Below are 51134 nucleotides of genomic sequence, written 5' to 3' on the forward strand. Positions count from 1 at the left end.
CTGTTGCCCAGGCTGGAGTGCAGTGGCTTGGCACAATCTCGGCTCACTGCAACCTCCAATTCCCAGGTTCAAGCGATTCTCCCGCCTCAGCCTCCTGAGTAGCTGGGAGTACAGGCGCCCACCACCATGCTCAGCTAATTTTTGTATTTTTGGTAGAAATGGGGTTTCACCATGTTAGCCAGGCTGGTCTCGAACCCCTGACCTGAAATGATCCACCCTCCTCGGCCTCCCAAAGTGCTGAGATTACAGACATGAGCCACTGCACCCGGCCTGAATTTTCTGAAACAGTTTAAATAAGAGAGGGATATCTGTTCCTTGAATAATTTGGCAAAAATCACCCATAAAATTACCTAGGCCTATAGTTTCCCAGTATGTTGGAAAGTTGTTGCTTTTTTTACAATAAACTTTTAGCTCTGGAATAATTTTAGAGTTACAAAAAAGTTTCAAAGACGGTAAACAGAGTTTCCCTATACCTCTCATCTAGTTTCCCCTCAAGTTAATATATGAATATATAACCATGGTATATTTGTCTAAAGAAGTTAACATTGATATATTACTATTAACTAAACTCCAGTCTTTGTTTGGATTTCACCACCACCATTAGTTTTCCCACTAATGTCCTTTTTCTGTTCCAACATCCAGTGTGGACTACCACATTGTATTTAGGGAGGGTTGATTTATATGTTTACTTAACAGTCTTGGTTGATTGTTACAGTAACAGCCTCCCTACTCCCCTTGAATCTCTATCCCTGTATCCTTACCTATGCATAATCCCTCCCACATTGATTCAGTGACTTGCTTTGGCCAAGATTTGTTATAATTTGGCCAATGAGACATTAGCAAGTGTGACGCAGAGGCTTGAAAAACTCCTGTGCACTGGGGCTTGCTCTATTTTGCTGCTTGCTGGGAATCCTTCTGCTAACACAAGAAGTCTGGAATAACCTCATGGAGACAGGTGACTCAGCTGACAGCCAGCACCAACTGCTAGACACGTGAGGGAGGGCATCCTGGATTGTCCGGACCCAGAAGAGCTGCCAGATGGCTGTCACTGCCAGAGTGACCCTAGGTAAGACCAGCAGAACAACTGTCCAGATGTGCCTGGCCTGAACTGCTAACCACAGAATCATGAGCAAATAAAATGATTGTTGTCTTATTTTTATTTATTTATTTACTTAGTTATCTATTTTTAGAGACATGGTCTTTCTCTGTCACCAGGCTGAAGTGCAGTAGCACAATTGCAGCTCACTGCAGCCTCAAAGCCCTGGGCTCAAGCGATTCCCCTTCCTCGGCCTCCCCAGTTGCTGAGACTACTGGCGCATACTACCTGTACTAATTTTTTTTTTTTTTGGTAGAGACAGGTTCTCCCTGTGTTGCCCAGGCTGGTCACAAACACCTGGGCTCAAGTGATCCTCCTGCCTCAGCTTCTCAAAGTGCTGGGATTACAGGCAAGAGCCACTGTGCCCAGTCCATGAATTTTTTATGTAGACAATCACGTCATCTTGAATATAAAATTGCAATTTTTTTCTTCCACTGTAATTTTGGGCAAGCGATTCTCCTGCCTCAACCTCCCAAAGTGCTGGGATTACAGGTGTGAGCCATCATACCCAGCTGACTGATTATTGTTTTTTTGTTTTTTGTTTGAGAGAAAGAGAGTCTTACTCTGTCACCCAGGCTAGAGTACAGTAGCGTGATCTCAGCTCACTGCAACCTCTGCCTCCTGGTGCAAGTGATTTTCACGTCTCAGCCTCCCGAGTAGCTGGGATTACAGGCATTTGCCACCGCACCTGACTAATTTTTGTATTTTAGTAGAGATGAGGTTTCACCATGTGGCCAGACTAGTCTCGAACTCCTGACCTCAGATGATCTGCCCACCTCGGCCTCCAAAGTGCTGGGATTACAGGTGTGAGCCACCAGGCCTGGCCTGATTATTGTTTTAAGATACTATGTTTTGGGGTGATTTGTTACTCAGCAATAGATAACTGATACAAGGGATATAGAACTAACATAGAACTATTCAGTTTTTCTGTAACTTCTTTTTTTTTTTTTTCTTTTTTGAGACAAGGTCTGGCTTTATCACCCAGGCTAGAGTACAATGGCGTGCTCTCGGCTCACTGTGACCTCTGCTCCCTGGGTTCAAGTGATCCTTCCACCTCAGCCTCCCAAGTAGCTGGGACCACAGGCGTGCAACACCATGCCCAGCTATTTTTTTGTATTTTTAGTAGAGACGGGGTCTTGCCATATTGCCCAGGTTGGTCTTGAACTTGTGAGCTCAAGCAATCTGCCTGCCTCAGCCTCCCAAAGTGCTGGGATTATAGGCATGAGCCACCATGCCTGGCCTTAGTTTCCTTTTTTATTTCCTTTCTTAATACTTTCTTCAGGCTATCCTGTTACTCTTTTTCTAATTCTTAAACTGGATACATCAGCTTATTAATTTTTAGTCTTTTTCTTTCTCTAATATGTTCTTTAAAGGATATAAATTTCTCTCTAATCATTGTTCTAGCTGATTCCAAAAAAATTTTATATGATGTTTTAAGGACCTTCACTTCCAAATGTTTTGTAATTTTCTTTGTGGTTTCTTCTTTTCCCTATGAATTATTTAGACACACATCCAAATATAATGGGGTTATTTTGGCTATCTCCTTGGTTTTAATTTTATTTATTTATTTATTTATTTATTTATTTATTTATTTATTTATTTATTTATTTTTTGAGACAGAGTCTCATTCCACCATCCAGGCTGGAGTTCAGTGGCACATCTCGGCTCACTGCAACCTCTCTGCCTCCTGGGTTCAAGTAATTCACATGCTTCAGCCTCCTGAGTAGCTGGGACTACAGGCGTGCTCCACCACACCCGGCCAATTTTTGTATTTTTCGTAGAGACAGGGTTTTGCCATATTGGCCAGGCTGGTCTCAAACTCCTGGCCTCAAGTTATCCACCTGTCTCAGTCTCTCAAAATGCTGGAATTACAGACATGAGCCACTATGCCCTGCCTCTTCGGTTTTAACTTCTAGTTTTATTTCATTAGGATGAAATAATATAGTCAGTATGATAGCTATTCTTTGATATTTGTTAAAATTGCTTTATGAATTAGTACAGGGGTCATCAAACTTACTTTTTCTGTAAAGGGCCAGATAGTAAATTTTTATTTTTATTTTTATTTTTATTTTTTGAGACAGAGTTTCATTCTTTCACCCAGGCTGGAGTACAGTGGTGCCATCTTGGCTCATTGCAACCTCCGCCTTCTGGTTTCAAGTGATTCTCCTGCCTCAGCCTCCCGAGTAGCTGGGATTACAGGCGCCCGCCATCACACCTGGCTAATTTAGTATTTTTAGTAGAGATGGGGTTTCACCATGTTGGGCAGGCTGGTCTCGAACTGCTGACCTCATGATCCACCTGCCTCAGCCTCCCAAAGTGCTGGGATTATAGTGGTGAGCCACCGTGCCTGACTGATAGTAAATATTTTTATCTATTTATTTTTTTGAGACAGAGTCTCGCTCTGTCGCCCAGGCTGGAGAGTGCTGGCTAATTTTTGAAGTTTTAATAGAGATGGGTTTCACCATATTGGCCAGGCTGGTCTCAAACTCCTGACCTTGTGATCCACCCACTTCAGCCTCCCAAAGTGCTGAGATTACAGGTGTGAGCCACCGCGCCCAGCCAGATCAAATGTTCTTATCTTTATATTCCCTAGCAGGTTAGAAGTTATATATTCTGTTTTTTATACCTTTAGTAGTTGTCTTTACATTTTTAACTTATAGAACTGTCTTAATAAAGGCCAAATATAAAATATTAATGGTACCTCAGAGACAGATCCAGGTTTTATGGGATCTGAAGCTTATTCAATTTGGAAGCTCTCTTTTTTTTTTTTAAAGAAGAAGGAGAGGGAGAGGGAGAGGGAGAAGAAGAGGGAGAAGGAGGAGACAGAAATTACTCTTGCAGCTTATACTTCCCTAGCTTCATGATCAATTCACTTTCTGTTACACTGTCTTTCAAAACAACGAAATGCTTCACTTCGGCTGAGCATGATACCTCAGGCCTGTAATCCCAGCACTTTGGGAGGCCGAGGAAGGTGGATCACTTGAGGTCAGGAGTTCAGGACCAGCCTGGCCAACATGGTGAAACCCTGTCTCTACTAAAAATACAAAAAAAATTTTTTTTTTTTTTTTTGAGACGGAGTCTCGCTCTGTCACCTAGGCTGGAGTGCAGTGGCCGGATCTCGGCTCACTGCAAGCTCCACCTCCTGGGTTCACGCCATTCTCCTGCCTCAGCCTCCCGAGTAACTGGGACTACAGGCGCCCACCACCTCGCCCGGCTAGTTTTTTTTGTATTTTTTAGTAGAGACGGGGTTTCACCGTGTTAGCCAGGATGGTCTCGATCTCCTGACCTCGTGATCCGCCCGTCTCGGCCTCCCAAAGTGCTGGGATTACAGGCTTGAGCCACCGCGCCCGGCCTTAAAAATACAAAAATTAGTCGGTCATGGTGGTGTAAGCCTGTAATACCAGCTACGTGGGAGGCTGAGGCAGGAGAATCACTTGGACCTGAGCAGTGGAAGTTGCAGTAAGCAGAGATCATGCCACTGCACTCTAGCCTGGGTGACAGAGGGATACTCCATCTCAAAAAACAAAAACAAAAACAGAATGCTTCACTTCAATTACTCTACTCCATCTTCTTAATTACTGTTACCTATCACTTTTTTTTTTTTTCTCATTTTAAACCCTCCCAATTAGTTGCTGTCATTATTGTTGTTGTTTTATACACAAGGATTATGAGATTTACCCAACATATTCTTTTTCTCCTTAGTATTGTATCTTCCCTTCCATTCCTATCAGAGTTTTTTTTTTTTTTTTTCCTTTTGAGGAATACTCTTCAGCAATGTTTTCAATGAGGGGACGTATGTGAAAATGTTTCTCAGTGCTTTTTTTTTTTTTTTTTTTGTCTGAAATGTCATTATTTTGCACTCATTCTTGAACAACATATATTTTAGTTTAGAATTTGGGGATAACAATTATTTTCCCCCAGTCCTTTGAAGATATTATTCTGATCTCTTTTGTTGTTAATGAGAAGGCTGTTTACTTATGATTTCTTTGTAGGTAATTTTTCTTTTTTCTGTGGTTTCTTTTAGGATTTTCTCATTGTCTTTGGTGTCAAGAAGTTTCACTACAACGTGGCTAGGTATAAAGTGATTTATATTTTCTCTGTTCGGAAACCACTGTGTGTCTTCAGCCTGAGGAGTCACAGACCCAACAGTTCTGGAAAATTATTAGCTGTCAGCTCTTTGCATATTGCTTCTTCCCCATTCTCTCCATTGTCTTCTGCCGAAATTAATAGTAGAGGTGTTTCTTCTACTTACTCTGTCCTCTGTGCATCTTGCTTTTCTTTTCACATTTCTTTTCAGTCTTTTAAAAACCTCTAGGCCAAATCGGTACACTTACCTAAAGTGAATTTAGAACAGAAAAAGACTTCTCTGGGAGGTGACTCTGTGTGTGTGTGTGTGTGTGTGTGTGTGTGTGTTCACACGCCCATTTTAGTAAAAGCAAATTTTACTTAGTAGCAGCCCTCTCTGGGAGTCCCAGCAAGACTCCCACCCACACAGCCACCCCCAATGTTTTACTGTGCTTTCAGAAGAAAAAAAATGAATGTTAAAGAAATCAGAAGCACAAAATGACTTACAGTAATAATCTGCCAAATTAGAAACAAAATCTTCAAAGGATCACCAGAGTTGACTAGAGATAAGAGAAATTTTTTTAGTGCTCTCTAAACCTTATGGTGCAGGATGGAGGGGCCCATTTCAATGGGCTGTAGCCCAAACCCTCTGAATAAATCCTGGGAGAATGTAGTTCTCAATACTTCTCCACCAGCCATCCGCTAATAATTCAGGACTGTTCTTAACCACAGGAACGTATGAAGGTGGGGCAGGGCAGGAGGAAGGAATGATGACCCCCGCAGAGGTGAGGGGTCTCTCCCATAGCCAACTGATTACCACCTATTAGGAAGGAAGCTGAATGTCTGACAAGTCCAGGAAGCTTCCTCTACCACCCAGGCCTCCTGAGTGGTATCGAAGAAAGGATGAATCATCAGACCCAGAACCTCTGGGAGACCACACTATGGCCTTTGGGGAGTGAGGGGGTCTCACTCCTGCTTCTCAGCGTTTCTCTTTATTTCTCTACCTTTGAGGGTTCAGGTTGGGTTAGGGCTGGTTTGCATGCTGATGGGTGTGTCAAAAGTGTTCGGACCAGAGCAACTCCATCTTGAGTAAAATGAGGCTGAGACCTACTGGGTTGGATTGCCAGATGGTTAAGGCATTCTAAGTCACAGGATGAGACAGGAGGTCGGGACAAGATACAGGTCATAGAGACCTTGCTGATAAAATAGTTTGCAAAAAGAAGCTGGCCAAAACCCACCAAAACCAAGCTTGGTGACAAGAGTGACCTATCTTCATCCTCACTGCTACTCTCCTACCAGCACCCTGACAGTTTACAAATGTCATGGCAACATCAGAAAGTTACCCTATATGGTCTAAAAAGGGGAGGCATGAATAATCCATCCCTTGTTTAGCATGTAATAAAAAAATAACTGTACAAATGGGCAACCAGCAGCCCTCTGCTCTGTCTATGGAGCAGTCGTTCTTTTATTCCTTTACTTTCTTTTTTTTTTTTTGGAGGTGGAGCCTCACTCTGTTGCCCAGGCTGGAGTGCAATGGCGTGATCTTGGCTCTCTGCAACCTTTGCCTCCCAGGTTCAAGCAATTCTCCTGCCTCAACCTCCTGAGTAGCTGGGATTACAGGTGCCTCCTACCATGCTCGGTTAATTTTTTTATTTTTGGTAGAGATGGGGTTTCACCACATTGGCTAGGCTGCTCCTGACCTCAAGTGGTCTGCCCGCCTCAGCCTCCCAAAGTGCTAGGATTAGAGGCTTGAGCCACCACGCCTGGCTGAACTAAGGTTTTATCTAAATAACATTTATTTTTAAATACATGATTATGGCATAGAGTATTAAACATTTCAGAAACGCCTAAGATAATTACAGTCATCCTTTAATCCCAGCACCCAGAGAGAACTACTACTAAGAATGTGTTGTCTTATTTCCCTCCAGTCTTTTTTTCATACAGGCTTATATAGTTATTGGATAACAATGTCAAGAGCATTTTTTTTGTTCATAGTAAATATTCTATGTCATCATTACTCACGATTTGAAGTCTAGGATTTTCTCCAATGCTGTCTGGCCGTGGTAAACTATTAGTTAATTAGTGAATGTAACAGTCTCTACTGCTGAATATTCCCATGGTTTCCCAGTTCTAAGCAATGCTCCAATGTGTCATAGCACACACCTTTTTGCACGTATCTGCGATTATTTTCTAGGCAGCAAGGAGGTGCTGGATCAGAGGTCGGCACAGTTTTAAAGAACTTGTACAAATTTATTGCCAAAATGGCTCTTAGGATTTTCACAGGAAATTGGTCTCCAGCCGCTTCCCAGGGGCGTAAACCCCGCCCAGCAGAGGAACCTAGCGGTGGGGGCTCTGCCGTCCCACCCTGAGTCCCGAGGGCTGACCAGTCTTTCAGAAGTGTTAGGGGTTAACCCAACACCCCTCGACCCCGCGACCCCAGGCGGATTCCCCCGAGGGACTCCTCGGCCCAGCCTTCCTGGGGGATGACTTTACAAAGAGTGCCCAGCGGGTGCCACCCGCCCCTTCCCTTGGACAGCGCTCAGCCACTGCCAAGGTGCGGACGCAGCGGGGGCGGCGCCGCGCGGGAGAGGGCAGCCAGCGCGGCCACTTCAAAGCGCCGCGTGTGGGGCGGCAGGGGACTGGCTGGACTTGGAGGCCCACAAAGGGACTCGCCCCTTCCCCCCAACCCCGGGCCCAGCCGCGCCAGCTGTGCAGGTGGCGACATCCTCCTCGCCCAGCCTCGGGGGAGCGCCCTTCTCCACGCCCCTACCCACCCTGTCATTCCCACCTAGAGACCCTCAGCCTCAGGGCTCTCAGCCTCAGGCACTTTTGTCTGAGGTAAATGCGGATGACCAGCCTCACCCAGACCAAAAGTAACACCTTAAGCTTTTCCACCACGCAGAATTCCCCTTAGCCTTGACTTTCGTTTTTTGGGTAAGGGGTGAGTGTCTTGAAAGAAATGAGAAGTTAAGTTTTGAGTCTGAAAGAATTAAAATTCTCTGCCCCCACCCCCACCCAGTTCCAGTATTAGTGCGGCGTTGGAGGGTGGCCGAGGGTTGAGAGGCCGGGTGATGGATCCTGGACACAGCATGGCCTTGCCCTTAGCCCGTGTGGGCGGACCTGGGGTCTGTGAAATGCTGACATAATGGTCACAGATCCATTCCACCCCTCCTCCTTGGGAAGGGAGAAGCCAGTCTCCCCTCTCTGTACACTCTCCTCTCTGGTGGGCCTGTCCCAGGGTAACCCCTGGATAGGAGGCTGGAGTTTCCCCCCAGGGCTCCTTTGGCATCTGAGGTTGTGTGGAAGTTGATTCTGGTAGTGGAACCCAGTCCCCTACAGCAGCAGCCATGCAAAGGGGTTCTCAAGCAGCTGAGCAGCTCACCCTAGGGTCTGGCCCACCGATTCCAGGGAATGTAAAGGCTAGTTCATCTTGCAGACACCTTCTAAGAACTTCATCTCATCATGTATTCAACAGGAGCTGTCAGGCACCTACTATATATTAGGTGTTGGTCTTACAACCATGAACAACAGCCAGTCAAGACAGACAAGACTTTATATATTACCCAACCAGAGAGAGAGGGTAACCCAAACATTACTGCCCAGGATTATAACTGGAGCCAGACTCTGTGCCACTGAAGGGGCAGGACCTGCTGCAGCTCTCAGGAGCTCCAAAGGAGCTCCCATCCATCTCACAGGATTTGTGGTCACTTTGTGGTAGGTAACAGAGCCTCCTTCCCACCTCCCTTCGCTACCTGCATCAAACAGAGGAGCCTGCAGTTGACAGGAATCCTCTTTCTCATGATCAAGATGGCTGATGTTCATGGACAGCACACTGTGGGGAAAGGACCAGGAGTTCTGTGAACTGCAGGGTGACAGCTCTGCTCTGGGCAGAAACACCGGACAAATGCCCATTGGGTCTGACCCTCAGCCTGCAACTGGACCATCCTCAGGTGCAGAAGTGTCCAAGCCACCAAGTAAGCCCAGGAAGGGCAGTAAGTCTTTCTGATGGTCTTTAGTTCCAAGGGTCCAAGCTCCAGTTTCCTCCCATCTCTGTCCCAGTGATGGTCTCCTCCAACCCCATTGTGACCTCCTCCAGTCCAGCTGAGAACAAAGAGAACATCAAGATCTTGAAACCTCAAGACCTTTAGAAGACCTTCTCTGGGGATGTGGTCTCCTATTGTTTCTGTTATGAAAACCCCAGAGCACTTCCCAATCATGTTGTGTAAACAGCTCGCCGCCAATCTCAGAACCCTTCATTTGGCTCCAAAGGGAAGAACGGGGAGAGTCGCTCACTGCACAGGGGTGAGCGGTTGTGTGCCTAGAAAAGGATGGTCCTGAGGCTATGTCAAGAGTCAAGAGGTCCTAGGCTTTTAGGCCTAGCTGGAACATCTGACCTGACAGCCCTGCTAACCAGACCTCTGGACCCATCACCAGTGCCCTGAAGGCCTTGCCTCCCAAAGGGATGCCAGCTAGGGTGCCTACCTCTTAGTAGAGGGAGGGGCACAAGATTAATTTTCCTTGAATATTGCCTTCCTAGGATGATGCGACTCTTCAAACAAGTAGAGGCTGAGCAGCTAACACCCTGAGGCAGCGATTCCCAAAGTCAGGTCCTTAAACCAGGGGCATCACATGGGAACTTGCTAGAAATGCAGATTCTCAGGCCTCATCCCAGTCCTCCTGAATTAGAAATTCCAGGGGTCTGGCCCACCAATATGTAGCTTAAAAAGCTCTCCAGGTAGTCTCCATACCCAACAAAGTTTGAGCATCACTGCTGTGGGTTGAGGAAGACATATTATTTCACCTTTTACTTGAATACCTCCTCTGATGCACACCTCATCACCAAACAAAACAGCTATCCTTGCGTTGAGCTAGGCTGAGTTACATACAAGGATGTTTGCTACAGTGTTGCTTGTGATGGTGACAATCTGGAAACAATGTGAATGTTAATCAGAGAGAGAATGGTAAATAACCCATGGAATACACTCTGGAGAATACCAAGCAGTCATTTAAAAAGAAGGAAGTAGGTTTACATACACTGATGTGCAAAGATCTCCAACATGTACCAGTAGCTGAAAAAGGAAGCTGCTGAATAATACGTATAACTCAGACTTGTGTGTGTGTATGTGTATCCCAAACAAAATTATTTTTGTATCTACATACTTGTCCGTGAAAATGCATTTTAAAAAAACTGGAAGAAGACACATCCAACAGATAACCCTAAGTGGGGGACAGAGATGGAAGAACTCTAACTTTAATCACGCTATTTTTTCCCCATTATTTGTATTTATATGTCATCGAAAGTCAACATAAAAATTAATAAAAGCTGACTAGGCACGGTGGTGCATGCCTGTAATCCCAGCACTTTGGAAGGCCGAGGTGGGTGGATTACGAGGTCAGGAGATCGAGACCAGCCTGGCTAACATGGTGAAACCCCATCTCTCCTAAAAATGCAAAAATTAGCTGGACGTGGTGGCAGGTGCCTGTAGTCCCAGCTACTCAAGAGGCTGAGGCAGGAGAATGGCATGAACCCAGGAGGCAGAGCTTGCAATGAGCCGAGATCCCGCCACTGCACTGGGTCACAGAGCCAGACTGTCTCACAAAGAAAAAAAAAAAAGAATGAATAAAAGCTTTGAAATTACATCTACTTTGAAAAAGGACATTAAACTTGGGAGCAAGCATGCTAGCATGGGGGTGTTCTGTAACCTCATGTCAGACACAGAGCCTGGGTGGAGCTGGGCCCCAGGGATCTGACCCTGACTCACCAATGCGAGATCACCCTGAGAAGAGGGAAGAGGGCTCACAGTGCAAGTCCAGAGCAGAGGTTTTGTTGCCAGATAGCAGCCTTACCAGTCAGGCCTGGTCAACCAACCTATGAGGTACCTGTGGCAGCCTCACCCTTCCCGGGCCTCTTCTCCTCCAGGTTTAGCCCACCCAGCCCCAGTCACTTGGTGGTGGGAGGACCATTGGCTTCCCTTTCCCAATGGCGCTTAGAGTTTTAAAAAGAAACCTGAAGAACAATGCTTACCCTGCCCAATAAGGAATCATGGACTGATGCAGGGAACTCCAAACAGTTGAAGGGAGATTTGGTAATGATGGTCCTCACATGTGCCATGAAGACATCCACCATCAAAGGCTCCTTTCCCAGGAAAACCTAGACAGAGCAAATGGCACAGTCAAATGCCACAGTGACTGCTCCAGACCCCAGACCTGGGTCCTAGCCCTCCTCTCTGCTCATAACTTTGCTCAGTGGTGCAGCTCCTCCAGCCATTTGGCCTCTCAGCCGGCCACAGAGCTTTTTCATACACTATGTACACAGTCTGGATACACTATTCACACTACGATTTGCACACAATTCACATGCTATTCATACTACCATTCATAATTCTCTTCACACTACCATCACTGCTACTATTCACAGTACTGGCCACACACTAGTTACACTCCTATGCACATGCTATTTATATACCATTTGCACACAGTTCACACCACCATTCACACTTCTATTTGCACTGTTTGCACACTTTTCAGGCTATTACTGTTCACACATGATTCACACTGCTATCTGCATACTACTCACACTGCAATTAACAGTGCTATCCACACTGCCTTTCCCACTACTTTCACACTGCTATTTACAATACTATCCACACACTACTCACACTCCTGTTTGCACACTACTCACACTACTATTCAGACTACTATTCACACACTATTTACACTGCTATTCACTGTGTTTTTTTTGTTTTTTTTGTTTGTTTGTTTGTTTTTGAGACGGAGTCTCACTCTGTTGCCCAGGCTGGAGTGCAGTGGCCGGATCTCAGCTCACTGCAAGCTCCGCCTCCCGGGTTCACGCCATTCTCCGGCCTCAGCCTCCCGAGTAGCTGGGACTACAGGCGCCCGCCACCTCGCCCGGCTATTTTTTGTATTTCTTAGTAGAGACGGGGTTTCACCGTGTTAGCCAGGATGGTCTCGATCTCCTGACCTCGTGATCCGCCCATCTCGGCCTCCCAAAGTGCTGGGATTACAGGCTTGAGCCACCGCACCCGGCCTTCACTGTTTTTTGTTTTTTGTTTTTTTTTTTTGAGGTGGAGTCTTGCACTGTTGCCCAGGCTGGAGTGCAGTGGTACGATCTTGGCTCACTGCAAGCTCCGCCTCCTGGGTTCACGCCATTCTCTTGTCTCAGCCTCCCAAGTAGCTGGGACTACAGATGCCTGCCACCACACCTGGCTAATTTTTTGTATTTGTAGTAGAGACGGGTTTTCACTGTGTTAGCTAGGATGGTCTCAATCTCCTGACCTTGTGATCCACCTGCCTTGGCCTCCCAAAGTGCTGGGATTACAGGCATGAGCCACTGCGCCCGGCCTTTGCATTGTTATTTACACTACATTCACAATGCTTTCATACTGTTATTCACGCTGCTATTCACACTACTATTCATACACTACTCACTACTATTCACACACTATACATGCTACTGTTTCCATACTATTCACAATACTCTTCACAACACTACTCATGCACTACTGAGCTTGCAACCCTCTCAACCCCTCTCATGGTTTTATTGGGTTTTTTGTTTTGTTTTGTTTTTTGCTTTTGAGATGGAGTCTCCCTCTGTCACCCAGGATGGAGTGCAATGGCATGATCTTGCTCACTGCAACCTTTGCCTCCTAGGTTCAAGTAATTCTCCTGCCTCAGCCTCCCAAGTAGCTGGGATTATAGGCACATGCCACCTTGTCTGGCTAATTTTGTATTTTTAGTAGAGACAAGATTTTACCATGTTGGTCAGGCTGGTCTCGAACTCCTGACCTCAGGTGATCCACCCGCCTCAGCCTCCCAAAGTGCTGGGATTACAGGCATGAGCCACCGCAACCAGCCCTCTCTTACCTTGATAACTCCTATGCACCCTTCAGATCTCTGCTGAATCCTCACATTTTGTGGAAGCCTTCCCGAGTCCCCCAGACTCACAGGTCACTTTCTGCAAGGTCAGCCTTCACTGTTACCTCAGACATTTCCTTTGTTGCCATATGTGTTTTGGTGTGTCTAAAGTTTGTGCATGTCTGTCTCCCCATCTCCCCTCCCAGACCCTGAGTCCCGTACTGGCAAGGCTGAGTCTGCTTAGCTCACTGCTCTCACCCCAGCACCCAGCATAGCCCGGTACCCAGTGGATTCAGGTCCCAGGAAGATCTATGGTGTGTGTGAGGGACTCCATACCCAGGGAGGCTCATCCTTGGCTGAGAGTTCTTATACCACACAGCCTTCAAAGGGCTCAAGACACGGCCCTCCTCCCAGTGGCTGTGTGCATCTGGTTGTAAGGCAGGAGGCTGGATCAGATAGAATATCATCCCATCCAAAGACTCCAGAGGCCTTAGGTACAGGAGGCTGAAGAGGCAGGAGAGACAGCCACCTGGCTCTCTGGGAGCGGATCAGGTTATTTTAAACATGTACAGTTTGCCTGCTCTTTACCTGACATGGGCCTCTGCGGGTACCTAACAGGAGATCCGGAGGCAGGTCTAATTTAATGACCAGATAATAATTATTACTAATTAGCACTACTCTGGTAAATAAGCACTTTAAGTATTTGTTCTTTTAAGAAGGCCAAGCACGGTAGCTCACACCTGTAATCTCAGCACTTTGGGAGGCCGAGGCTGCCAGATCACTTGAGGCCAGGAGTTCAAGACCAGTCTGGCCAACAGGACGAAACCCCGTCTCTATTAAAAATACAAAAATTAGCCAGGCGTGACGGCGTGCACCTATAATCCCAGTTACTCGAGAGGCTGAGGCACAGGAATTGCTTGAACCCAGGAGGTGGAGGCTGCAGTGAGCCAAGATTGCAGTGAGCCGAGATTGCACCGCTGCACTCCAGTCTGGGTAACAGAGCAAGACTCTGTCTCAAAAAAAAAAAAAAAAAAAAAAAAAAAAAAGCGGGGGGAGGGGAATTAAACATTCACCTTTAAACCTCTTTACTCTCCCAATTGCCTACTAAAGCCTTTCTTCCCTGGCACAGGAAAAAAAAACTTCAGCTCAGCCTGGTCTGAAAATCATTCAACAAACTCTTACTAAGGACCTACCATATGCCAGATGCAGCCTCTGCCCTCATGGAGCCTACTCCTCAGGAGAAAGGGATCTATGAATGGGTCTCATATGCCTGGGACCTGACCTTCCCAAACTGTGACTTGCACAGTTCCCATCATGCTGGGATGCCCCATAAACCATCATCATCAGAACTATCGTGTGTCCAGCTCTGTTTCAGAGCTTCGTGCATACTCGCTCATTTAATCATCATCATAACCCTATGAGACAGGTACTTTCCATTGTACAGAATGAGAAAACTGAGGCACAGAGAAGAGCTGGGCCTCCCTTTTGCCCTGCAAGCACCTACCCAGCCTGGGGTGGGGAGGGCGTTGCTCTAGGAGTAATATGTTCTTCACAGCTCCACAAAAATGGAATGTGGTTGCGTGAGTGTTCCAGCCTTGGCCACAGGTCAGCTCTCCTACTAAAGCTAGAGAAGCATATGAAAGGTATTCCATATTCAGAGAAATTCCCCGAGAAAAGACCCTTCCCTTGGCCCTGCCCACTAATTATCAATGCCACGGGACTTTTTCCTTATTACAGCAAGACACATCAGGGAGCCTAGGACGCAGGGGAGAGGTGGAGTCTGTCACATGCTCCGAGCTGCTTCCAGGCCCAGTCTGATCCCTTGAGGTTATGAAAGGCACAGAGAGGTGGCCATCCAACACACACTGCCCAACATCTGCTGTATGCCAGACCCTCCTTGACTGAGCAGGGCCGGGCTGGGCTGGCCTGCAGACACAGAGCCAAATTGGACCCCTGCCCTCAGAGAGGCTAGAGATGCCCGTGGGAGATGCATGCAAAACTGAGCGGCACACACAGACAGAGGAGGGAGACCCACTCCAGCTGTGGTCAGGAAAAGTGAACTGGGTGGGGCAGGACAGGGGAGAGGCGAGGGATTCAGTTGAAAGGTGAGAGTTGGTACACTGTGAGGTCCAGGGGCAGGCAGCAGCTGGGAGCAGGTGCCTATTCAGAGCACTGCACAAAGCCCAGGAGGACAGGAAGACTTGGGGCTTGTTTAGGGACCCCCTACCGCAAGGCACCTGGGTGTTCACAGAAAGAGCAAAGAGAGCACACTGGGGAGCAAGGATGAGTTCTGACACATGGAAGGCCACCCTGGGGCCAGCAGGGCCTTTACATTTGCCACATAGCAGGTGTGTAAGATAGTAAGAAGGTCCATTTGTGATGTCATCCCTCAAGCATCTATTTTTTTTTTTTTTTCTGAGACGGAGTTTTGCTTTTGTCACCCAGGCTGGAGTGCGATGGCACAATCTCGGCTCACTGCCTCCCGGGTTCAAGCAATTCTCCTGCCTCAGCCTCCCGAGTAGCTGGGATTACAGGTGCCCACCACCACACTCAGTTAGTTTTTGTATTTTTAGTAGAGATAGGGTTTCACCATGTTGGCCAGGCTGCTCTTAAACTCCTGACCTCAGGTGAATCGCCCACCTCGGCCTCCCAAAGTGCTGGGATTACAGGCATGAGCCACTGCACCCGGTCTATTTTTTTTTTTAACCTTTTTTTTCTCTTCTTCTTTTTTTGAGACAGGGTTTCAGTCTGTGACCCAGGCTGGAGTGCAGTGGTGCCATCTCGGCTCACTGCAGCCTCTGCCTCCCAGGCTCAATTGATTCTCCTGCCTCAGCCTCCAGAGTAGCCAGGATTACAGATACATGCCACCATGCCCCGGTAATTTTGTTAATCTTTTTGTAGAGACAAGGTCTCACTATGTGTGCCCAGGCTGATCTCCAACTCCTGTGCTCAAGGGATCCTCCCGCCTCAGCCTACCAAAGTGCTGCGATTACAGGTATGAGCCACCATGCCTGGCCCCTTCAAGCATCCAGGAGAGATGCTCTGGCCACTGTGTGGCCCATACATGGAATGGGACCAGGCGACACAGTGAGGAGAGAGTGGCATCACCATCTGAGGGGGACCAGGGGTCTGGACTGAAACCATCACAGAGAGCAGGGGGAGGAGGGAAGGATTTGGGAAACATTGAGGGAGAAGGACAGATGGACTTAGTCTCCACTCGGGGTGGAGAATGAGGGAGCAAAATAGCCCGGGAGGTGCCTTCAGGGTGTCCGGCTCAAGGGAGCAGGTGGAGGTGGTATGTGCTGAGCCAGGAATCTGGGAGAAGTGGTATTTGTTTTGGGACATGTTGCATTTCAATCTAAATCAGTTGGAGCCCTACTATGCGCCCAGCCAGATCCCCCCCTTTGTTTGCAAAGCCTTAGATTGCTAGATCATTTCCAAGACTTGGTAGCACAAAGCCCCCAGGCCTTCCCAGGTGAGTTGCTTTTGGCAGAGGCATCTGCTGGTGGGGCCTCAAGGGCCACTGATACCCTAACTTTCACCCCAAGAAACCCACTCTATGAGGGAGCTCAGCGGCCAGAACAGAATACAGGCTGTTGTTGACATAAGAGGAAAAACCGGGCTTCCTGTTTGAACTTATGCAGGTACTGGAAGCTCTGAGTAATGCTGAATCTTGGCCTGCCCCAAAGGCGGCCTGCGGTGGGGGCTTCTCACAGTTGCTGTCAAGAGTGGCTTTCAAGCATTTGCTTACAGGGGATGTGAGGCCTGGCCAGTGAGTGCTGCATAGAGGAACGCTGCATCCATGTAGAGAGGCCACAAGATGTGTAACATCAAAGCTAGCCGAGCATCAGCCTGTCTCAGGCCACTCATTGTGGTCAATTGTCCTTGATAAGAACCCATCATCAGACACCAAGGATTTCTCACACGGCCGATGGCCACTTTCACAGTCTCCAGTGGCCTTTACTCCCACAAAACAGACTATTTCTAGGCCCCTGGACACTGGGATTGTCTCCTTTTGCCCAGCCTGGGGTCAAGCCAGTGAGAGGTGCCACGGGGCCCAGGACTCATCTGGGCCAGAAAAGCTGGCATGAACTCCCTGTGGGACCTGGGGCAGAGCCCTTGGTCTCTCCCAGCGCCAGACCCCTGTCTGTAATGGGACCTTGTAGTGGAACAAAAACTGCAAGACTCCACAGAGGTACAGTACCACGGGCAGGCTGAGCCGCGGCGGTGCGGTACCACGGGCAGGCTGAGTGTTGGGGCACTAACAACATGAGTTGACATTTGTGGTGCTCTTACCACCCACCAGACTGGGCTGGTGCTGGATCTCATTTAAGTCCCACAACAATATTCCTGGATATGGTTCTATTCTAAAACAAACATTTGTTCATATTTTTCAACTTTGTTGAGGTATAATTGAAGTCTACTGAGCTATACATATTTAAAGTGTATACTGATAAGAGGTTTTTTCTCTAGATATTAATTTTAATTATTTTAAAACTACATAAATTTTTAATTTTATTTATTTATTTATTTATTTTGAGACAGAGTCTCACTGTTGCCCAGTGCAATGGCGTGATCTTGGCTCACTGCAACCTCCGCTTCCCAGGCTCAAGCGATCTTCCCACCTCAGCCTCCCAAGCAGCTTGGATTACAGTGTGCACCACTATGCCTAGCTACCTTTTTTTTTTTTTTTTTTTTTGAGACAGAGTTTTGCTCTTGTTGCCGGGCTGGAGTGCAATGGTGCGATCTCAGCTCACTGCAACCTCTGCCTCCCAGGTTCAAATGATTCCCCTGCCTCAGCCTCCTGAGTAGCCGGGATTACAGGCATGCACCACCACACCCGGCTACTTTTTTGTGTTTTTAGTAGAGACGGGGTTTCACCATGTCAGCCAGGCTGGTCTCGAACTCTCGACCAGGTGATCCCCCTGCCTCAGCCTCCCAAAGTGCTGGGATTACAGGCGTGAGCCACCACACCTGGCCCTAGATAACTTTTTGTATTTTTGGTAGAGACAGAGTTTCACCATGTTGCCCAGGCTGGTCTCAAACTCCTGATCTCAGGCAATCTACCCACCTCAGCTTCCCAAAGTAATGGGATTACAAGTGTGAACCACCCTGTCCAGCCAAAACAACACAATTTAGTACCAAATGTTTAACAAGCACCTATTTTAATTGCTAAAATCTGTGAAATAAGTATTATTTGTATTTGACCTGCTATACAAAACCCCTCAATTTTTCTTTTGACAAAAGGTAGTAGAAATCCCAAATAAATAAGAGACTACTCATTAAAGGTCATGTTTACTAATCTAGCACCGTAATTCCAGTCTTAGAACCTCCCACTCAGCTGGAAGAAGGAGATAGCAAGAGGTGAGATATCAGAAACATAATGATAGTTCTCAACTTGGGGCCTCATTTTGCTTCCTCTAAGGCAAAAAACACAGGGTCTAGCAAGGAAGAAAATCACTGAGGCTGGAGATAAAAACAAAAGACTTTGGTTGAGATGGTAAAGGAGGCCCTCAAGAGTGGTGGAATCAGTGTATCCAGAAGGCAGTGCTAGAGTCAGCCTCATCGACTAGGGGGTTTCTTTCTTCCTGGCTTCAAGTCCTTTTTTTTTTAGCCAGGTTTGGTACATCATAGTTCTGAGCCAGATACATTCCAACCACGTTGGCCAAAGTGAATCCAAGTAGGAACTGGAGCATGATTGTTAGCAGGGAGGTTAGGGAGGGCATGAAGGGTGGCTGCAGCTCTGCAGGCTGGTCTGAGCCTCCATTCGGTAAGTTTGAACATGTTTACACCCGTGCAGCTATTACTACAATCGATACGACAGACATCTCCAGCACTCCCAACAGTTTTCTTGTGTTTCTTTGTAATCCATTCCTCCTTCCTTCTACCCCAATCCTCAGCAACCACTGATCTGCTTTCTGTCAATAGAGATTCCTTTACATTTTGTAGAGTCTTATATAAATCAAATTATATAGTATGAACTCTCTTTTGTCTGGATTTTTTTCACTCAACATAATTATTGTGAGATTTATCCATGTTGTTGCACATACCAATAGTGAATTCCTTTTGATCGCTGAATACTACTCCATTGCATGGATATACCACCATATCTTTATCCATTCACTTATTGGTAGACCTTATGGCTGTTTCTAGCTTTGGGCTATTATAAATAAAGTTGCTATAAACATTTGTGTAGAAATCTTTGGGTGGACATGTTTTAATTTCCGTTGGGTAAATATTTAGGAGTAGAATGTCTGGATCATATAATAGATACATGTTTATCTTTTGAAGGAGCTGCCAAACTGTTATCCAAATTGGTTTTATATTCATATCAGCAATATAACTGCTTCACCTCCTTGCCAACCTGGTGTGGTCAGTTTGGGTTTTGTTTTGTTTCATTTCATTTTGTTTTTCAGCTATTCTAATGGATGCAGTAGTGGTACCTCATTGTGGTTTTAATCTGCATTTCCCTGATGACTTGACTAATGATGTTGAGTATCTTTTCATGTGCTTATCAGCCATTCATATATATATAATCAGGGAAATGCAAATTAATATTATATCTATATATATAAAAAATTTTTTTGGTGAATGTCTATATAAATCTTAGCTTCTCTGAAACTGAGACGCATCTTACAATCGATGGCTTTTATAGCTAAACTGGCAAGGAGTGCTTTACCTTTTGTGGTACAACATAAAATATGATATACCTTACAATGGATGCAGATTTAGATTTATGAAATCCATAAGATTCAGATTTATGAAATATATAAAGTCACTTGCCTTGGGTCACACAGTGATGGAAAACAGTGTCAAACCCTGAGCCTGTGATTTTTTGTTTTTTTTGAGATGGAGTCTCACTCTGTTGCCCAAGCTGGAGTGCAGTGGCACGATCTCATCTCACTGCAACCTCCACCTCCTGGGTTCAAGCAATTCTCATGCCTCAGCCTCCCAAGTAGCTGAGATTACAGGCACCTGCCACCATGCCCGGCTAATTTTTGTATTTTTAGCAGAGATGGGGGTTTCACCATGTTGGCCAGGCTGGTCTCAGACTCCTGACCTCAAGTGATCCGCCTTCCTCGGCCTCCCAAAGTGCTGGGGTTACAGGCATGAGCCACTGTGCCCAGCCAAGCCTGTGCTTTTAAATGTCGTATTATCCTGCATGGTTAGAAGAATCATGACCAAGTTTGTGGTCAGTGGGGAAAACTACTTCTGTGTTCTAAGTGCTATGTCAAAGAGTTCTGGAATGTCCAGGCTCCAGGCTTCCAGGTCTCAGCTGGCCTTGGTATCCCTCTGCACGGCAGATGTGTCCACTATGAGCCTTCAACTAGCAAGGACTTACCAAGAGCAACTATATGACAGGCTAGGGTGTGGAGCAGACAGGATGCAGTCTCTGGCCTGTAGGACTCAGAGTTCACAGAGGGAGACAAGAGAGACCCAGAGGACAGACACTTAGCAGAGGCTGGGAATGCTCCAGTGGCCACGGGCCCGAGCAGTCCTCCAGTGCTTTGTGACCTGGATAAAGAATTCAAAGTGGAGTGGTGCAGAGGTCCCAGGTTTTTTAAGCCCTGAGGCTCAATCCTGGCTCCATCCCTTATGAATTGTGTGACCTCAGGCACGTGGCATGAGCCTCATTTTCCTCCTTGGTAAAATAGGGGGCAAATTATGCTATCACGGGTATTTTTATTCTTACTTTAGAGATGAGAAAACAGACTTAGAGATGATTAAATAACAAAATGTACGTAGAGCACTTGGCTCAAACACAGGGTCCTTGGACTTTAAAGGATAGCTAGGAATCAGGTTGGCAGGGAGGAGGAATGAGAGGATCCCAAGAAAGGAAACCTGTGTCATCCAAGGCAGGGAGTGTGGACACAGAGGGGAGTTGCCGAGGTAGGAAGAGTCTGCTGGAGTAGTGATTCCAGGGCCTCCTCCTCTGAAAGGCCTTTGCAGGGGCCTCCGGGAGCAGCTCCTGAATCCTGCCCAGTGTTCTATGTTGGGCCGAGAGCCGAGCAACTGGAGCTGCGTGGGGTAAGGAGGCCCAGAGGGCCAGACACTGCAAACCAGACCCTGAAACTGGCCCAAACTTTGGTCTCAGCAGCTGTCATGGCCATGACAATGCTTGGCCCTCCAGGGTGGCATGGTGGGGATCCCTGTTGATGAGGTTGCCCACAAGACAGTGGTCCAGAGGTCCCCACATGCCTGCTCAGGTCCTGGCTACCCCCAGCCTGCTGTGGTTCCCATGGCTAGCCACTTCAACTCTCTGTGCCTCAGTTTCCCCATCTCTCAAATGGGAATGGGAAAACATGGCAGGCCTGCCTGCCTCCCCAACCCACAGAGCTGTGGTGGGGACTGAATGAGCTGCTAAAAGCGCGTGAATGGGCTTCAAATCCTGCCAGGTGTTAGGATGATGCAAATCCAGGGCAATCCAGGGAATAACAGAACTATCAACTGTCACGCCTGGCAGGGACCCTAAAGAGATTTTACTGTGACACTGGCATTTTCCTGATGAAGAAATTGAGGCCCAGAGATCTGAAGTAGCTCACCTAGTGTCACACAGCTAGTAGGCCAGGATTCAACCCACGGTTTGACTAATGTAAGCCAGCTCTCACCTCTCTACCTCACAGGCCTGGGATCTCTGGGGTCCTTGGGCACAAGACAAAGTGAAAAATAAAATCAAGAGCCAAGATGGTCTCTCTTAAGAAACCTGGAAGCCACTGATTTCAGTACAAAGCTTGGACGTCTTTGAACATGCCTGGTCTCTTCAGACACAATTATGGGACCTCCCTCAGAAGCCTCCTTTGGCTTCAGAGTTCTTTCTGCAGCTGCTGCTCAAACTGTTCTTGCCTCATCTGTAAAATGGGCATAGAACACCTCAGGGGTTTGCATAGGCTGCCATATTGGTCAACCTTCTCCACAGGGCCAGGCGCAGTGGCTCACGCCTGTAATCCCAGCCCTCTGGAAGGCAAAGGTAGGAGGATCACTTGAGGTTAGGAGTTTGAGACCAGCCTGTGCAACATAGCAAGACCCCATTTCTAAAAAAACCCAAACATTTAATTAGCTGAGTATGGTGGCGCATACCTCTAGTCCTAACTACTTGAGAGGCTGAGGTGGGAGGATTGCTTGAGCTCAGGAATTTGAGGTTACTATGAGCTATGATCGGCCTGGGTAACAGAATAAGATCCTATCTCTGAAAAATAGAATAAAAAATAAGGCTGGGTGCAGTGGCTCACACCTGTAATCCCACCACTTTTAGAGTCCAAGGCGGGCGGATCACTTGAGGTCAGGAGTTCAAGACCAGCCTGGACAATATGGTGAAACCCTGTCTCTACTAAAAATACAAAAAAATGTAGCCGGGTGTGATGGCGTGTACCTGTAATTGCAGCCACTTGGGAGGCTGAGGCAGGAGAATCACTTGAACATGGGAGGCAGAGGTTGCAGTGAGCCAAGATTGCTCCACTGCACTCCAGCCTGGGCAACAAAGCAAGACTCCATCTCAAATAATAATAATAATAAATAAAAACTTTCTCCATAGGAAGGGAGATAATAGACATGAAAGTGCTTTAGAATGAAAAAACTATCATTGCTTACACAAAGCAACACAGGGTCTATTCCTATTGTGATGTAATGGCTCCAAGGGTAGTCAGCCCTTGGGAGACTGCAAATATTGATGAGCAAAGGGAAGAGCTTAAACACGACTACAGGAGATGCAACAGCTGAGGAACCTGGAACCTGGGCGGCCTCCCCAAGAGTACTCGGATATTCACAAGCTCTTAGAGGCTCTGGGCCACTTAGCATCAATTTTGCAGAGTCTTTTTAATTAAGGAAAACAGATGGGCACGGACATGTAGATTCTTGACAGCTTTTGCCAAAGGAAAAACAGCTGCTTCTAGGACGTTTCACACCATTTTCCTCCCGTCCCAGGACCTCCTTCTGGTCAGTGCCTGGTGCTTTATTTCTTCTCTTTCTTTTTCTTCCTTCTTCTTTCTTCTTTCTTTCTTCCCCTTCCCCTTCTCCTCCTTCTTCTCCTTTTCTTGGGGGTTGGGGGATGGCAAAATCTCCAATACGGGCAGCACAGAGGAGAATTTCACAGATTCAGCACATTCCCATCCCACTACTCAAAAATTCAGGTGCCTGATTTTCCCTTGTGACGTGCATCTTAATGGTGCGCACGAGGCACAGTGAGTGGTTTTGAAGGCAGGTTCCTTATCATGGAGCGTTATCTTCACCATCAAAGTACACTTGAAGAAAAAAGCAGTTTCAACATCAAACCTGAAGGTTTGACTGTTAAAAGGAAGAGCCGGGACAAAGCGACCACAGCTTTTATCACAAATTCATGAGGGCGGCGTGCGGTGGGAATACTACATTTTGGGCCTGCTGCTGAGAATGCCTCCATGGCCTTTGAACAAAAAACAAACCATGCTGTGGAAATTGCCGGTAATTGTCTTTACCTACGGTTTCAGAGGGCGCACACCGGGCCTTGTGGTTGTGGGCGCCGTTTCATGCTGGGGTTCGCGTCCCTCCTCTGTTTGGCATACAGAGAGTGGAACAGATCAGGGCCTCAGATCTGTGTGCACCTGCGGTCGCTGCAAGGAAGAGAGGCGGATTGCTGAGATAAGGCAACAATGGAAAGTTTCTCACCTGAAAGGTCCGGGGAAGAGCCAGGAGGCCTGGGCGCTGGGGAGATTCATCTACCCCAGAAAAATAGGGAGTGGGGAGGAAGCCAGCCCACAGCCCAGCCCCCTCCACCGAGGAACCCCAACCCCACAAGCCTCACTTTCTCAAATGGTTTCTTCAACATCAACACCCAGGGATTCCTTGCACCCACTGAAAGGCAGTACAGTACTCGCCTTCAAATATCCATAGTTCTTCTCAAAAACAAAAAGAGTGGCCGGGCATGGTGGCTCACACTTGTAATCCCAGCACTTCGGGAGGCTGAGGCGGGCGGATCACCTGAGGTCAGGAGTTTAAGACCAGCCTGGCCAACATAGTGAAACCCCGTCTCTACTAAAAATACAAAAATTAGCCGGGCATGGTGGTGGGTGCCTGTAGTCCCAGCTACTCAGGAGGCTGAGGCAGGAGAATGACTTGAACTCGGGAGGCGGAGGTTGCAGTGAGCCGAGATTGCTCCACTGTACTCCAGTCTGGGAGACAGAGTGAGAGAGACTGTGTCTCAAAAACAAAACAAAACAAAACAAAAAAACAAGGAGCTCTGACAACGACTTGATGAGGGAAAAAGCAGAAAATCTCTGAGCAAGGGAACCCATCCCCAGAGCCCCCAACGAAACCCATCATAGATCCCAGTGCTGGGCTAGGCACAGGGCGGGCCAAGTGCTACTAAAAAGGGGACCCCCAAGGCCTGCTGAGCTTCCAAGCTCTCTGGGGGTCAGGAAGCCCCACTAGCCTGTGGCTCCATCAGTCAGGGCAGGCCTAGGCCTGAGCCAGGCTGGGAGAGACAGCTGGAGGGGGGCTGACCACAGGCATGGAGGAGTCAAGGGAGAGCATTCCAGGGGTACCAGCAGGCAAAAAAGAGAGAAGGAGGCAAACTGGGGAAGGTGCCAGGCTCAATCATTCAATGCCTCCGTTTTTGTTTTCTTAACCCTTTTTATTGTGAAAAGTAAAACACTCAGGAAAAGTACATAAAGCATAAATGTATAACTTAATGAATTATGACAAAGTGAACACTCATGTGGCCACCTCCAGGATCAAGAAATAGAGCATGGCCTATCCCCTGGAAATGTCCCACCTACATCTTTCCCCTCGCTCCTCACTGAAGGTTACCACTATTACCACTATTCCAACTTAGGGTGATCGCTTGCAACGTTCAAAGTTTTCCCCAAGCTTGCCTCTCCCCAAACACCATGGAATAGCTTGTCCAGTTGTGAACTTCATACAACTAGGCTCAATCACACACATCCTTTCAGCTTTTGCTCCACACGTCGTGCTCAAAGTTCATCCACACTGTTGCATGCAGCCATGGTTCCTTCATCGTCATGGCAGCTGGCCCCTTTGCCTACTTTGGTGCCCTAATTCTCAGTTTGCAAGAAGCCAAGACTGCGGGAGCCCAGAGTTCTTGCTTGCCTGCACCAGCCAGGGGTGCCCAGCCTGCCACAGGCTCTGGGGCTTTGCCTGGACTCGCTTTTCTCCAGATGGCCACCTGCAGGGACAGGCGAGGACAAAGAGCAGAGTGCTCCCAACTGTCTCCGCAAAGCTTTGCATGGGGGCACACCCCAGGCTCTGAGCTGCTCACCCCAGCCTCAATGCAGATGACTGATGAGGACAGTAATCTATGACTGCTCTGCCAGCTCCGAAACCAGCTGGGCACTGGGACCAAGCAATAAACCGGGCACATCCCAAATAAGAAGCAGGTGGCTTCTTAGGACCATATTTCTCAACATCCTGCCCTTATGGTTTGCCCTTTATCCAATGTGGTTCCCATTTGAAAGAGCCTATAACCCATACGAAAAATGATAGAAATTATAGCTCGCCATCCCAGCCTAGCTGTTTAGGATACTGGAAGAAACATTAAGGCAGGGCTGCCATGATTATAAGGTAGAGGCACTAGGGAGAGGTGGGGGGAGCCAGGCAACCCCCCAACATGCCTTTCCCTGCTCCCTTCTGCATGCAGAGTAGCCAGTTCACTTTTCCGAGGTACCTTTGAAAACGTGGCTCATGATCAGGTGCAGTGGCTCATGCCTGTAACCCCAGCACTTTGGGAGGCCAAGGCGGGCAGATCACTTGAGGGCAGGAGATCGACACCAGCCTGACCAACGTGGTGAAACCCCGTCTCTACTAAAAATACAAAAAAATTAGCCAGGCTTGGTGGCGCATGCCTGTAATCCAAGCTACTCGGGAGGCTGAGGCAGAATGGCTTGAACGTGGCAGGCAGAGTTTGCAGTGAGCTGAGATCATGCCACTGCACTCCAGCCTGGGTGACAGAGTGAGACTCTGTCTCAAAAAAAAAAAAAAAAAAAAAAGGAAAGAAAATGTGGCTCAGTAGGAATTAGTGAGGCGGGCGCCAAAGTGCTCATCCAGTCTGGGGAGGACCCAAATTTCTGCCCCATTTTTTCCATCAGTCCCCACATTCAGGCCAAGCTAGGTCCCACCTCCAAGTACTACCCATGCTGCCTGAATGTCCTCTCACCTACCCAAGGTTTGCCCTTCCCAGGCCCCAGGAGCTGCTCTAATTCTTCGTGGACTATTCCTGGGTGGTTGGTTCAGAGACCCACTGATGTCCTGCCCCCAAATGCCTGGCATTTCTCCTCTTCTGAACCACACCAATTAGCCTTGATTACAGAATGCACGCATTGTTCTCTAACAGTTTCATATGTGCAAGCCCCAAATCCCCAGATGGGGAGGGTGCGTGTATGGTGGGGGTGGAGCTAAGCCAAGCCTCTGCTCCTCTCTGGGCCTCAGTTTTTCCATCTCTGAAAGAAGGAGATGGCACAGAGACTCCATAAGCCCCCTTCCCCACAACCTGAAATGCTTTGGCCTGGTTCTCTGGTCTTCAGGAAAGATAAGTGATGATTGGCTGTCCTCCCACCCTCAGCCTCCACCCTTGGGCCCCGTGCCAGGAAACCTGCTCCCACCAACCTCCGCTCAAGGTCGCAGCCCTTGGCCTCCACCCCCAGCCCTACCCCCTGCCACTGAAAGGCAGCATTGGGGCAAACATCCTAAACCACCGAATGCTTCTAAAAATACGGTGTTTTTGTCAGAGAGCAACCTTCTACTTCCTTCAGGCTTTGATCTCCATGCAACCCACAGAGGAGAAGACACACTTACAATAACAGTTTAAAGCCTTCATCTTCCTTTGGGGTCTACCTCTCAAGGATTCTGAATCCCCAGCTGGGTGGTGGTAACCTGTGGTCCTTCTGAGCATGCTCAGATCCAACTGCAGTGGCTCAGAGACTTCACACAGCTGGTCCCACCCCAATCTATGGTCAGGAAGAAAAGTCCAAAACAGAGAGGCTGCCAGGGCACAAACTGGCCACGGAACACTATGCAAGTTTATAAGGCCCTTTACTATCTGCACTCTAAGGAGAAAAATTAATGCTATAGGGTAGGGCAGAATAAAATCAGTGCTCAAGCACAGAAATGGGCTGTGAAAAGAAACGGAGGGTCTAACTCTAGCACAGTCCCTGGACAGCACAGACAACAAGTATTTGTTGAAGTTTTCATAAAGATTAAGAAATAGAGCATGTCTTGTCCCCTGGAAATGCTCCCTGTCCCACCCACATCCTTCCCCCTTCCTCATTGAAGGTTACCACTATTCCAACGTAGGGTAACCACTTAGAACTTTCCAAGTTTTCCCCCACCTTGCCTCTCCCCTGACACCACAGAATCTTTATGCATGGTCAGATCAGATCTGACTGGGCAGATGGGGAAAGTTCTTCACACAGCCTTGTGAACTGGACATTGGAAGGATGTCGATCAATGGGGACAGAGAAGTAAAGGGAGGTCCTGGCAAAGGGAACAGCATGGGCAAAGACCGGGCCACACTGAACAAGAAAAGCACAAATGCACACCATATTTGGCAGAAACAGAAGTATGGAAACTCTCCCACTAGGTCTGCAGACACACGAGCTCTTGCTGCCCTGCTGGAAACACAGGTACAAGCAGAAAAAACAGAGACAGTGATAAAAGGATCATCTATAAACACCGACTGTGTACCAGGCACCGTTCTAAGCACTGACCACATGGGTCCTGGCAACAGAACTGAGTTGTCATTGTCCACATTTTTTCTGGAGGGAAACAGAGCCTCAGAGAGGGGACGTTCTTTGGCCCCAGATTAGTGACAGAGCCAGATCTGAAACCATGCAACCCAGCTCCTGATGAATAAGCCCACGCAGGCTGCACTCGAGCCTTCATGCAGGCTGGGTGTGTGCTTGATAAGTCAGATCCTGGCCTTCCTGCTTCAGCAGGTGTCCAGGGAATAACCCCAGTGCCATGTACTCAGGTCTCCTTTGCACCATTCTCTGCTCATTGCTTCATTTAGTCTCCCAGCAACCCTTGAACTAAGTCCTGGTGTTTGTTATCAAAACCAGATGAGGAACCAAGACTCATTGTGATTAACTCACATAGTTACTAAGTGGTAGAGTGGGGATCTGAACCCAGATCCCTCTAATCCCAAATCCTGTGCCCCTAACTTCTGTATTCTAAGGCCTCTCTAAATATCACCCCCTGCCTGGGAATTCTAGACTGTGAGTAATTCAAACATGTCTGAAAAAGTCAAAATCACTATAATTTCCTAAAGACTTTAATAGAGGCAGAACATCTCACTTCAAAACAAAAAAATTATCAGCAAAACTGCCAAGGGGGCTCTGAGTCACTGTCTTGGGCTTCTCCTTGTTTTGGAGAGGGAGGTGTGTGCAAGAGCTCCAGGGCACAGGCCAGCCTTGAAAGAATAAGGGTGGGGTCCTGGCTTTGTCCTTCATGTGCTGTTGAATCCTGGGGTAATGTCTTGACATTTCTGGATTCATTAAATTAGCCGGGCGTGGTGGTGGACACCTGTAATCCCAGCTACTCCGGAGGCTGAGGCAGGAGAATCACTTGAACCTGGGAGGCAGAGGTTTGCCGTGAGCTGAGATCGCGCCACTGCACTCCAGCCCAGGCAACAGTGCAAGACTCCGTCTCAAAAAAAAAAAAAAAAAAAAGATGTGTTGGTTTCCCTGGGTGACCTCTGACACTGATTCTGAAATCACTGGTGTCAGATTACCCCAAAACCCCAGCGATCCCCTATACAGAAGGAACAAAAGTACTATACTTATAGGATTGACACACAGTTCAGTAAATTCACTGCTAGGGCTTAGGTTACTATAGATTTGCACGCAAGTCTTCCCTTTCCATTGCACCCCTTGCCACTTCTCAGGGACCAGTGGAGTTGCTAGAATTTCCTTGTCTGGTGGTTCACAGCTTTGACCAAGGTTTGCCAAAGACACCTGCAGCAAAGGCCTCTTTCAAGCTAATGCACAATCATCCTTCCAGGGGGATAAAGGTGATTTATGGATTCATGACCCTGAGTCATAAATCTACCAGCTATCTGCTATAGTTGGGAACAGCAGCTTTCTGGCCCTTGGCAACCCTGCATGTACTTGTGAGTCATCTAAGCACAGGTGCATTTCAATTGATAGAGCTGGATATGGGTCCTGAAAGGTTAGATGTAAAAAGAACCTCATTTCAAATGCCCTGGGGGAAGCCCTTGGCTTTCTATAATGGATAATACCACTGCCTGGCTTTTGAATGCAGTTATATACTGATGTATTGGGAGTATGAGGTATGGTGAGGAAGGTGTGTACAGTGGCAAGATTGACACACACGCATTTAAGTGTGTGTGTGTGTCCAGAATGGCCCAGGTTGTGTTCCTTTAGAGCGGTGTCCCAGAGTTGTGCAACATGGTAGCCATGCATATGTTTATAGCGTGTCCACAGGAAAACAGACCAGGCCATGCACTCCAGGCCAGGCCAGGCTGTCCCCTCATGATGCAAAGCTGAGAATCCCATCTCCAGCCAAGCCCAACAAACCTGTAATTGCCTAGCTGGCTGATGATGTCTTTCCACAGGGTCTGACCAGGCTTCCCAGATGTGACTTCAGATGTGCACTGGTGTTAAGAGCGTGAGTCGGCAGAGAAGCATTCCAGTTCTTCCGTCCAGGCTCTTCGATCAGGCCCAAAGCAGTGGGCTGGGTACAGGAGAATGGGCCTCTTGGGTCAGCCCTGAGCATACATGGCTCCACCTGCACCCACAGAGTTCTGGGGGTGGTGGGGATGAGGGTAACACTCTCTGCTGCCCAGAGAGGACTGAACCCAGGAAGAAACAGGCTGCTGAGCTGATACTCCCCAGACAGGGATAGAAAGTGGCAAAGGCAGCCCCTCTCTTGTGGGCCTTTCCCTATTCTGGGAAGCACTGTGGATACCTCTGAATGTCTCCCAGCTGTGAGTATCCCGTCTACCTCATCTGAGAGTAATTGTTACTTTCCTGCAATCTGTAGCACCAACCCCACTGAAATACCCAAGAGATAAGAGCTGTGTGATCCTGGACTCCATGAGGTCAGTGAGGGGGTGGGTGGAAGGCAGGTGCCCTGCTTCTTGGCTTAATGCAAAGTCAACAGGCTTGAGCACTGCCTCATCCAAGCAAGCACGAAGCTATTCCAGCCGGAGCGCTTGGATCCTTCCTGCAGGTGAAGGTCGTTCACATTCCAGGCAGCTCTGGGCCCTGGCCTCCACACTGCGTACGTGGGCAGTCAGAGGGAGTGCCTGATGGATATCTGCCCTGCCTTGTCTGTCTTCCCATCAGGGTCCAGCCCAGGTACTGGAACGACGACAGAGTTTCTTCCAGATCAAACCCTGGTCAGTTAGAGGAGCGACGGATTGAAAAGACATGAAATGGCCGGGCGCAGTGGCTCACACCCGTAATCCCAGCACTTTGGGAGGCTGTGGTGGGCAGATCAATGAGGTCAGGAGATCGAGACCATCCTGGCTAACATGTTGAAACCCCCGTCTCTACTAAAAATTTAAAAAAAAAATAGCCAGGTGTGGTGGCGGGCGCCTGTAGTCTCAGCTCAACTTGGGAGGCTGAGGCAGGAGAATGGCATGAACCCAGCGGGTGGAGCTTGCAGTGAGCTAAGATGGCGCCACTGCACTCCAGCCTGGGTGAAGAGCGAGACTCCATCTCAAAAAAAAAAAAGAAAAAAGAAAAAAGAAAAGAAATGGGGCAGCTGCCTTTGTGCTCCCCAGTGAGAGGCCCTAATGCCAACGGGCAGCCTGCAGAGTAGGGAGGAGCTGCCCTGGGCCCCACAGCTGCCATGTCCAGGGCAGAGTACACAGTGATGGGGCTGCCAGGGCCACTGCTGGGCTCCTGCCCAGGCTACAAAGGCCTGGGGAAACCCAAGGAAATGTCTTCAATTTAACCAAGAGCTCTGAGTTTCCCACGTACACGCTGCAGAACCCAGGAGTCACCCCACTTAGGAGCATCAGTTCCTCCACATGTCCAGTTTCCTTTTCTAGCATTTCCCAAGGGGAACTCCACAAAACGCCAATAGATGTGCCATGTAAAAAAGGTGGTGTAGTCAAATACATTTGGAAAATTTGAGATTAATTAAAGTGATTGTTTTCTGAGCAGAATATCTCAGTGCCTTTAACATGCAAATATGCATCTCAAAACTCCAAGAGGAGGCCGGGCACAATAACACACACCTATAATCCCAGCAGTTTGAGAGGCTGAGGCAGGAGGCTCATCTGATGCCAGGAGTTCGAGACCAGCCTGTGCACTACAGCGAGACCCCATCTCTACAAAAAATTTTAAAATTAACCAGTGTGGCGGCACGTGCCTATAGTCCCTGCTACTCAGGAGGCTGAGGTGGGGTGATTGCTTGAGCCCAGGAGATTGATGCTGCAGTGAGCTATGATTGCATCACTGCACCCCAGTCTGGGCAGCAGAGTGAGACTCTGTCTCAAAAATAAATAAATAAATAAATAAATCCAAGAGGAAGACAGAGTGGACTGTTTGCCAGATGCGATCTAACTTTTTCTCATAGACTATCACAAGACTGGGATTTATTGGAATCCTTGGTGGCCTTCTTCTATACCTAATGCTGCCATCCCCTCCCACTGCCCAAAGATCCTAGTGAGCTGGGAGAGGTGAGCTGAGGCACAGCACTCTAGCACTGCACTGCCCAGTTTAGCAGCCACCAGCCCACACATGGCTATTTACATTTAAATTAATTGCAACTAAATCAAATGTAAAGTGCAGTTCCTCGGTCACACCAGCCCCACTGTAAGCGCTCAATGGCCACATGTGGCTAGTGGCTACTGTACCGGACAACACAGAGAACATTTCTGTCACTGCAGAAAGTTATGGAGGAACGGTGCTCATCTAGCTTCTAGAGAGGCTGGGAGACAAGCCCAGAGCCATAGAAAAATTCTAGGAAAGAGCCAAACCGGCTTCACCCTCCCGCTCTTGGCCTCAGAATCTGAGAACCAAGCTCCCTTGAGACCGATAAGCCATGGATGCCAGCCACTGAGTCAGACTCTACCCAGTGCGCCAGAGGAGTTTCACTGAAACTGCAAGGAGGTGCGTGTTTCCTTTCCCCAGGGCCCGGGATTGTGCGGGGCAGCCCCTGACTCCCACGCCTCGGTTCCCTCCTAGGGGCTTCCTCCTCAGCCCTCCCCAGGCCCCACTGACACTGCCGAGAGCAGTGAGTCCTGAAGAGGGAAGGGAGGGGTTGCGCTCCTCTCTCCAGTGCTCCTCTGAGGAGTCCCAGTCCCAGAGTGTCCTCACCCTCCATGCCAGGTGACAAGGCATCTAAAAGATTGCCTCTGCCCCCAGCCAGGGACTGGGCCCACAGCTTGACTGAGCAGCCCTGGCTGCAGGATTTGGGGTAGCTTCCAGGAGCTGTCTCTGCCAGGGCTCTCGGCATGATCCAATCCCAGTCTTGGGGAGGGGGCTGTGGGCCACCCAATCTCTCCTTTCTCTAGTCGACTAAGGATGATCTGCTCCCACACCCCTGCCTTCCTCCTTTCTATGCTTATCTATATTTTCTTTTCTCTTCTTCTTCTTCTTCTTTTTTTTTTTTTTTTTTTTTTTAATTTGAGACAGGGTCTCACTCTGTCACCTAGGCTGGAGTGCAGTGGTGTGATCAACCTTCACCTCCTGGGCTCAAGCAATCCTCCCACCTCAGCCTCCCAAGTAGCTGGGATTACCACACCTGGCTATTTTTTGTATTTTAGAGAGAGGGTTTTGCCATGTTGCCCAGGCTGGTTTTGAACTCCTGAGTTCAATCCATCTGCCTCCTAAAGTGCTGGAATTATAGGCATGCGCCACTGCACCAGCCCCATCTTTAGACAGACAGTTATGGGCTCTCCAGCAGGCAAACTAAGGCCTAGCTAAGGGGCTTGCAGCCCCCTCTGGGGAAGCTGTGGATTTCCTGGGACTCAGCCCATTGCTAGAGACTCATGGTCCCGGCGCACATCCCCACCAGCATCTCCAGTGTTGCCTTTCTCAAAGCACAAGCCCGTCTCATAAAAAGATACCAGCATTAGTGCTGTCAGGACCCTTCACATCACTGCAATTAATGAACCCCCACAGTCTCAAACATCCTGTTTCCAACATTTTGATAATGGCATCCTGTTTTCTTCTGGAAGGAAACCCAGGTTGGATTGATTAACAAATACAATCATTATTTAACCTCAGAACTTGGTTTTGAAATTAATTTACAATAAAAGAAAACGTCCTCACTAAATAACCTCTCTAATTACATGTTAAGGGCTCAGAATGGAAAACATTCAGGAACACAAAAGACCCAACCAAGCTCATTAGCTCTGTTTGCCTCTAACTTATCTCTATGGCAACTCACAGAGGGTCCAGGGAAAAAAAGGTTTTTAAAATTAGATCATCAAGAACTTCATCCAGAACAGCCACAACACAAAACTCTTTCAAAAAGCCTTTGGTTGATGAAATGGTGAGGGTATGTTTCCTGATCACAGATGAGCACAGGCATAGGGAAGCCTCTTCCTGGAAGCCCTCGGCCACCTCGGTTCACCCTGTAGAGGTCATTTCAATGGCTGGAAGGTGCTCAGCCCCGCAGCCCACATCCACAGTGGAGGGGCCACTGGTGAAGGTGGGGAAAATGCTCCTCTGGGTGTGGCGGGGAGAATAGGAGAGTGTGTATTTTCTCAAAATGAGGCCCACAGACATAGAAGGAGCCAGACATCTAATTTTTCCTGCAACTGCAGCTCAAGATTCTGCAGGTTTTTACACTGGGACCCTCACAGGACAAGTCTTGCCAACACAAGGATTCCTTTCTTTTTCTTCTTCTTCTTCTTCTTTTTTTTTTTTTTTTTTTTTTTTTTTTGCGAGTTTTACTCTAGTTGCCCAGGCTGGAGTGCAATGGCAAGATCTTGGCTCATGGCAACCTCTGCCTCCTGGGTTCAAGTGACTCTCCAGCCTCAACCTCCCGAATAGCTGGGATTACAGGTGCCTGCCAGGACGCCTGACTAATTTTTGTATTTTTAGTAGAGATGGGGTTTGACCATTTTGCCCAGGCTGGTCTCAAACTCTTGACCTCAGGTGATTCGCTAGCCTCGGCCTCCCAAAGTGCTGGGATTTCAGGTGTGAGCTACCATGCCCTGCTTTTTCTTCCTTGTCTTCTTCTTCTTCTTCTTATTATTATTATTATTTTGAGACAGAGTCTTGCTCTGTCACCCAGGCTGCAGTGCAGTGGTTCAATCTAAGCTCACTGCAACCTCCATTGCCTCTCGGGTTCAAGCAATTCTCCTGCCTCAGCCTCCCAAGTAGCTGGGATTACAGGTGCCCACCATCATGCTGAGATTGCAGGCACCCACCACCATGACCGGCTAATTTTTGTATTTTTGGTAGAGACAGGTTTTCACCATGTTGGCCAGGCTGGTCTCAAACTCCTGACCTCAGGTGATCCGCCTGCCTCAGCCTCCCAAAGTGCTGGGATTACAGGCATGAGCCACCGCGCCCGGTCAAGGATTCCTTTCTTTTGGACCAGTCCTCTGCTAACCTCTGACAATGCTGGACAGGTGGTGGTGTCCTGGTGGCCCTGACCACCAGCTCCATCTTCTGGGTGACAGAGCAAGATCCTGTCTCAAAAAGTAAAAGTTAAAAAAGAAGGTGGTTGAGAGAGGTGAGAAAGTCCGCCTCCGGGAGGCCGTGCAGCATGTTCAACATGACTCTGCAGACGTGATGCCCTGACCCTCTGCAGCTGTGCCAGACTATGCCAGGCTGGTCAGATAAGGAGCATGAGCCAGAGGAGGAAGTGGAAAAGAAGGGGATGAGAGGGACCCCATAGGCTCTAGCCTCCTCTAGCATCCCCAAACAGCACATTTAGGGCCCTGAGAAGCAGAGGGGCTTTCTGGGAATGTAAAAGGCTGGTCCCATTGAGGGGCAATTCTGTAGCAACAGAGGGTAAGCCGGAGCCACCCTCCCCCAGCCAGACCCAACCAGATGCTGGCTTTTTCTGATGGCCTAAATCACAGTCCACCCAAAGCCCTACTTCTAAGAGGCTGTGCTGGACCTGAAGTACACAGGCTGTGAGCTGGTAAGTTTCGATGAGTTCTGCCTTTCTTGCCTGTCTACCTCTCTGCCTGCCTTCTTTCTCTCCTGTAGGGTCTCTATGGGTCTCCATTTCTCCTCTGTGTCAGGATTTTACCCATTATTTGTGCAGCCCCTGTGGCACCTGGTCTCCCTGTTCATTGCTTCTTCAGGATCGGAGCCTGGAGTCCAGCCTGGCTTGCCCACTTCTCCTGAACAGGTTCGGCCTTCGAAATTACAGGCCTTCAAACGTGACTTTGAATCTGGTGCAGCTGAGCTTGTTTGTTTTCCTACCCATTGTGGACTAGAACTTGGACCCTTTGCACTTTGCTTCTTCCCCAAGTGACTCAGCCCTCTGGGAGAGCCCCTCAGGTTAAGAGTAGGAGCTGCGTGGGCCCTGGTCACGGTGGCCTTAGCCCCCTACCTGTGCAGGCTGCTCTGTCACCCAGTCTGGAGGGCAGTGGCGCAATCATAACACGCAGCAGCCTTGACCTCTTTGGCTTAAGCAATCCTCCCAGCTCAGCCTCCCAAGTAGCTGGGACTACAGGCGCATGCCATCATCCCAGCTAATTTTGTTTTTATTTTTTGTGGAGACAGGGCCTCCCTAAGTTGCCCAGGCTGGTCTCAAACTCCTGGGCTCAAGTGATCCTCCAATCTCAGCCTCCCAAAGTGCTGGGATTGTGGGTGTGAACCACCATATCTGGCCCCAACTACCTTCTTTTTTTTTTTTTTTTTTTTTTTTTTTTTTTGAGACGGAGTCTCGCTCTGTCGCCCAGGCTGGAGTGCAGTGGCCAGATCTCAGCTCACTGCAAGCTCCGCCTCCCGGGTTCCCGCCATTCTCCTGCCTCAGCCTCCCAAGTAGCTGGGACCACAGGCGCCGCCACCTAGCCCGGCTAATTTTTTTTTGTGTGTTTTTAGTAGAGACGGGGTTTCGCCGTGTTAGCCAGGATGGTCTCGATCTCCTGACCTTGTGATCCGCCCGTCTCGGCCTCCCAAAGTGCTGGGATTACAGGCTTGAGCCACCGCGCCCGGCCTCCAACTACCTTCTTTATCTCCCCAGAATCCATTGTCCAGGCCCAGGGTTGAGGCAGAGTGGGAAGGGGTCTGTCCCACATTCCCCAGGCCTCGCTGGTACAGCCTGGCCCCTTGGCTGGTGTGGGGTCAATCCAAACATGCCCTGTGAGCCCAGCCTTGTGTGCATAGGCACAGGCAGCGAAAACAGAAGCAGCAGGATGCTTTTTATTTGTTAATCTAGCTTGATGCCCTACCTCCTTCTCACAAGAAGTGGAGGCCCCTCATGGAGTACTAAGTGCCAGGAGTATAGACTCTAGCAGTGGCCTGGGCTGGTCTCCAGGAGTCAGGGCTCTCCCTGAAAGCAAGCTGGGGTTAAATATTTTTAGGGCAGAGGAGGCACAACCAGCCAGAACTACCTTCCTTTCAAATCTTACCCAGCCACTAAGCTTTGAGAGTATCCCCTCATTTACATACATTTACATTTGATTTGCATACGATATAAAGAATGGAAAATTCCCCCGTGCTTAGCTCCAAGATTACAGTCTCTAGTACTTTACTCCCACAGCTGCAGCACCCTGTGACAGGGGGTCCTGCCTGTGATCTGGATCTCAGCTCCCTGCAGCCTGGGAGCCAGCCTGCGGCCTCCTGCCTAGAGACAGCAGCTCCTGTGAAGGGGGTGGCAGCTGCAGACACAAGCCTAGCAAAACAAGGTACTTTCACATGTGACTCACACCAAGGACCAGAAGCAGAATTACAGTGTGAAAAACCAGTGCCGGCTGAGACTCCATCGGGGAATCCCCTCCAGCTCCCTCTCTGTTTCACTCCCTTAAAAAGCCCTGGCCATGCCCCAGCACTCTAGAACCCTCCAAGAAAGTGCTGTGCCTCCCATCCAGGATGGGCAGGGGCCATGGCACCTCAGCCAGGCCCCTTGACTTCTCTCTGGGTTCTTGGGCTCAGAAATTACATCTAAGCAGAGAAAGAGGCAGAAATGGATTCATCCCAGGGGCAGAGCTGGAACTGGACCTGGGAGTAGTTGCTGCCTTGCAGGCTCCAGGGCTCCATGCTCATATTTTTCTTGGCCTGGCTTCCTCCTTCTGATCCATTCTCTGAGCTACCCATACACATATAGCAAACTATTCTGCAAGACCACCAGAGCTGATTTCTGTTGCTTGCAAGGAGTAATCCCAACAGAAACCAGACATTCTCTGTGAAGGCAGGATGCCCCGAAGTCCTTGTCAAAGGCCACGTTCAGCTCCTGACACATGTCTGGATTTTCTGCCACCCTCAAGGGACCAGCATGGCTTCAAGTCCTGCTCCTCTCAGTTTCCAGGGGCCTGACCTCGGGCACTTCCTTCCTCCAAGCCCCTAATTCTCTCACCTGGAAGATGATGCTGTTAATTAAGAAACACAGGATTGGCAGGGCGCGGTGGCTCACGCCTATAATCCCAGCACTTTGGGAGGCCGAGGCAGGCGGATCACCCGAGATCAGTAGTTCAAGACCAGCCTGGCCAACATGGTGAAACTCCATGTCTATTAAAACTACAAAAAAATTAGCTGGGCGTGGTGGTGCATGCCTGTGGTCCCAGCTACTCGGGAGGCTGAGGTTGCAGTGAGCCGAGATCCACCATTGCACTTCAGCCTGGGCGTGCAATTTGAGACTCCTCTGTCTCAAAAAAAAAACAAAGAGTCCTGGACTGTGAGCTGTTGTGAGCTTCACCAGTGTCGGCACAGGAGGTATTCCATAAATGTGAGTTAACGTTGTTCCTGTCACCATTGTTATTGCTATTGTCCTACCAGCCTGAGTAGCTGAGCCACAGTAGGGTCGAGACTCCTGACCGCTGCATCACTCTCAGGGACACCTTGTGACATCCCTCACTGGGGTCCTCGCCAGCTGTGTGTCACACTGAGGTAGGGCTCCAGCAGGAGTCTCAGAACTGCTGAGCAGCTGCCAGGGCTCAGATGCAGCCTGGCCCTCCCATTAGGCCCCGTGTTAGCAACTTCATTCCAAGAGACACCCTTCTAGGAGTCATGGGAACCGATATGCTGGCAACCAGGCCAACTTCGGAGCCCAGGCGAGAACGCTGTCGCAGCTCCCTGGTGACTAGAACGAGACTGCGTGCCCATCCTCCACTATTCAGCGGCAGCAGCTGTGACGGTAGGCACGGGGGAGCGGTTTCCTTTTGAGGGTCCCGGGGTCCAAACATCACCCTGGTTACTTCCCACTCTTGCAGTTCAGAGGCACGACCCCTTCCAAATCCAGCCACCAGGGGGAGTCTGTGAGCAGCCCCCGCCACTCTGCGGGGGACTCCAGGCCTCCCCTGGGCTGAGAAGGGAGGAGGCTGCGGAACCGGCCACCCCACCGGGTAATCCGGGGCCGGGGCAGTGGGTGCACTGGTGGTGTGAATGGAGCAGACTCCCCAGCTCCCCCCGCGGACCCCCTACCCCAAAGATTTTATTTCCACCTGTATTTTAAAAATAATACTGGCCGGGCGCGGTGGCTCAAGCCTGTAATCCCAGCACTTTGGGGGGCCGAGACGGGCGGATCACGAGGTCAGGAGATCGAGACCATCCTGGCTAACACGGTGAAACCCCGCCTCTACTAAAAAATACAAAAAACTAGCCGGGCAAGGTGGCGGGCGACTGTAGTCCCAGCTACTCGGGAGGCTGAGGCAGGAGAATGGCGTAAACCCAGGGGGCGGAGCTTGCAGTGAGCTGAGATCCGGCCACTGCACTCCAGCCTGGGCGACAGAGCGAGACTCCGTTTCAAAAAAAATAAAAATAAAAATAATATTAGGCTTGGCGCGGCAGCTCACACCTGTAATCCCAGCACTTTGGGAGGCCGAGGCAGGCGGATCACCTGAGATCGGGAGTTCAAGACCAGCCTGACCAACGTGGAGAAACCCCGTGTCTACTAAAAATACAAAATTAGCCGAGTGTGGTGGCGCATGCCTGTAATCCCAGCTACCTGGGAGGCTGAGGCAGGAGAATCGCTTGAACCCGGGAGATGAAGGTTGCAGTGAGCCGAGATCATGCCATTGCATTCTAGCTTGGGCAACAAAAGTGAAACTCTGTCTCAAAAAAAAAAATAAAATAAAAACATTAAATATATATATTTTTTTAATTACAAAAGCAACTCACGGTCAATTCATGACATGGGTGTTCTGGGTTTTCTGGCTTGTTTTACTTTGCTGTATGTTTCAAGATTTCCTGAGTTTGGGCTATGGGGCCGAGGAGTGTCCCTGCCTCTGGGCTTCAGTTTCCCCTGGGTGCTTGTCTGGAGGTCCTAGTGTTCTCTTGAGTCTCCCTGAGTTCTCAGGGAGTTGTTAGAGTCTCTTTCTTTGATGCTCAAGGCTGGTTCCAGGAAAGGTGGGACAGAGAGGACCAAACCCCAGCCTCTGCTCCCAAGGCCTCTGCCCCTCCCGCAGGACCCCTCACTGTCCTCCCTCCCCTCTGAGGGCAGGCTCAGCTCAGAGTCTCTGTTATTCCGGGCACATCATGACCCCACGCCCTGTCCAGACGGTAGGATTCTTTTATTGATTGATTGATTGATTTGAAACAGGGTCTGGCTCTGTCATCCAGGCTGGAGTGCAGTGGTGCAATCTCAGCTAACTGTAGCCTCCACCTCCCAGGCTCAAGCCATCCTCCCACCTCAGCCTCCCGAGTAGCTGGGACTACAGGCATGTACCACCATGCCTGGCTAACTTTTGTATTTTTTGTAGAGATGGGGTTTTGTCATGTTGCCCAGGCTGGTCTCAAACTCCTGGGCTCAAAGTGATCCGCCCACCTCAGCCTCCCAAAGTGCTGGTATTACAAGCATAAGCCACTGTGCCAGGCTGGTGTCATTCTTTTTTTTTTTTTTTTTGAGATGGAGTCTCGCTCTGTTGTCCAGGCTGGAGTGCAGTGGCATGATCTTGGTTCACTGCAAGCTGAGCCTCCCAGGTTCATGCCATTCTCCTGCCTCAGCATCCCGAGTAGCTGGGACTACAGGCACCCACCACCACACCCGGCTAATTTTTTTGTATTTTTTAGTGGAGACGGGGTTTCACCGTGTTAGCCAGGATGGTCTCGATCTCCTGACCTTGTGATCCGCCAGCCTCAGCCTCCCAAAGTGCTGGGATTACAGGCATGAACCACCGCGCCTGGCCTGGTGTCATTTTTTAGCTTCACACCAACTGACACCTTTGGTTCTCTGGATGCTCTGGCACCTGCCGTGGCAAGAGAGGTCTACTCCCATCTGCACGAGCCTCATAGTTCAGCTCCCCGCCAGCCTTCGAGCTGGTGCCCTGAGTACTTCGAGACTTTCTGTGGGCGCAAAGGAAAGGCCCAGACAGCATTTCTCACGCTTGAAAATGCAGACAAACTGTGAGCTTGTCTCAGGTATAAGTCCCAGCAGCTAAAGGGTTGTTTTTAAGTGCTTCCCCCCTGCAGATTTGAATCTCATCCTCAAACATAAAACGAAATGTTTACCAGCGCGCCGCCACACAAGCGTGAGTAGTTCAGGCACAGGCCAGAATACCACACTATCTTGTAGCAGGAGGAGCCGAGGCAAAAAGCCTTGGGACTTCTGTCCCTCCCCAGTTTGAGGTCCTAGGAGCAGGGCTGAGCAAGAGGCACTAGGAGCACTGCTCAGCTCCTAGGTAGAAAGGCAGGCTCATCTCTGAGGGCCTGGGGCTTCCTCAGCTCCTCAGCTCCCACCTTCTCAGAACCAGGCACCAGACACCAGCCCCAGGGGTAGATTGGAGGGACCCTCCCGGCCCACTGTGAGTCCTGGCCTGGGTCCCGAAATCCACCACAACGGGCAAGTTACGTCACTAGGGCCCAGCCTGCTGCAACTGAGGAAACCCCCGCCCCAACCAAGGGGCTGTGAATTTCAGAAGGGGAGTTTTTGGCCACAGAACCAGTCCCACAATGAATCAGGGATGAGGAGAGAGGCCCCATGAAAGCCCTTCCCCTCATCCCTCATCTGTTTCTGCCAATATGCCAATTTTCCCAGGCCACTACAAGCCCCAAGAAGGGAGGTGACTTGCTTACAGTCAACGGGTGCAGAGGTGCTGGCAGCTGCCCACAGTGGGCGTGCATCCCTGAGTGGGTGAGAATCCTGGAGGGAAGGAGAATGGATGGATCACCGCACAAAGGGTCTTGTACATGCAGGGCGAGAGGCACCAAAGCTCCACATAGAACATGAACAAGAATCTCCAGTTTATAAGGGTGCCCTCTCCCCAAGATGCTGCCCTCCGAGCTAGGTCCACCCTGGGGGCCCCTCGGGCCTGTTGGGGATAGGGACAGGGAGGCAAGGGATGCAGGGTGGGATTGCTTTTAACCCCCCGCCCCCACCTACCTCCTGCTTCAGCTTCTTACAAAACCATGGACCAGGAGGAGAAAGAGGAGAAAGGGAGAGAAATTCTAAAATTCTAAAAACAAAAGACCAACTTGACCACGATGGGGAAACCCTTTAAGATGTCGGTAATAACAGAGCAGTGAACAAAGACTAAAAACAGCAAAACTGACAAGGAAAACCACAGGGGCCCACCAGTGACCCCAAAGCGAGGAGATATACTTTCACCACTCACAACGGATGCACTCGGAGGAGCTGCCCTGCCACGCCCGATCCCAGACAGCTCTGAAGTCTGCAGGCATGGGGGCAGGGGTCCCAAGCGGTTCCTTGATGCTGTCTCCCATAAACAGCATGCTATTCCCCGCAAGTGAGGCAGCACTCTGATGCCCCCACCTTGGGACAGTGACTTGGACCCATCTAGCCTACCTCCCGAGAGCTCCTGAGAGCATGGCCCTGTCTAGCCCTGGCACCCAGCAGAGGCTGGGAAATAACTCGCTCCGTGAATGGATGACCATCAGCAACCCTGAGATGCCCCACCTCCACCAGAAGCTCTGCAGCCCCAGGCTCTGTCCCCCTGCTGGCTGATTACACCAACCCCAGTGATCTCCTAGGAGCTCCTCTGTGTTAAATGAGGCCAGGGGAGGCCTCCAATAACTTGGGGTTCCTGCCGTTCACCACCATCCTCACAAAAGGAACAGGGCGAGCTCTCTGTAGGTTGCAGAACTAGAGTCAGTTTGGAGCCCCAAAACTTTGGAGCCCAAAAGTTTGAGTTGTATGACCTAGGCGAGTCACTTCCGCTCTCTGAGCCGCAGTTTCCACGTCTGTAAAATGGGGTTAAAAGACCTACCTCTCTGGGCTGCTGTGAGGATGAGATGAGATAACACACAGGAAGGTGTTCCCACTGCCTGAGTGTTCCCAGTCATTCTTAGGGCCGAGAAGTATTTACTGGACATCTGCTCTCTGCCAGGCCCTGGCTCTGCCCAGGGGACCCAATCATGAGTAAGACGGCGGAGTCCTGTTGGGACAAAACAGAAAATGAGAGTGAGCAAAACACCCTAGGCTGCAGCCACCACCCACACCCAGGGAAGCTGCACGGGGACCCGGGTCTCCCAGCTCCTGTGCCTTGGTCCTGGAGGCCATCTGGGGTGGCCCTGCTCCCTTGGCAGTGCCCCTACCCAGGCAAACACAGTCAAGCCCTGATCTGGCTTTGGGAGCTGCCCACACCAGAAACCCCCTCTCTCTAGAACCCCACAACGGAGCTTACTCAGCTGGAGGGAACAGGGCTGCAGTTTGCCATCGGAGTCACCCAGTAAATTAGTCAGAGGAATCTCTCCGGCCTGACGGGGAAGGGGCCCTTCTTGGTTCACCCCTCATCCCTCTGCCGGCTGATGCGCTGTTGGTCAAAAGTGATCCAGTAGACGCTTCACCTCCGTAGAGAGGTTGCAGCCCTGGAATAGGCAGAGCTGAGTGGTGGAGAGCCCCGGTTCTGGAGACAGACCATCCTGAGTTTCAACCTTCGCTCTGCCTTTTACCAGCTGTGTGACCTCGGGCAAGGAACTTGACCTTCTTGGGTCCACTTTCCCTAATAATAGTCATTCTAAGCTCATGAGGATGTGGTAAAGACCAAACAAGGTAACTGATGTGAAGCCCCTTGCATAATACTAGGCATAGGTGAGCTGGGCAGTTAATTTGTATACATTTAACAAACACAGGACCACAAACTCTTCCAAGTACGTTAAAAACAGTAACCAGTTTAATCCTCACAAGAATCCAGTGAGACAGGCAGTGTTGTCATCCTATCTTTTTTTTTTTTTGAGACAGAGTCTCGTCCTGTCGCCCAGGCTGGAGTGCAACGGCGTGATCTCGGCTCACTGCAACCTCTGCCTCCTGGGTTCAAGCAATTCTCCTGCCTCAGCCTCCCGAGTAGCTGGGACTACAGGCATATGCCTTCCCCGCCCAGCTAATTTTTGTATTTTTAGTAGAGACGGAGTTTCACCATGTTGGCCAGGCTGGTCTCGAACTCCCGACCTCGTGATCCACTCACCTTGGCCTCCCAAAGTGCTGGGATTATAGGCGTGAGCCACCGCGCCCGGCCCGTCATCCTATCTTATAGATGATACCGAAGAGGGTAAGTGACAAATAGGGTAAGTGACTTACAAACAAAAAAAGGGTGACCTGCCAAAGCCACAGAGCTACCAAGTGGTGGGAGCAAAATGGAAACCCAGGCTCTCTTCTCTTCTGTTTCTTCCCATCCTTCTCCTTCCCGTTCCTGGTTTTAGAAAAAGTTGAAGCCCGTGAGGGGCATCTGGCTTAAGAATCATCCCTCCCTCCGGTCTCTGTCCTCCCTGGCCCCGAAGGCCTACCGACACTACACTAGGCTGCCTCTCCAAAAAGAAGGTGATGTTGTCGGTATGAGGCCCCCCTGAGATCAGACTCTTACAGTGACCACCCCTGCTCCAACCTCCTGCCCCAGTTTGGAGCCAGAGGTGTCCAAACCTTTGCCCTCACACTCACCTCAGAGCCTGCTGCTGGTCAGCTGCCTGCAGTAGGCTCAACTGGGCCAAGCGATGGGCAGAGCCACACAGGAAGTAGAAGGGACTGCCCACAGCCTCAGAGGGGCGAGGAGGGCAGACAGCCCCTCTGCAGCTTCCCTCCCTAGAGAGCCCCCAGCCTCTGCTCACACACCTCTGGTGACAGGGAGCTCACTGCCTCTGCTGCAGCCCGGGCGGGCCATGGCTGGCCAGCTCTGACTGCTAGACGTGCTTCCTCAAGCCGAGATGAAATCTCTCTGTGTAATTTCCTCCCATTAGTCCTGTCTCTGCCCCCAGGCCCCCACATGGCCAGCCGGCTCCTCCGGCCTGCAGACATCTGGAGATGGCCATCTCTTGGCAAGAGGAGTCACCACTCAGGCTGAACGTCCTGGCAGCCTCAGCCTGGCCTCAGAAAGCAAGATTCCTGGTGCCTTCCCACCCTGGTCCCCACTCTCCACCCATGACCCTTGCAAGATTGCAGGATTGCAAAGGCAGCTGCTTGCTCAGGCAACAGATGCTAAGCACCATAACAGGCCTGGTTCTGAGCTCAGCCCTGCTGCCTGGGAACAATAATAATAAGTGACAACAGTCACCACTCAGCAAGTATCTACTCTGCCCTAGACATTGGGCTAAGTACTCTACAAGCAGGAACTCATCCCATCTTCCCAGCTATTTGAGACAAGTATCACTCTTACCCCCACTCAACAGATGAGAAAAAGAAGGCTCCAAGAAGGAGGTGGCTTGCTCAAGGTCCTGCTCACACTGAGTAAGTGGAGAAGCTGAGTTCACACCCAGGCTGTGAGTTTCAAGCTCAGCTCTTGACCAACAGAAAACAAAGACACAGCAGCAGAGGGACAGGAGACTCACTCACAGGAAACAGAGGCCAACAGCTCAGGATATGATGGTGGCTTCAATTCTAAAGGCAATGAGGTTCCTGAAAGGAAAAAGGATCTCTGTGGACCTGGGGAGGCAGGGAGGCTTCCCGGATTAGGGAGAGACCAGGGATGGGCCTTAAAAAGACAAAGACGCGGCCGGGCGCGGTGGCTCAAGCCTGTAATCCCAGCACTTTGGGAGGCCGAGACGGGCGGATCACGAGGTCAGGGGATCGAGACCATCCTGGCTAACACGGTGAAACCCCGTCTCTACTAAAAAATACAAAAAACTAGCCAGGCAAGGTGGCGGGCGCCTGTAGTCCCAGCTACTCGGGAGGCTGAGAAAGGAGAATGGCGTAAACCCGGGAGGCGGAGCTTGCAGTGAGCTGAGATCCGGCCACTGCACTCCAGCCTGGGCGACAGAGCGAGACTCTGTCTCAAAAAAAAATAAATAAAATAAAAAAGACAAAGACGCCTCTGACTGCAGAATGCCCAGCTAACAAATGAACTGGAAACCCGTCCGTCCCCACTCCCAACCCCCACACAGTGAACCATTATGCAACATCCCTATCCCCTGGGCAGAAAGCATTTATTAAGTGCCACAGTATGCTTGGCCCATGTTAGTATTCAGCAAGGGCACAGATGAAGGTGCCATGATCCCAAGAAGTGAGAATCCATTTGGGCAGGAGGGAGGCCTGGTTAGAGGTGTGGTAAGCAGTGACTACAGGATCTGGTATAGGTCCTCGCCAAATTTATCCTGCCCACCACATCCTGTTGCTCCTTCCCCTACTATGGTTGTCCTGGGCTGGAGAGGGGTGAATATGGAATAAGAGGGTGAGCTTTCCTTGGGGCACTGAGCCAAGAAAGTCTTGAAGCCCCATGCAAGGCAGTGGGTCACATACTGGGAGGTAGTCTATTCTAGGAGACGGGGCAGAGAGGGAGAGCCAGTGTCCTGGGGAGGGAATGCTTGGAGGAATTGTCCCAGGTGGCAGGGATTGGAGGACTGCAGGAACTGGGACATGAAAAGGTGCCACTCTAGGCAAGGTTCAATGGATGGCCACACTCTCCCCCAGGACCTAGTTCACCTAGGTCCCAGGGACCCTATGGGGTCAAAGTCCACCATCACCCAGAGTGTGGCTTACTGCCCCACCTGAAAAAGGCCACATCATCTTTAATCCCTTTTCTCTCCTAGGCTGACCTAGGACCTCCTTCCTCCAGGAAGTCCTCCCTAACTGCCATGTTGTGTGCCATGACATGCATAAAACAGCCAGGAGGGTTTCTGAACCCCTGGCTCTCAAAGCCTCTTTTGGGCCTGATGTCTTCCACAAGATGGTGAGTTGCCTGACGGCAGGTATGGGGCCTGCTAACTACTCCCTGGATTCTAAGTGATCACTGCTATGGATGATCCATCCTTCCATTCAGCCATCCATCCAAAAACCTCTGAGCACTGCAGGTTGCCAGTTCTGTGCCAGGCCCTAGGGATAAGCAACAAAGCCCTGTATAGCCCTGTCTCAAAAAGCAATATTGATAGTTCTTTCTCAATAAGACATTCCTCTCTCAATGTGTCTGAGGCTGTCTCCCCAGCCCGCATAGGATTTAGTGCGGGCGCATCCCTCTGTGAAACTGCAGGCGACTCCCATGTGAACACTGGGCTTTGGTGTGCTCCACCTCCTGCTGCATTTGTGACGCCTCTTGTCTCTCACCTCCAGTCTCAAAGCCGTAAGCTCTTCATGGCATCCTTAGAACTTAGAGGCACCTGGCCAGACACAGTGGCTCACGCCTATAATCCCAGCATTTTGGGAGTCCAAGACAGGCGAATCACCTGAGGTCAGGAGTTTGAGACCAGCATGGTCAACATGGGCGAAACCCTGTCTTTACTAAAAATACAAAAATTAGCCAAGCGTGGTGGCGGGCACCTGTAATCCCAGCTACTGGGGAGGCTGAGGCAGGAGAATCACTTGAATCTGGGAAGCAGAGGTTGCAGTGAGCTGAGATGGTGCCACTGCCCTCCAGCCTGGGCAATAAGAGTGAGGCTCCATCATCTAAAAATAAATAAATTAATTAATTAAATAAAATAAAAATAAAAAGAACTTAGAGGCATCTGCAGTTTCCAGGTGAATTTGGGCCCAAATAAGGCAGAGGACTGACTTGAGTTCACTGGGCAAGCCAGTGTTGGGTCAGGGACCAGGACATAGGCTGGCACTCCCAACCCCTAAGACAACGGGTACACCTGGCAGCCTAGGACCTGGCACACAGTGGCCACTCCACGCTTGCCTTTGCTGTCGCCACCTTGGTGTCTCTGACTCTAGACCCCTTCCTGGGGAAATTCAAGCCTAATTTTTCCTTCTGGTGAGGGAACCCCAATCCCATTCATCAGGAACAATGGCTGGCACAATGCGGGAAAAATAACCCATGGGAAATAGTCCTAACAAGCCCTGTGAACCTCTGGGGCAGCTCTTCTCATAATTTGCCCGTCACCTCTCAAGCCAATTTGGCCAAATTTCCTTAGGATTTCATCAGGAAATATGAACTGCCAATTTTGTTATTAAGTCTTTATTTTGATAACAATTCTTGGTTATTGCATGAAGTCCGAGGGATGGAGCAGGAGGGGAGAACCCACAGAAGAGTCCTTCCTTCCTTATGAAGAAAGAACTGACCCCAAAGCCCCCTTGCTTCATTTTTTTTTTTTTTTTTTTTTTTTGAGACGGAGTCTCGCTCTGTCGCCCATGCTGGAGTGCAGTGGCGATCTCGGCTCACTGCAAGCTCCGCCTCCCGTGTTCACACCATTCTCCTGCCTCAACCTCCAGAGTAGCTGGGACTACAGGCGCCCGCCACCATGCCCGGCTAATTTTTTTTTTGTATTTTTTAGTAGAGACGGGGTTTCACCATGTTAGCCAGGATGGTCTCGATCTCCTGACCTTGTGATCCGCCCGTCTCGGCCTCCCAAAGTGCTGGGATTACAGGCATGAGCCACCGCGCCTGGCCCCCCTTGCTTCATTTTAAGGGCAGCTGCCTGGTACCTGATGCAGAGTAGCAGCATCCCAGCAATTGTGTGTGCTTGCTTTTCTGTAGGTCACAACCACCTACATGCATACACACGGACACATACGCCTCAACAAACAGTGAAAGTACACAAAGTTTCCAGAAAGCAAACTGTGTTTCTAGTAACAAACCACAGTCTACCTCTAGGACCTGTGACCGGGTTTTGCCCTGAGAGGATGCTCCATGGGAAGTGCTCCTGCCCAGAGCCAGCAGCCCAACCTCCAGGCGGCTTTGGGCAAGCCCCAACAGGATGCCAGGCGGGCTGGTGAGCAGGAAGAGACGCCGCTCACAACCTCTCCTTGCTGTAATTTACTAAATCCATCTGGGGCTCCTTTGAGCCGTTTTCTGGAAATGCCACATTTCAAGGGTCTCCCTGTTAGAAAAGGTCAGAGAGTTTATGCGGCCCTTTCATGTTAAAGGAGCTTGGAAGAAAAGGAAAGGAAATGTATATTTTCAGCTTTAGCCATGATTAAGTAGGCTCAGGCCATGAGAACATTCAGATGATTTACATGATGTTACATGAAGAGCCAATTAGCCTAACAACTTCCAAAAAATATCTCCTTCAAGAGCACCCATTAGACACTTGGAATGCACCAGGCGCTGTGCTAAGCTCTTCACTAGGGTACAGTGATTCATCTCAACTGCACTCCAACAGAGCAGGGCAGGCCTGCATATGATACCCATTTAACCTATGGGGAGACTGAGGCTCAGAGAGGGTCAGCAATCTGCTGGGGGTCCCACAGCTAGTAAGTGGCAGGGCAAAGATGGAAACTTAAGACTGCCCAAATCTAAAGCTGGAGCTCTTTTGCTCCAACAGCCCTCAAGCCTTGGGAGTCCTGACTTAGTCCTGTTTCCAGCATCTGAGTAGTGCAAGTTCATTAGAATGAAGATGAAGCCTTATTAAATCACCAGCTCTGGCCTGGTCTGGATGAATCCAGAAGACTTTGGGGCCTCCTTGCAACTGGTCCTGGTCCTGAAACTCCCTGGTCACCTCCAGGGGGGCAACTACAGCAGATTCCACTCACTACCCTGTGGAAGAACCCCAGTGTCTATCATCTCTGTATGTGATCTGAGTCAATTCCCAGAACAGGTGGCCTCGGGTGGACTCAGGAGAGAGACGGTACACACTGAGATCTGTCTGGCTCAGGGGAGAGATTCTAGGCCCTCTCTGCCAGCAAAGGTCTTGGGCCACCCTATACAGACCACCAAGATGATTCCCTAATCCTGTAGATGGCCCCCTTCATGCAACATGAGCCACCCAGAAAGTCAGGGCTCCAGATTAGTGACAGCTCATTTGTCAGCATTTATCTGCCAAGACCACAAAGCAAATAAGGACTCCCTCTGGAATTTTAGGGATCATAATGGAACACTGGAGTGACAGTTAGGGTGTGGGCTCAGGAGTCAGACTGCCTGGGTTTCGAATTCTGACACCTTTATTTTCAAGCTGTGAGAACTTAGGTGACTTAACCTCTCTGAGCTTCAGTTTCCTCATTAGTCAAATGGGGATACGAGTCCCTATGTCATAGGGTTGGTGTAATGACTAAATGAGATAATGTGTGTGAAGCTCTTGACAGGATGCCTGGCACATAGCAATCACTCAGTATATGAGGTTGGTCATTGTGCAGATGATGGCGAAGGAATCAGTGCTGCCTGGACAAGGGGCTCCTGCGGGGCTGCACCAACTTCTGGGGAACAAGTCAGAGCTCTTGTTCCTTCCCAGCTTTCCAAACCCTCCTAAGCCATCCAGGCCCACATGAAATCTACCTCCTTCGGGAAGCCACCCTGACTACTCCAGTCCACGCTGATCTCACCATATCTGAGCTCTTTCTGTGCACTATCTGTATAGACTACTCTAGCACCTAAATTGGCTCTAATAACTCTTTAGCTTCTCAAAGCAACCAAAGGCTCCTGGAAGGCAGACACCTCTAGTCCTTCCCTCTCCACAGCCCAAGCCAGGGCTAGGTACACAGTAGATGATCCCTTAGCAAGCCTTCAGACTGATTTCAGTGTGGCTGTGGATGCCTGTGACTCAGCCTTTCTCTCCCTCACTCCTCCTCACAGCCCTACTCTCCCTACTCACCCACCCTCTCCTCTGGTTCCAGCCAGCAGGGTGGGGAGTTGGAGCTATGACCCCATAGGACAGTTGTTCCCAGACTATAAAATGTCCAAAGAAACTTGAGGGTGGGGGAGTTAACAGATGGGGAAAAAAATGTTTCTTATTTTCTTTTGCCAAATAAGGACATGAAAAAATAAACTTGTCCCACCATCATTTTAGTAAAGAAAGGATGTTTTCACACCAATAAATAAGGGCATAATCCTTGATTAAAGGCTAATACCAAGCTGGAAAGTTTTAACCTTATTGAGAAAACAAAACAAAACAAAAAGAACCTCACTGTTGTTCTGAATTCTCTCCTTTCTCCAAGGACTGGGGAACACGTCAGCCTCCACTGGTCTGTGTCGGGGGAACTCATGGGTCTGGGGACAGCTATTCTGGAGAAGGTTCCTGCAGAACCAGGGTTCCCTACAAACACAGGACCCCTAAAGCCATTGGGTTGGGCAGATCCGGATTCCCTTTCAGCTGTCCCAGAGGAGGCTCACCCCAAGCCAGACCCTACCTATAACCTTAGGAGCTGAGGTGGGGGAGGCTCTGAGACCCTGTCCCTGTGCCTCTCCCCTCCGGGCAGGGCCGAGCCCCCCCTTCCCCGCCAATCCGGAGCAGATGAGGCGAGACTGAGCGGCAAGACCACCCTGGGAGGAGGCTGGGGAGACCTCTCCCCCTCATCTCCATCACCAAACTGAGCACTCGTGCCCATGCCACCCCCCAGCCCCGGCCTGGGGAAAGGAGGAAAAGTGGGCACCCTAGCCCGGAGGTGGCGGGGGAGGGGGTTGTGGTGTCCGAGGTACCCCGCTGGGCGGGCACAGATAGGATCTGAACACAGGGAAGCATGCCCTGGCTCTTTGATCCGCAGCCAGCCACGCCTGGCCTGGACCCGGAGGGAGGCACGGCTGTCTTCCGGCCCGGCTTTGCACCGCTGCCAGGGGTCCTGTGGGGCCCTCAGCGGGAGAGGCGTCCAATACCCCGCCCTGCCGCAAATACCCTCTATTCCAACTGCTCTCAGAAGAGGCGTGAGCGTCTACACTGAATTCAGCACAGAAACCTGCTAGGGGGGCTGCGGTTGACTGCATCGCGATCCAAAGGACCAGCGTCTTTTTTAGATTCAGTGGCTGAGCCAGGCCAAGTGTGCCGTGGAGGCC

General features: G+C 49.7%; 1 protein-coding gene and 2 long non-coding RNA genes across 4 annotated transcripts; all 3 read right to left on the minus strand.

The window, feature by feature from the left end:
• Positions 1-8698: 8698 nt before the first annotated feature.
• LOC144341540 (uncharacterized) lies at positions 8699-11315 on the minus strand. Its single transcript, XR_013418534.1, has 2 exons — positions 11187-11315; positions 8699-9262 (listed from the first exon to the last, which is right to left on the minus strand). It is a non-coding gene; the product is annotated as an uncharacterized LOC144341540 (long non-coding RNA).
• A 7152-nt stretch (positions 11316-18467) lies between these two features.
• LOC144341537 (short transmembrane mitochondrial protein 1) lies at positions 18468-18914 on the minus strand. Its single transcript, XM_078005192.1, is given in 2 exon segments — positions 18468-18645; positions 18648-18914. Coding segments are annotated over 2 exon segments (162 nt in total). The 5' UTR covers positions 18763-18914; the 3' UTR covers positions 18468-18598.
• Positions 18915-22832: 3918 nt separating this feature from the next.
• Positions 22833-44186, minus strand: LOC144341538 (uncharacterized). 2 transcript variants are annotated; one of them, XR_013418530.1, is made up of 3 exons: positions 43949-44186; positions 42282-42449; positions 22833-23619 (listed from the first exon to the last, which is right to left on the minus strand). It is a non-coding gene; the product is annotated as an uncharacterized LOC144341538 (long non-coding RNA). The 2 variants fall into 2 exon arrangements; XR_013418531.1 differs by lacking the exon at positions 43949-44186 and adding an exon at positions 42699-43276.
• Positions 44187-51134: the final 6948 nt, after the last annotated feature.

This window comes from Macaca mulatta, chromosome 6 (assembly GCF_049350105.2).
Source record: "Macaca mulatta isolate MMU2019108-1 chromosome 6, T2T-MMU8v2.0, whole genome shotgun sequence".
Classification (NCBI taxonomy): Eukaryota; Metazoa; Chordata; class Mammalia; order Primates; family Cercopithecidae; genus Macaca; species Macaca mulatta.